Source organism: Urtica dioica, chromosome 1 (assembly GCF_054948205.1).
Source record: "Urtica dioica subsp. dioica isolate 48M chromosome 1, U.dioica_male_clone48M_v1_H2, whole genome shotgun sequence".
Classification (NCBI taxonomy): Eukaryota; Viridiplantae; Streptophyta; class Magnoliopsida; order Rosales; family Urticaceae; genus Urtica; species Urtica dioica.
The window spans coordinates 57,779,930-57,852,018 of NC_142756.1; the positions used below are offsets into that span (position 1 = coordinate 57,779,930).

The following is a 72,089-nucleotide window of genomic DNA, read 5'->3' on the forward strand; positions in this document are numbered from 1 at the left end:
ATACATTTATGCACAAAATAATCTCTCTTTTCCTTGGGTATTTGGGCGCCTATCCTCATATAGAAGGAGCTTCTAGAAGCTTCTTTCATTTGTTCATGACAACATGAGAAAAGCCTATTAAGAATTTTCAATAAAATTCTTATGAAATGAAATTAATTCACGAGGCCCAATAATCAAGTTATGGCCGAGTGACATTAAGTCATCAAATGAACTTGTCAAAAAATTTATTGACATTCATTTCATCATATGTCTCAAAAGACAAAAATACCCTTTTGATAATTTTCGTTCTTGTTTTGACTTAGCTTCCAGTTTAACTATTCCTATCGATGTGATTCGTGACAGTGACCTCATGGACCCAAATGAACAAAGCTTGAGCTAAACACTTGGACTCAAAAGTTCACAAACCTTTTCCAAGTTTTGCTTAATGCCAACTGACTCCACTAAAGAGCTGACACTGAAAATCTCTCGGTTCAAATGAATTTATTTTCTACTCAAGAATTCGACCTAATTAGGATGAGCGGATCCACTGAATATTATCTATGTTTACCCTTCATGAATGTCATCAGCTAGTCGGGATTTACTAAATTTACCATTTTACCCTTCTAGCTGTTATTTCCTCAACTCCTTTGTCGCTTGTGAATAAGTTAGAAACAATGTATTGACGAGGAGCTAACAAGTCACATTGTTTCATCCAAAAGAGTCAGGACTCAATTTGGACACTGGCCAGTTCATTTATTCACACCCCAACGAACAAAACATGAGGTGACATACATTGCATTTCAGCAATCTTGTACATGAATTCCATATCTATGAGAACTTCACAATGTTACTCATGACATACTCACAACTTAGTACTTCACCAATAGGCCCTGTTCGGAATCACATAGTGAGTCCGAACTCTGACTTTCTCAAATGAGAATACTAAGGTGTGAAATGGCATGTCTCATTTCATGATTAAGGTAAGCATGATGCAATTCATACATAGTGACTTCGAGACATAAGAGGTTAAATGGTTTGTTCTTATCTTGTCTCTAGAAGTGCACTGGTCAATTCAGTACCTTCGAAAGATACCTAGAAGAATTATAGAGTCTCCAACTCTCAATGCCTCATAACCAGACATCATAGATTCTTCTAACAATCGTACTGAGGTCAAAAGTCCTTTGACCCTAAGATTGCGAATATATCATTTTAAGCAAACTACGGAGAGTTTGTTCATGCAAATCTACATTTGTCTCTTCGTAAGTTGTTAAGTTTGTTTATGGACTAAAAGACTAAGGTTTTATCATAAAGCTTCAAACAAAGAAAGAATGAATGAACGTTTCAACTTTATTAATGAATGAATAGGCAATTACAAGCAAGAGTCTTCATGAGACTTTATTACATCAAATGTACAAAATAAAGATTACAACTCTTCTTGTGGGCACCATTGACAACACTATTTAGGAACCGAAAGCGGTCAGACCCAAGGCCGGACCAAGTGATCTCGCTTCGGTTCGAGCGTGTCGGACTTGGTATACCAAGTCGTCCCTTAGCTGTTGATGATGCTTGTCTTGTCTTGACACCTGAAAAGTGGGAAAAAGAGTGTGAACTACAAAGGGGAAATAGATGGGGTGCCTTTTTTTACCTCTCCGACGCTCAACATTAGTAGGACTGTCTCATGGCTATCACCTGGACAGAAAGACCCTGGGTAAAAGAGGTTAGGCGTTTAGAGAGCCGAGACTTGAGAGAAACGAGTGAGTTACGAGTGCAGCAACGTTTCGGTACTCAAATTCTGTTTACCTGTCTCGAGGGGTCGAGCCTCGTATTTATAGGTGACCAAGGGACGAAGGCTCCTTGGTCGAGTGAAGTTGAGCCGGCCATTGGTTGAATGAGATTCACTCGGCCAATGGTCGAATGAAGCGTCTGGGCCGGCCAATGGCCGAGTGAAGTTTGGCCGGCCATTGGCCTAGTGAGATTCGGTCGGCCGAAGGATTCGATGCTCCTAGCGGAGGCGGCGGACTTGAGGGGCCGATGCTCCCATGGGATCCTTGAAGCCCCCCTGCGTGACTTTAAGGGTCTCCTGACGACGAGCGACCTTGAATACTTCCAAAATGGGATCAACGACGCTTTGAAGGTATGATTCGTCGTTCCGTTTGTATGAAGTCGTTCTGCTCATCCTGACTGTGCATATGCCATATACTTTCGAATATGCTCGCACGACAAGAGCGGGGCGACCGCTTTCTTCGAGACCTGTTGCGGTGACGGACATGGAGAACGCAACAGCCGATCATACCGCCGCCCTGACAGGGGTCCGAACTGCTCAGGAGTTTCAGGCACTCGAGGAGGAGTTGAAGCTGACCCACGAGGAGGTGTCTCATCTAGGCATGGAGCTAGCCACCGAGAAGTCACTGCGAGTGGCTGAGCAGGCATCTCGGGAGAAGGCGGAACAGTCGGCCGACACTTTCATGGGGGAGACGAGGAAGCTCCAAGCGTCGCTTTCAGGCCGGGAAGAGGAGCTGAAGATTGTCCATGCTCGACTATCGGCGAGCGAAATCTCTCGCGTCAAGATGGAGAGGGAAAAGGACTCTCTGCTGGTGGAGATGCAAGCCCTCATCGAAGAGAAAGACAATGCCGTACGAGCTAAGGCGGACTTAGAGGACGACTGGGACATCGCCCTGGAGGAAGCCTGTGATGCGACCGCGAAGGAGAACGTGTCTCGCGGGACCACCTTTTTTTTCTTCGATGACATGTTCCATCCTTTGGACGACGTGCCGCAGGTGGATGACCCTCGTCCCCAGGCTCCTACAGAGGCTGCTCAATCGACGAACTGGCCGGCTGACGGAAAGGGCACTGACGGGTCGGGCGTCCTTCCGCCCGAGACTGATGAGGAGCAGGTCGACTTCGATTCCGAGTAGTTGGCTTTATTTTAATTTCCCGCGCATCTGTTTAGCGCTTGTCTTTTTTTTCCTTTCGGATACTTGGCGTTCTCGGCTTAGTGCCACACTTAGTGGCGAGGTCTCCCGTGGACGCTGGCTAGACCAGTTTCGTCCGGCGGGTGCGAGTCTTGGCCATCCATTCGTGATTCGCTGCCTATCGGCGCGCGCGAGCTGGACGGCTATCGCGCCCATCTTCCGGTGTGTACGCTACCTGTCAGCGTGCGTGTCGTGTACCAGGACGGGTTCGAGGCAAGCCCAGTTCCCACCCAGTGCGGTATTTGTTGGTACGCGTGTTACGTTTTGGGTTTTGACTGCCGCTTGAGGATCAGCGTTTCGGTGTGCGGACGAGACCCGTTGACGTCTCGCTACCTATCGGCGTGCGAGGAGTCAAGTCGTGCGAGAGCGTCGCGCAAAAAGAGATGTGATCAGCGTTCCGGTGTGTGGACGAGACCTGTTGATGTTTCGCTACCTTTCGGCGTGCGAAGCGTCAAGTCATGCGAGAGCGTCGCGCGAAAAGAGGTATCCTTTTAGCCCCCGAGTTTCTTGTGTACTCGTAGAGGAGACTAGAAATTATAACAATATAAGACAAAGGTTTTGAGGCGAAATGTAATCCCATTACTACGCCGAAATAGGCAAAAAATACATTCCCAGGCCGTTGGCCTTATTTAAACTTAAAATTATCTCAAAAGTAGAAAATGAAAACAATCGAGCATAAAAAATCGGGAATATGCTTCTATTGATAGTATTGCCTCAAGTGCTCGGCATTCCATGGATGAGTGAACACGAGCCATTCTAGGTTCTCTAGCTCGTACGTGCCGCCATGTATGGCTCGGCGCACACGGTACGGGCCTTCCCAAGTTGGACCCAGGATTCCGGCTCCCTGCACCTTGGTGTTTTGGAACACCCTTCTGAGGACGAGGCTCCTATCGGCGAACTTCCGCAGCTTGACCTTGGAGTTGTAGTACTTTTAAACCTTCCTCTTCTGTGCGGCGAGGTGAGTGAGTGCGTCTGCCGTCTTCTCGTCTATGAAGTCCAGCTCGAGCCTTATTGCGTCTGCTTCGCAGTTGGCGTAGTTAGTCGTTTTCAATCCAACCCTAGACCCGAGCACTGGATTGCTATTAAGCATGTTTTTAAGTATCTTCGAAGAACTAGGAACTTGATCCTTACATATTTAGGTATTAAGCAATCTTGCATTGCTGACTCCACAATGGAAGCAAAATATGTGGCTGCTTATGAAGCATCCAAGGAGGACGTATGGCTTAGAAAATTCCTTAAGTATTTGGAAGTCGTTCCAAATGACGACGAGCCCATGACCCTTTATTATGATAACAGCCCCAAAGCATAGCATACATGAGACTTCCTACGGTTGAGGCGTAAGGAATTTTTCTCATGTCCTCAATATTTTGTGCAGTATTGGGAGACTGGTCCTTAGAGAGTGAGACTCCATGCCTAAAGGGTGTTTTGCCCTTCTTGGAGTCTTGCATCGAGAAGCGATCCATCACCTTATCAATATAAGATGCTTGAGAGAGCGACAAAGTCTGGTTTTTCCGATCTCGAAAGATTTGGATCCCCAGAATGTACACGGCTTCTCTTAGATCCTTCATGTCGAATTGCTTTGCTAGCCAGACCTTAACCTCAGATAACTTACCCACATCATTACCTATGAGTGCCATCTACTAGCAAGTCCTAGACCGGCACTAACGGGTCATTAGTCCTCTTCTTTGATGACCTGTCGCGGTCGTTCTCCTTGTCTTCCTCGTCTTTGTTATTTTCGTTGTCTTCGTCAATCGGGGGCGAATAGGTGAACTCCGCCACAAAGTCGGCGAGGGCCTGGCCTTTGATGGCGGTTCTTGGTTGAAACTCAACCCAATACTCTCCCAACTCTTGGGACCATATGGCCATTCGCGACGAGGTCCCTTTCTGCAAAGCCTTCTCGATGGGATGTCCCGTGCGCACCACAGTTGGATGCGCTTGGAAATAAGGGCGCAGTTTTCTCGCGCTCATGACGAGGGCGAGGGATAATTTCTCGATTTCCGGGTATCGAGTCTCGGCGTCTAGGAGTGCCTTGCTAACGTAGTAAACCGGCCATTGGACCTTGTTTTCCTCGCGTACTAGAACCGCGCTCACGTCCCTGTCAGAAACCGCGAGGTAGACATACAAGGCCTCGCCGTCCTTTGGCTTCGCAAGGAACGGAGGGGAGCTGAAGTAGGCTTTCATTTCTTGGAATGCCTCCTCGCACTCCTCCGTCCACACGAACCCGTTGGTTTTTTTAGTGCTTTGAAGAACGGCTGGCACCTATCGGTGGCCTTGGAGACGAATCGCGTCAGGGCAGCGATTCTTCCTGTTAAACTTTGTACTTCTTTGACTTTTTGCGGTGACCTCATCTCTAAGATCGCCTTGATCTTTTTGGGATTGGCTTCGATCCCACGGCGGCTCACCATGTAGCCTAGGAACTTTCCAGACTCAACCCCAAAAGCGCACTTGTTGGGGTTGAGCTTCATCTTATAGCGCCGTAGGATTTCGAACATCGCCCTGAGGTCTTGAACATGGTCATGGGCTTTGAGACTTTTGACCAACATGTCGTCCACATAGACCTCCATTGTCTTGCCAATTTGGTTGGCAAACATTCAATTTACCAACCTTTGATACGTTGCACCCGCGTTTTTGAGGCCAAAAGGCATGACCTTGTAGCAGTAGAGTCCGCGGTTCATAACGAAAGTGGTCTTGATCTGATCCGGTTCATGCATACGGATCTGATTGTACCCCGAATAGGCGTCCATGAATCTTAGTAGTTCATGGCCCGTCGTAGCATCCACGAGCTGCTCGATCCTTGGGAGAGGGAAGCTATCTTTCGGGCAGGCCTTATTGAGGTCTTTGTAATCCGCCACTTCTCGTTTGGCTTCTTTACCATGACGACATTGGACACCCACTTGGGGTGTTCCGCCTCCTTGATGAAGTTGGCGGCAAGAAGCTTGTCGACTTCTTCACCAATGGCATGGTACCTATCTCCGCTAAATGCCCGTCTTGGTTGGATGCGTTTGGTCACACTTTTGTCGTCATTGAGGCGGTGGACCATTATCTCGGGGTCGATCCCCGGCATGTCGGTGTGTGTCCACGCGAAGACGTCTTTGAACTCGCGGAGGAAGGCCACGAGCTGGAGTCGGATTTCGGACGGGAGTTGGACGCCTACCTTAACTACTTGGTTAGGTTTGGCGTCGTCCAGCACGACGGGAACGAGGTCATCCGGTGTCTCCACCTCTTGACGCTCGACATCGTCCCTCTGGTCCAATTCCCCGAAGGTGCCTCCTTCCTCGATCTTGCACCGAGAATTTGTCTCCGAGCTGGAAGACGGTGCTCACCATCTTCCCCTTCCCCTTTCCATCCACACCTTGGATGTAGCACATTCTCGCCATTGATTGGTCTCCCAACATTATGGCGATTCCCTTCTTGGTTGAGAATTTCATCATTAGGTGGTAGGTGGAAGTTATAGCCTTCAACCGATTGAGATTCGGGCGGCCTATGATGATGTTGTATGCCGATGGCTGGTCCACAACCAGGAATGACACGATGTGGGTGACCTTGATCCCCCCAGGTGTCCCGAAGGTAACCGGGAGGTCGATGGTGCCCTCCGTCATGACCCTCTCCCCGGAGAAGCCGAAGAGTGGGGTCGAGATCGGGGTCGGTCTCAGTCCGGTCAGCTTCATCCTATCCAAGACCGATTTAAAGATGATGTCGGAAGAGCTGCCGTTGTCGATCAGGATTCTTCGGACAAGATTGTTGGCGATCGAGGGCGAGACGACTATCGCGTCATTATGCGGGTGGAGAACTCGCACCGCGTCCTGGTTGGTGAAGAACATGGACTCGAATGGGGTCGGACGGGGAGCCTCGTATGTATAGTTGATATAGTGCGCTATCTTCCCCCAGGGAGACTTCTCGCACGTACTTCTTTCTTTGCATGCTCGAGTCCCCAAACTCCGGGCCGTCCATGATCGAGCCCACGATGTGCATCTGCGAGCTCTCTGGGTCTTGATTCACCGTCTGATCGGTGACGGTTACCGTTGCCGGACCTTTCCTTTCCTACCACGGGCGTTCTCCTCCTGTCGGGGCCGTCCCGATCGTTCTGAGGACGTATTCCTTCAGTTTCCCATCTTGAATAAGGGCTTCGATCTGACGCTTGAGCTGGTAACATTTGGACGTCAGGTGCCCGTGATCTTGATGGTATTCACAGAACTTACTCCGATCCCGCTTCGCAGGATCCTTAGTGAGAGGAGCGGGGCTTCCTAGCTTATCGCGATGCAGGGCCAGGATCCGCTCTTGCGGAGTGTTCAGAGGGGTGAATACCGAAAACTTCCGGAAGCTATCGACATGTGAGGGCCTCGGCCCGGGGAGGGAGCGACCGTTAGGGGCCTGGCCTCCCTTGTTCCTCATTTTTCGAGGGTCGGGACGATCCCCGTCCTAGTCCTCACGACGGCGACCGCTCTGTCCTCCAGACTTCTGGCCGTCTCGGCCGTGTAGGTAGTCCTCGATCCCCATGTAAGTGCGGGCTCTCGACATCAGCTCCGCCATGTCCCGTGGGACCTTTCCAACAATATACTTGAGGAAGTCGCTTGTGCGAGCCCCCTCTATGATCGCCGTGATGGCGTCCTTGTCGTCGAACCCTTCGACCTTGTGGGATTCTTCGGTGAAGCGAGCTAGGTACTGCCTCAAGGTCTCGTCTTTTCCCTGCCGGATAGATAGGAGGTAGGTTTTCGACTTCTTCTGTGCCACGAGAGTGGCGAACCGAGCAAGGAAGGCCTCTCGCAAGGCCCTGAAGGAAGAGATGCTCCCCGGTCTTAGGCTTCAGAACTATTCGAATCCCGACCCCATGAGGGTCAGGCTGAAGGCTTGACACAGGGTGGCGTCCGATTGTCCCTGCATAGTCATCCACGTCTCGTAATGCTGGATGTGGAAGTTCGGGTCTGTCCGTCCGTCGTAGGGAGGGATGGATTGTAGTTTGATATCCCCGCGCAAGGTTGCGCGAGGATTTGAGCGGCGCGGGGAGAGTATGACTCCACGATCCCTCCATAAGGCCTTTGCCTCCCTGACTCCCTCATCTCGATAATCTGGTTTTGAAGGCTTTGGATCATCATCACCATGTCAAGCCCGTTGGCTGAGCTGGCCGCCGAGCCCGCGGCAGTCGCCTGTTGACGCTCATTGGATGCTTGATCCCTGGCATTAGCCTGAGGTCAGCCAAGAGTGGTGGCGGGGAGTGCGTCCCTTCAGGAGTTGAGCCTTTGGTGGAGATCCTCCCCTCGGGAGTTTCTCTGCGTCGTTAGACGCTCCCTCAGGTCTCCGCTCGGCGCTTGGCGAGGCAAAGTTGCCCTTGGCCGGATCATCCGGCGAGCGCTTCGGCTGTCGGCCCCATCGTCCCCGAGGGCGGCCCTCTCCCCGGCAAGGGGCCGTGTCTGGCCGCCTCTTGAAACCGAGGAGGCAAGCCCCCGAGAGTGGGACCGCGTATGTTGTCGTGCTGGATGAGGATTCGATGAGGCTAGGTGTTGCTTCATCGGTTCTCGACTACCCCTCATAGTTGGGGTCGGAGTCACCCTGGGCGGTCCTATCCTCGATGTCATAACCGAGAAGGTCGGCGATAAGCGAGCCATCAACTCCTGGACGGTCTAGGAGTTCCGTGAGCCTTCGAGCCGTGTCCTCTCGGAGCGCGGCCTCGGGGTCATTCGCCGAGTCTTGGGGCTGGCTCTCGTTGTCACGAGGCTGCCCTCCTAGGCGATGCGCGATGCTTCGGAGGCCGTATCTCGAGCTTGTCGCTCGAGTGCCTGCGGAGGTAGTAGGAATTTGACTTATCTCTCAAGAGTCGTAGAGGTTGCAAGAAAAGGGATTGGAAGGGAGAGCATCGCCATGGTCGAGAGCTCCCCTCCTTCCAGCGCCAAAATGTTTACGCTCGTTTTAGGACAACTATTTAGGAACCGAAAGTGGTCAGACCCAAGGCCGGACCAAGTGATCGCGCTTTGGTTCGAGCGCCTTAGCTGTTGATGATGCTTGTCTCATTTTGACACCTGAAAAGTGGGAAAGAGAGTGTGAACTACAAAGGCGAAACAGAGGGGGTGCCTCTGTTTACCTCTCCGACGCTCAACATTAGTAGGATTGAAGTGGCTAAATGGGGTTAGGCGTTTAGAGAGCCGAGACTTGAGAGAAACGAGTGAGTTACGAGTTCAAAAGCGTTTCGGTACTCAAATTCGGATTACCTATCTCGAGGGATCGAGCCTCGTATTTATAGGCAACCAAGGGACGTTTTGAAGGCCCCTTGGCCGAGTGAAGCTGAGCCGCCCACTGGCTGAATGAAGCGCCTGGGCTAGCCAATGGCCGAGTGAAGTTTGGCCGGCCATTGGCTCGGTGAGATTCGCTCGGCTGAAGGCCGAGTGAGGCGTCTGGGCTGGCCAATGGCCGAATGACGTTATGAAGTACTAAGTTATGAAGATGTCATGAACAACTTTGTGAAGATCTCATAGATATGGAATTCATGTACAAGATTACTGAAATGCAATGTATATCACCTCATGCTTTGTTCCTTGGATTGTGAATAAATGAATTGGCCAGTGTCCAAATTTAGTCTTGACTCTTTTGGATGAAACATGTGACTTGTTAGCTCCTCGTCAATACATTGTTTCTAACTTATTGACAAGCAACAAAGGAGTTGAGGAAATAACAGCTAGAAGGGTAAAATGGTAGTTTTTGTAAATCCCGACTAGCTGATGATATTCATGAAGGGTAAACATGGACAATATTCAGTGGATCCACTCATTACAATTAGGTTGAATTCTTGAGTAGAAAATAAATTCATTTGAACCGCGAGATTTTCAGTGTCAACTCTTTAGTGGAGTCAGTTGACATTAAGCTAAACTTGGAAAAGGTTTGTGAACTTTTGAGTCCAAGTATTTAGCTAAGGCATTGTTCATTTGGATCCATGAGGTCACTGTCACAAATCATATCGAGTAGGAATAGTTAAACTAGAAGCTAAGTCAAAACAAGAACGAGACAAGTTTTGCGAAAATTGTCTAAATGGTATTTTTGTCTTTTTAGACATAGGACGAAATGAATGTCAATAAATTTTTTGACATTGTCATATGATGAAAAATGAAACTTAAAACCACACGGCGTTAATAAGTTATTTGGGCCATGAGGATTAATTTCATTTCATGGAATTTTACTTGAAAATTCTAATTGGGCTTTTCTTATGTTGTCATGAACAAATGAAGAAAATCTAGAAGCTCCTTCTAGAAGCCTTGCACGTCCAACCTCAGGAAAATAAGACTGAATTTCGTTTATGCCATAGTGTGAAAGAGAGTTTATTTTGTGCATTAATGTATGAAGATACTTGCCAAAAGAAAAAGAGGAAACAAATTTCCTCTAGAAGGAAATTGTGATGGGCGGCCAAGGCAAGGTCAAGGCAAGCAAAATAGGAAACAATCTTGTTTCTAGAAGGCATGCCACACGTCGAAATAGAGAATGGGAAATAAGGGATTTTTGCTCATGAATATGTGATATTCTATAGAAGAGGAAACTACCTTATTGAAGGTAAAACCTCTCCTATAAATAGAGCCCTTATTCTTCTCATTTTTCATCATCCCACATAAGTAAGAGATTGAGAGCTACTCTCTCTAGACAATGTGGCCGATCCTCTCTCTCTCTAGTTATTTTTGGGTTTTTTTTTTGCACCTAGGTCCACATTTGACCTAGTGTTTTAGCTCTTCGACTTTGAGACTTGTTCACGAGTCGTCGTGTTTAAGTGCCCACTCACTAATTCCTTTTCTTTCGAGTGATTCTTGTGATAGAAACTGTCGTGGTTGCTCGTGTTGCTGAGGAAAAAAGAGAGACGTGCTGGGATGGAGATGTACATGTAATTAAAATTATGAGCTTGAAAATCGTTTTCGAAAGTTTACTAATTTTGTGACAAGTTAGAATTGTTTTCTTGGATTTTTTTTTTACTTTATTGCTCTTGCCTTTAAATTAAAAATCATGTTGATTTTCTATGAGTTTGGGATGTTATTAAAACACATTAGAATCAGTTCTAAAAGTTCTTAATATTTTATATTAAAAAACGTGTTTTTTAAGTTTAAGAAAATTTCGAGTATATTTTGTGACTAGTTTTCTTGTCTTACTAGTTTCTTTTATTTCCTTGAATCTTTTTATGGTTATTTTTATTTCTTTTATACCATATTAATAAAACACAAATAAAATCTTTATCAATTTCCTAAAACGTTCCGTTACACTCGATTCTTTTTACGCATTAAAAGACCGAACTTTAATTATTTCTGTTTTCTTCGAGCTGGAGTATAACCCGCAGTAAAAATGACATAACTCTCTTCTCAGAATTCTAAATTTAATGATTCTTAAATAAAATTAAAGGTATTTCTGTCTTCTTTCCAATGCCACCAGTTTTGGGTCAAAAGGACATCGGAGCGGCCAGTTATGGTTATTTTACTCCGTGGTGCGCGGCTGTTCCGAAAGTCCAGTTTTTTAGAAATCCGGATTTTCAGCCACACTACCATGAGTTATAAAACTCTAATGAGAAACTTTTCTTGAGAAAAAATGTTTTGTTTATAAGATTATAAACATAATGTGAAAGATTAAAATTTTTTGATTTTTGAAAGTTTAATTGAGATTGAATTTTTACAAAACTAGTTTGAATTTTGAAAAACCGTTTTCACTTTCAAACTTGAAAATATTTTGTCATCCAAATCAAATAAGTTTTCAAAATGTTTTCAAAACTATATCTATATCACATATGTTCAAAATCTATATGCTCTTGTAAATTTGAGCGTGAGGTCTCCTTGTAGACAAGCCGAAAAATAAAAAAGATGCGTAATCTCAAACTTTCAAGTGTTCAAGTGAGTTGAAGTTCACACTTCCCTCATGCACTTTCCCGAATAGAAAATAGGAAAAGATCCGAGTATGTACCTTGTGCCTTTATGCACTAACACTTCTCTGAACATGAAGATGTAGGATTCTTTTCTAGTTGTCCGCTCTGTCGCTCTATGACTAGGAAATCCGTTTCCGAAATTATAAGAGTCGATGTACCAACTCCAAAAACTAAGTGGGAGGGTTAAACTCGTTGTTTGTAACCAACGATCCCCAACACTAATGAAAAGAGTAATTGTCGTCAGACTAAGAGTCACCCTCGTGACCAATTTAAGAGTACTCAACGGCGCTTTGCTCTGATCATTGCTCAATGAGCTACGTCCGAGAGTTAGACAATGAGACAAGGCCTCCCCTCGGTGGATTGTTTTTTTTCAAAGTCGATCTCTTGGACTAAGTGGTTGGTTACACACTTTGACTCAATCCCTAGTAATCCTCCCTCGAGGCCCTGCGAAAGGATGTGAGTGATCAAACCAATTTAAAAGGTGGCTAGTCAAAATTGGTGTATTAACATCTTGGCTAAGAATTAATGATGTGTCATTTACTTATAAATGGAGATTTTTTGTGGCCTTCTCTTGAGGGAGTAAATTATCGTTTGGTTTATAACACCTTTGGGTTTTTATCAAGTCTTAAAGAAACTTAAACCCTAAAGCAAAGACTAATCATAAACTTGTTTCAACTTAATTCGGCAATATGTCTCTCAACCTTCTCTCGATCATCTTTTCCTCGAACAAACTCGAAAACAAAAACTACGTAGATTTGAAACATAACCTCGATATCATCCTTATCGTTAACAAGCACAAATGGGTACTCACCACCCCATGTCCTCCTCTGACGAATGATGATTCGACTCAAGAGGACAAAGACGCCCTGGCGGCCTGGCTCCAATCCGATGAGATTGTGAGGTGCTTAGCATCAATGAACAATGTGTTGCAACAACAACATCGTGATATCGAGACTGCCGCCATCATTTTCTACAATCTCCTTGAGATGTTTAGAGGGCAAAGGCGTCAAGCAAGGCAACAAGCAGTCCAACATGTTATGAACTCTCGCATGAAGGGTGGGACTCCTGTCAGGGACCATATGATGCTGATCATTAGTTACCTGAATGAGATGGAAATCCTAGGATCTGAGATTGACGAGGAGACCAAAATAGATATGATCTTGGAAACTCTCCCCGACTATTTCGATACCTTCAAGCTGAACTACTCCGTGAACAAGCTAAAGTACACTGTTACCGAGCTTATGAAGGAGCTTCACACTGCTGAAGGTATCACTAAGAGAAAGAGGAATCAAAGAGAGGCTCATGCTACAGAGCACAAAGCCTTCACCTTTCGATCTGAGAAGAGACCTCACAAGGCCGAAAAGAAAAACTGTCATGCCTCTCTCAAAGCAAAGGAACATAGTATTGTACTAGTTACCGAAGCATGCTTGGTAGCTGATAATGTATCAACGTTGATTCTTGACTCCGCTGCTACTAACCATATTTGTTGTTCCTTGACTAGTTTCAAGAAAACCAAAAGCTTAGAGGAATGCGAGTTCTGTTTCAAATGGGGTGATGGGAGCCTGGTGTCTGCAAAGGCTGTGGGATCCGTGACGCTGTCTTTTGAAGACCGCACTTTAAACTTGAATACTGTTTATTTCGTTCCTTCATTTGGGAAGAACTTAATATATGTTGCTCGTCTTCGTGAGCAAGATTATTGTACATGAATAATATGCTGCATCTACATGAATTCCATATCTATGAGAACCTCACAAAGTTACTCATGACATCTTCACAACTTAGTACTTCACCTATAGGTCATGTTCAGAATCACATAGTGAGTCCGAACTCTGACTTTCTCAAATGAGAATACGTAAGCTGTGAAATGGCATATCTCATTTCAGGATTAAGGTAAGCACGCCGCAATTCATACGTAGTGACTTCGAGACATAAGAGGTTAAATGGTTTGTTCTTATTTTGTCTCTAGAAGTGCACTGGTCAATTCAGTACCTTCGGAAGATACCTAGAAGAACTATAGAGTCTCCAACTCTTAATGCCCCATAACTAGACATCATAGATTCTCCTAACAATCGTACTGAGGTCAATAGTCCTTTGACCCTTAGATTGCGAATATATCGTTTTAAGCAACCTACGAAGAGTTTGTTCATGCAAATCTACATTTTTCTCTTCGTAAGTTGTTAAGTTTGTTTATGGACTAAAGACTGAGGTTTTATCATAAAGCTTCAAACATACAAGGAAGAATGAATGAACGTTTCAACTTTTTATTAATGAATAAACAATTACAAGCAAGAGTCTTCTAGAGACTTTATTACATCAAATGTACAGAATAAAGATTACAACTCTTCTTGTGGGCACCATTGACAACAAACTCCCACTTGACTTAAAGAAGATGTGTGTAGTCCTTCATGCCTAATCCTTATCGATGTTGGTCAAAGACCTTGTTCGCTAGGGCCTTGGTGAATGGATCTTCCAGGTTGTCCATCGTTGAGATCTTCTTCACTTCCACGTCTCCGCGTTGTACAATCTCTTGAATCAAATGGTATTTTTCAATATATTAAGAGCGCTTATGGCTTCGAGGTTCCTTTGAGTTAGCGACAGTAGGAATGGATCTAGGTTTTAAGAAAAAGTTTAACGCTTCGGTAAGCGGCGGAATTTTAAAATTTTTCTTTTACAAGTAAAACAGTTTTTACTAACCTAGACAAAGAGCAAGCACATGTAAATAAAAAACTATTATGAGCATAAAAGATTACTAACCTTTTGGAAGCTTGAACATTGAGAAGCTTTTGGAAAAGGTTGCAACGTTCGTCTCCCCTCGCAGCACGTCTCTCTTCCTTCCTCGGCACCTCGAGCAACCACGAAAGTTTATATCACTAAATCACTCGAGAGAAAAGGAATTAGTGTGTGGGCACTTTTAAACACTACGACTTAAGAACGAGTTTTGAAGTCGAAGAGCTAAACTCTAGGTCAAATGAGGACCTAGGTGCAAAAAAAAAACCAAATTGAATAGAGAGAGAGAGAGAGGAGTCGGCCAAGTCTAGAGAAGCTCTCAAATCTCTAAAACTTGGATGAATGAAATGTGTGGAATGAGGCCCCTATTTATAGGAGAGGTCTCACCTTCAATAAGATAGTTTCCTCTTCTATAGAATATCACATATTCATGAGCCAATTTCCCTTTTCCTTCATAGAGTCACACGGCCAAGACTTGCCAAGCAAGTCCTTGGATTTGTTTCCTATTTTATTTGCTTCTCCCTTGACCCTTATGGCCGAATTTCCCTTATGCCATGCATAGGAAATTTTTTTCCTCTTTTTCTTTTGGCAAGTATCTTGATACATTTATGCACAAAATATTCTCTCTTTCCCTTGGGTAGTTGGCGCCCATATTCACTCTAGAAGGGGCTTCTAGAAGCTCCTTCATTTGTTCATGACAACATGAAAAAGGCCCATTAAGAATTTTCAATAAAATTCTTATGAAATGAAATTAATCCACATGGCCCAATAAAACTAATATTGGCCGAGTGATGTATGTCATCAAATGACCATGTCAAAAAATTTATTGACATTCATTTCATCCTATGTCTCAAAAGACAAAAATACCCTTTTGACTATTTTCGTAAAACTTGTCTCGTTTTTGTTTTGACTTAGCTTCTAGTTTAACTATTCCTACTCGATGTGATTCGTGACAGTGACCTCATGGATTCAATTGAACAAAGCTTGAGCTAAACACTTGGACTCAAAAGTTCACAAACCTTTTCCAAGTTTAGCTTAATGTCAACTGACTCCACTAAAGAGTTGACACTGAAAATCTCTCGGTTCAAATGAATTTATTTTCTACTCAATAATTCAACCAAATTATGATGAGCGGATCCACTGAATATTATCTATGTTTACCCTTCATGAATATCATCAGCTAGTCGGGATTTACAAAAATTACCATTTTACCCTTAGCTATTATTTCCTCAACTCCTTTGTCGCTTGGGAATAAGTTAGAAATAATGTATTGACGAGGAGCGAAAAAGTCACATTGTTTCATCCAAAAGAGTCAGGACTCAATTTGGAAACTTGCCAGTTCATTTATTCACACTCCAAGGAACAAAGCATGAGGAGATATACATTGCATTTCAGCAATCTTGTACATGAATTCCATATCTATGAGAACTTCACAAAGTTACTCATGACATCTTCATAACTTAGTACTTCACCAATAGGTCTTGTTCGGAATCACATAGTGAGTCTGAACTCTAACTTTCTCAGATGAGAGTACGTAAGCTATGAAATTGCATGTCTCATTTCAGGATTAAGGTAAGCATGATACAATTCATACGTAGTTACTTCGAGACATAAGAGGTTAAATGGTTTGTTCTCACTACTACAAAACTGGGATCCTACAACTCTTAAAAACAGTTGTAGAATCCAGCGTTGTAGAAGCTTCTACAACGGTTAGATATCCGTTGTAGAAGCTTGGCTTCTACAACGCTTACACATCCGTTGTAGAAGCTTCTACAACGATAGAGTTCTATTGTCAAATCTTAAAAAATTACAAAATTTCTCGCCGCGGTGATGTATATTTCTCGCCGCGGCGAGGTATTCTACAACGGATAAGACATCCGTTGTAGAATATCTCGCCGCGGCGAAAAATATACATCGCCGCGGCGAGAAATATCTGGGTTCTTTCTACCCAAATTCTCATCGTGGCGATGTACATTTTGAGGTTGTCTTCTAGTTTTTCTTTTACCGCTAGCGCTAGAACTAGTAGTAGTTGACGACATGAAATCTAAGAAACACAATTCCAACTAAATATCAAATGAAAACTCAATTCCAACGAAATATCATACAAATATGGTGTTTCAACCTAAATTATACATAATTCTCAATTTCATAAACTAACCCGGAGTGTAGATGAGGAGCATGGAGGCGTGGAAGAAAGAAAGACTCGGAGTTGTCATCGGAGATGCCTAGGCTTGTGTGAGTTTGACGTGGTGGTGGAGTTTGTGGGTTTGTGGTTTGTGGCTTTTGGTTGGTTTGAGTTTGGGTTTGTGGGTTTGTGGGGACGGAGAAGAATAGTGAGGGCGAAGAGAGAGTGATGGAAGAGAAGAAGAGAGCGAGGGCGGAGAGAGAGAAGTGATTGTGGAGAGAGAAAGAGAAGTGAAGGCGGAGAGAGGGTGATGGCGGAGAAGAGGAGTGAGGGTGGAGAGAGAGAGAGAGAGAGTGGAGAATAAGAATGAAGAACAATGAAGAATGAAGAAGAAGAATAATAATGAAGAATGAAGAAGAAAATTGACTAAGTCTGAAATTCGGGCGGGCTTTTTGAAAAAATTTAAATTTTTAGGTTTTAAAATGCTTCTACAACGCTTAGAGTAAGCGTTGTAGAACTCTCGCCGCGGCGAGACTGCTAAAAAGTAAACCCAGAATTGTCTCTCCGCGGGGAGAGATAGCCTTCGCCGCAGCACAAATATCTTCTCCAAAAAAGGGTCTCTGGAACTCTTCTCGCCGCGGCGAGAACCTTCTACAACGGATATCTATCCGTTGTAGAAGGTTCTCGCCGCGGCGAAGAAGGATTCTCGCTGCGGCGAGGTTCATTAAATTTCACTAATCCTACAACGCTTAGATTATCCGTTGTAGAAAGTTCTCGCCGCGGCGAGAGAAACACGTCGCTGCGGCGAGGCTTATACAACGGATAGTCTAAGCGTTGTGGGAGATCTTAAATATGGTGAGATTTTACAACACTTATAATAAGTGTTGTAGAAACACCAAGCTTCTACAACGCTTATAGTAAGCGTTGTAGAAACACCAAGCTTCTACAACGCTTAGCCATAAGCGTTGTAGAAATACCAAGCTTCTACAACGCTTAGTCATAAGCATTGTAGAAACACCAAGCTTCTACAACGCTTAGCCACAAGCGTTGTAGAAGCACCCAATTTCTACAACACTTATTTTAAGCGTTGTAGAATCTCCAGTTTCTACAACACTTAGCCGTAAGCGTTGTAGAATATGGGTTGTAGAATCCAACATTTGTAGTAGTATCTTATCCTGTCTCTAGAAGTGCACTGGTCAATTCAGTACCTTCAGAAGATACCTAGAAGAACTACAGAGTCTCCAACTCTCAATGCCTCATAACCAGACATCATAGATTCTTCTGACAATCATACTGAGGTCAATAGTCCTTTCACCCTTATATTGCGAATGTATCGTTTTAAGCAAACTATGAAGAGTTTCTTCATGCAAATCTAAATTTGTCTCTTCGTAAGTTGTTTGGTTTGTTTATGGACTAAAGACTAATGTTTTATCATAAAGCTTCAAACAGACAAGGAGGAATGAATGAACATTTTAACTTTTATTAATGAATAAGCAATTACAAGTAAGAGTCTTCGTGAGACTTTATTACATCAAATGTACAAAATAAAGACTACAACTCTTCTTGTGGGCACCATTGACAACAAACTCCCACTTGACTTAAAGAAGATGTGTGTAGACCTTCATGCCTAATCCCTCTTGATGTTGGTCGAAGACCTTGTTCGCTTGGGCCTTTGTGAATGGATCTGCTAGGTTGTCCACCGTTGAGATCTTCTTCACTTCCACGTCTCCGTGCTGCACGATCTCTCGAATCAAATGGTATTTCCTCTCAATATGTTTAGAGCGCTTATGGCTTCGAGGTTCCTTTGAGTTAGCGACAACCCCACTATTATCACAATAAAGGGTAATGGGCTCGTCAATGTTTGGAACAACTTCCAAATACTTAAGGAATTTTATAAGCCATACAACCTCTTTGGATGCTTCACAAGCAGCCACATATTCTGCTTCCATTGCGGTGTCAGCAATGCAAGGTTGCTTAATACTCCTCCACAGAACAGCTCCACCATTAAGGATGAACACAGATCCCGAAGTGGATTTCTTGGAATCCTTATCCGCTTGAAAATCGGAGTCGGTATATCCCGTCATAGTCAGGTCAGTACCTGAGTATGTATGCATCAAGTTCCTAGTTCTTCGAAGATACTAAAGAACATGCTTAATAGCAATCCAGTGCTCGGGTCCAGGGTTTGATTGGAAACGGCTAATTACGGCACCGGCGAAACATATATCAGGTCTAGTGCAAAGCATCGCATACATGAGGCTTCCTACGTCAGAGGCGTAAGGAATTTTCCTCATGTCTTTAATCTCTTGTGCATTCTTGGGAGACGGGTCCTTAGAGAGTGAGACTCCATGCCCAAAGGGTGTTTGGCCCTTCTTGGAATCTTGCATCGTGAAGCGATCCATCACCTTATCAATATAAGATGCTTGAGAGAGCGACAGAGTCCGGTTCTTCCTATCTCGAAAGATTTGGATCACCAGAATGTACGCGACTTCTCCTAGACCCTTCGTATCGAATTGCTTTGCTAACCAGACCTTAACCTCAGATAATTTACCCACATTGTTACCTATGAGTAATATATCATCGACATATAGTACCAGAAACACAACTTTACCTTCGTGTATTAACTTGTAAACACAAGGCTCATCTATTGACTGTTCAAAGCCGAAGCTTTTCACAGTTTCATCGAATCTAATATTCCATGACCTAGATGCTTGCTTGAGTCCATAAATGGACTTAAGTAACTCACAAACCTTGGTATCTTGACTTTTTCCACGAAACCGTCTAGTTGAGCCATGTAAATGCGCTCGTCAAGATTGCCATTCAGGAAGGTTGTCTTGACATCCATTTGCCAGATCTTATAGTCGAGAGCTGCAGCTATGGATATGATTATGCGGATGGATTTAAGCATCGCGACTGGTGAGAAGGTTTCTTCATAGTCAATCCCTTCTTGTTGGGTATAACCCTTAGCCACAAGTCGTGCCTTGAAAGTTTCGACGTTCCCATCCGGATCCCTTTTCTTCTTGTATATCCACTTACACCCTACGGGTTTAATCCCTTCAGGAAGGTCTACAAGTTTCCAGACTTTGTTGACTATATCGAGTGCATCTCAACTTTCATGTCGTCAAGCCAAAGGTTTGATTCAGAAAAAGCCATCGCTTGGCTATAGGAAACAGGATCATCCATGTCAGAGACGGCTACAAGAGAGTCTACATAGGACATGTACCTGTCAGGCTTTTGAGTAGCTCTCCCACTATGTCGAAGTACTACTTCACGAGATTCTGATGTGTTAGGTTGTGTTTCAGTTGGGGTAAGAACAGTTCTTACAGATGAGGTAGAAGCTTCCTCATCCAACTTTTCTTTAAGCACAATTTTGCTTCTAGGTTTTGCATCCTTCATAAAGTCCTCCTCAAGGAAACGAGAATTCGTGCTTATGAAATTCTTATCTTCCTCGGGACTATAGAAAATGAAACCTTTGGTTTCCTTTGGATATCCAACGAACAGACACAATTCTGACCTACTAGCAAACTTGCTAGTCTTTTGCCTTAGCACCTGTGCAGGGCAACCCTATATTCGGATGTGGCCCAGATTTACTTTACGGCCAGTCTATCTTTCATAAGGAGTACCAGGAACCGTTTTGGACGGAACTTGGTTCAGAATGTACGCGGCTGTTTCGAGGGCATACCCCCAAAAGGAAAGAGGGAGTGATGAGTAACTCATCATTGATCTAACCATCTCCATTAGAGTTCGGTTCCTTCTCTCTGACACTCCATTTTGTTGAGGTGTGCCAGGTGCGGTAAGCTGAGAAGCGATACCTTCTTCTTTAAGAAAGTCATCAAACTCTCCAGACATATCACTACTACAAATTAACGTATTGGGTACGGAAGGGTATTAGGTGCGACATGTCGCACCTAAGCTAATATTAGGTGCGACATGTCGCACCAGATAGTCCTCCAAAAGACTAAAAATTTCGCTGATGTTTAGTGGTATGCGGTGCGACAAAGTCGTACCTGATATCACTCTGTCGCAGCTGATGATATTAGGTGCGACAAATGTCGCACCTAATACGTTTAGGTGCGACACATGTCGCACCTAATGGGTTTAAAATTTAAAACAGTCAGAAATTCCCCCCGAATATTTTTGGTTCTGTAATTTCACATTAAGTGCGACGTGTGTCGCTCCCAATATGAGTATTTGGTGCGACATTGTCGCACCCAATAGTTTTAGGGTATTTTAAATACCCGAGCATCTTCTTCCTAGCCCAAACAGCCTCTATATCTCTATCTCTCTATCTAACTCTCTCTCTCTCCGACGCTCATTCAACCTCCGCCGTGAGCTCCCCCGCCGCCCTTAACCCCTTCGTCGTCCTCCTCCAAGGTACGTCTCTCTCTATCTCTCTCTCCCCATCTCTCTTTAAATCTCACTCATCTCTCTCTCCATCTCCGAACAGTTTGTCTCACCTCATCGTCGTGACCAGCCCGCCGCCCCGTTGCCCCACCGCCCTCCCGCCCCCGATCAGCGAGGCTGTCCCCCACCGCCACTGCCCGTCCTCGGCCCATCCCCGACCCGCCACCGCTAAACCACCCTTCGGCCCAGCCCACCTCCGGCGACCAGCCCACCTCCGTCGACCAGCCCACCTTCGGTGACCAGCCCCTCTGGTACGTTCCCACTCTCTCTCTCTCACCCTCTCTCTCAATTAATCTTACTCTTTATATCCCGCCCCGAATCAACGAGGCCATCCCCCACCGCCGCTGCCCGTTCTCGGCCCGGCCGTAACCCGCCGCCGCTACACCACCCCCCGCCCAGCCCCGACGTGATCGGCCTTAACCCCGACACCGTGTTGCCTCGCCATTGAAGGTTAGTGACAATTTTTATATAATTGTTATTTAGATTAAAATCAAAATTGAATTTGAAATGGATATATGTTGAAATTAGAATTTTGAGTTAAATGGTTGAAATTAAAATGAATATACGTTGAAATTGGAATGTTGAGTTAAATTGTTATATCTGAAAATAGAAATTTGAATTGGAATATTGAAATGGATATTCATCTGTTAATTAGTTTTATGGATATATGTTGAGTTTAGTTGTTCGTTTAGTTTGATTTCAATTTGTGTAAAATTTGATTAATTAGTTAATTAGTATCATATTTAGTTAGATTAATTAGTACTATATTTTAAAATGATTAGTAACATGTTAAATTTAATTTAAACTTATTGAAAATTTATTGCAACCGAGCTACGGAGGCTCGGTATATTATTAGTATGTTAATTGATAGTCCTGGTTGGTTGTATATGTGTTTTTTTTTTTAAATTGCAGATTTTGGTTAGTCAATATTTTAGGGGAAACTCTGCCGAATTTTCGGTAGAATAATAAGTATTTGTAAAAAAAAATTAACTCTTTCAATAATATAACGAATTCTAACCAGTTTTCCAAATTAATACATATTTTTCACAATTTCTCTTTCACTCTTACAAATTCGCTCTCGAATCTTTCAAATGTTAACGAGTCACTCTCAATTTCCTAACAATTTATCACTCTCAATTTCATAACAATTTACTCTAAATTTCAAATATTCACTCTCAATTTTACCGCTCAATGTCAATAATTCACTCTTACAAAATGAATTCTAACGATTCATTTTTATCTCTCAATTTCCCGTCTCATTCAGAAGAATGTAAAATCCAAGTAGGGACTGGAGTACCGAGAACAATCGGTTGAGTTTGCAATATAAACAGGGATTAACGAGTTTATCCGCCTTGCAAGCAAACTCTCGAACGAAAACGGTCATTATCGTTGTCCTTTTAAGTCTTGCAATAACGTGAGATTGTTGGACATCGGGGTCATAAAAAATCACCTTTTGAACAAGGGTTTTACTTCGGGATACACCGAATGGTATCATCACGGCGAACGTCATGTGCTTACCCAAGTAGAAGATGCCAGCGAGACTAACAAGAGAGGAGTCGGTGGATTGCACGATGCTCTCCATGATATAATAGATCACGAGGACTTCGATGATTTTACGAATCCGACTCTGAGTGAAGTGCGTGCAGATGAGCAAGTGAAAAACTTGTTCGTCAAGTTGGAAGCAGAATTGTACCCTGGATGCAAAGAGTTTTTGTCTTTGTCGTTCTTTGTTTCGTTGATGCACATCAAAGTCACGAACCATTGGACGAACAAGTCGTTTACAGAATTGTTGCAGCTCTTGAGGAAGTCTCATCCAATTGGTAATCGAATTCCGGAAAAACACTACGAGGCAAAGGCAAAGCTGAAGCGTTTCGGCATGGGATACGATATGATCGACGTGTGCATCAACGATTGTGTGTTATTTCGAAAAGATCTCGAGAAAGCTGAAGTGTGCCCAATTTGCAATGAGAGCAGATGGAAGCCAACCGGGAAGAATGTATCACAAAAAAAATTACGATACTTTCCCTTGAAAGATCGATTGAAGCGATTGTACGCTTCTCGATACACGTCGCTTGAGATGCAGTGGCACGAACGAGATCGCGTCAAAGAAGAAGGCGTTTTGCGACATCCTGCGTATGGTTCGACGTGGAAGAATCTAGATGAGAGATACTCAAATTTCACTACAGAGTCTCGTAACGTACGTCTGGGACTAGCCTCTGATGGGTTCAACCCGTTTGGGGAAATGAGTCTAGCGTATAGTATGTGGCCCGTGGTACTAACTGCGTACAACTTGCCACCTTGGTTGGGCATGAAAAAAGAGTACTTGATGCTGACGCTTTTGATACCTGGACCGAGCTCACCTGCAAAATACATGGACGTGTTTTTAGAACCACTAGTTGAAGAGCTGAAAGAATTGTGGGATACTGGGTTCCAAGTGCGAGACGGGGCGAACGATGAAGTGTTTCGGTTACGTGCCGTTCTTCTATAGACGATTAACGACTTTCCGGCTCGATCGTATTTGTCGCGATGGAGTGGCCAAGGATATCTTGCGTGCCCCACGTGCAACATTGAGACGCCATCTATGAAAATTAGAAACAGGATTGTCTACTATGACCATCGTCGATTCTTGCATACGCCTCACCGATTGAGGAAAAGCACTGATCACTACGTAAATCATCACGAGAAGCGCCTGAAACCTGTCAAGTTGACTGCGCAAGACATACTCGATCAGTTGACTAGTGTTTCTTCAATGACAATCGGAAAAAATATTACTAAACGAAAACGTGCTGAGTGCGAATTGAATTGGACCAAAAAGAGCATCTTCTACAAGTTGTCTTACTGGTCAGAATTGGAGTTGAAGCACAACATGGACGTCATGCATATAGAGAAGAACGTGTGCGAGAATCTTCTCGGGACGATGCTCAGCTTGGAAAAGAAGAACTACGATACGGAGAAGTCAAGATTTGACTTGATGGACTTGAAAATCAAGTCTTCTCTGCACTTAAGACAACAAAGGAATGGGTGGTACAAACCGCCAGCAGCGTACACGTTAACGCTTGAGCAGAGACACCGGTTTACCGAGTTCCTCCAATCTGCTAAATTCCCAGACGGGCTCCCTGGAAATTTGAAGAAAAATTTAACTGTTGACGAGAAGCTCACATGTTTGAAGTCGCACGATTGTCACGTGATCATGCAGAGGCTGTTGGCTGATGGTATTCGCCCTTTTGTGCCAAAACCGATATAAGAGACGATCTCCGAGCTCTGCAATTTTTTCAAGTTGATCAGTTCTAGAACCCTGAGAGTGGACGATCTCAAAAAAGCGCAAGATTCAATCATTGAGATATTGTGTAAGCTTAAGATGATATTTCCGCTAGCTTTTTTCACGATCATGGTTCACGTGGCAATTCATCTACCATATGAAGCGTTGTGTGATAGTCCGGTGCATATGCAATAGATGTACCCAATTGAGAGATACCTGTTGTCAATGGTGCCCACAAGAAGAGTTGTAATCTTTATATTCTACATTTGATGTAATATAGTCTCATGAAGACTCTTGCTTGTAATTGCTTATTCATCAATAAAAAGTTGAAACGTTCATTCAATCTTCCTTGTTTGAAGCTTTATGATAAAACCTTAGACTTTAGTCCATAAACAAAATAAACAACTTACGAAGAGACAAATGTAGATTTGCATGAACAAACTCTTCGTAGTTTGCTTAAAACGATATATTCGCAATCTTAGGGTCAAAGGACTATTGACCTCAGTACAATTGTTAGAAGAATCTATGATATCTGGTTATGAGGCATTGAGAGTTGGAGACTCTATAGTTCTTCTAGGTATCTTCCGAAGGTACTGAATTGACCAGTGCACTTCTAGAGACAAGATAAGAACAAACCATTTAACCTCTTATGTCTCGAAGTCACTACGTATGAATTGCATCATGCTTACCTTAATCCTGAAATGAGACATGCCATTTCACAGCTTAATTAGTATTCTCATTTGTGAAATTCAGAGTTCGGACTCACTATGTGATTCCGAACAGGGCCTATTGGTGAAATACTAAGTTGTGAGAATGTCATGAGTAACTTTGTGAAGTTCTCATAGATATGGAATTCATGTACAAGATTGCTGAAATGCAATGTATGTCACCTCATGCTTTGTTCCTTGGAGTGTGAATAAATGAGCTGGCCAGTGTCCAAATTGAGTCCTGACTCTTTTGGATGAAACAATGTGACTTGTTAGCTCCTCGTCAATACATTGTTTCTAACTTATTCACAAGCGACAAAAATAGGATTCTACAACGCTTAAAACAGTTGTAGAATGATTCTACAACGCTTCTTAAGCGTTGTAGAATCCTGCGTTGTAGAAGCTTCTACAACGCTTAAAAATCCGTTGTAGAATCCAACAGCTTTCTACAACGCATAATTATCCGTTGTAGAAACTAAGCTTCTACAACGGATTCTTAAGCGTTGTAGAAGCTTCTACAACGGGTTGAATCCATTGTGTAATTTTTAAACATTTTCAAACATCTCGCCGCGGCGACGTATAATTCGCGCCGCGGCGAAATATTCTACAACGGATCTTCAATCCGTTGTAGAAGCACGTCGACGCGGCGAGTTATTTGCCGCGGCGAGGTACGTTCCACGCCGCGGCGAGAACATTCTACAACGGAAAATAATCCGTTGTAGAATCAACTCGCCGTGGCGAATAATACACTTCGCCGCGGCGAAGTCAAATCTTAGCCGCGGCGAGATTATTCTACAACGGATTATCATGCGTTGTAGGAATGGGATGAATTTTTTTTTAAAAACTCGCCGCGGCGAAGAAAAAATCTCGCCGCGGCGAGACTAAGATTTCTAATTTGCCTGCTCTCGGTACCTTGTCTCGCCGCGGCGAATAATATTTCCCGCCGCGGCGAGACAAGGTACCGAGAGCAGGCAAATTAGAAATCTTAGTCTCGCCGCGGCGAGAATCATTTATTTTCAATCCAGAATCTGTTTTTTACACGATACTAGCACCTGAAAATAATCTTCAATACAAAAAATATCTAATATATACATTCATCTTCAAAACATTCAAAATCTAATATATACATCTTCAAAAAAACTAGCTAATCATCACAGTTAATAAATGTTTGTACATAACTTACCCATTCTTCCCTAACTCTCTCTAAATCCTCCTTTGTATAGGATTTCTTATTTTCTAATTTTCCTACACCTCCTACGACTATATCACGCATATAAGAAATGACAAAATACCCGCATTCCGTGTTTCCCGTTTGTCTCGGAGCGTCCCAAGCCTTGATGTACGTTGATTGCCCGTTACTATGGGCGTTTTGATGCTCGAGCTTGAAATCAACAAGAACCCTATATAACACGGAGATTATAAGAGAAAAAACATCTAGAACGATTTATAATGATTATTTAAGAAATCAAAATATTACCTTTTTATCAATCAATTTAAATCGATTGGGATTTTATTTCTCAACGGGTCAAAGAACATAGCGCTATTTCTCCAAAGGTCGAGGACAACGAGCATCCAATGCGCACCTTTGTTATACGGCATCAAAACTAATTCACCAAATTTGCAATCTCGTACCACGTTTCCAACGTCCTTGACTCGTTTTGACAAATAAGCCTCCTCGTCGTCATTTTCGATATACAAACTTAAGCTCAGATTTATAAAACAATAATTTCGAGTCTTCTTCGCCTTTTCTAGCCTCGAGCGTAGATAGCTATGACAAACAAATATTTAGTTGATCAAAACACTAAATATTGAATATTGATATTAAAAAACGCATATAAAGAAAACTCTTACTCCATATAAAGCGTTATGCTCCCCGCGCCAATTTCCAAGTATTGCAAAAAATCGGAAATGTCTTCAAATGACACAGGAATCGGGATAGCCGCGAGACTTGGACTAACATCGACCATAATCACATCCCCTTCCGGTAACATTACTTTGTTGGCATGTTGAGCGAGCAATCGATACTTGGGATTAATCACCTTGTACGGAATCTTCTTAGCATCATCGATGCTAGCTTCACTCTCAAAACTGAGCTTTGAGAGTTGTTTGACAACCGGACCGCGACTCTCTATTCCCGAGTCCATTTCCATGAGTCTCTTTGGCCACGAGACAAACCCGCCTATAGCATCTTCAACGGTTTGAGCTTCTTCGGTGGGAATTGGCAATTTTGCTTTTTTAATCAAAACCCCCAAAACGGCCACGCGTAAATTTCCTTCCTCCAAAGGTGAGAAATGAACTACGCCTCCATTCATGTACGCTCGCCCATTTGCAACATGAATTGTGCCTCCAAACTCGGTGTCATCAATGAAAAGAAGACACTCGACGCTTTCATCCGAACTCGGTGTCACCGGCGTGGTTGGATTCAAAGAGCAACTAGCACGAACACTATTGGGTTTTTCCACAACAATAGGATCGATCTTCGGACGATCATCAACAATGATAGGATCGATCTTCGGACGATCATCAACATCGTCGTGTTCTAAGCGAATCAAGAATTTTATCAATAACTTAATACCAAAACATTTATCTTTAATAAATAGATAAAAAAAATTAAACATACCTAAAGAGACCGCTTCATTGACGTGTTCTTCAACATTTGCCATCTCTTTATCATCAACAACCTTCGCGTTGAGATTCCCTTCCACTTGCTCGACACTAGGCGACTCGACATTAATGCTACCATTTCCACCGAAGGCCTTCATCACCAAAGACTTTAACTCGCTCATTTCCCGACGCATCTTCATTACTTCTTCGTTGGGCGTTGGAGGAACAAAATACTTAAAACGCGACGTGTGTTTGGATTGACCGCAAACTCGCGACGTTCCCAAAGCTTCTTGCAAAACACTCTTTCCCGATTCCGGCAACCATGTCCCTTGCGATGCTTGTTGGGATAACGTTTTCTACACATAAAATTATTTGAAAATAAAATTACAAGGTTAATTGTTATAACAAAGGTAAAGAACTTACGATTTTTTCTCCCATCAATTTGTCTTTCTCATCCTTGTAGTTATCTACGTCTTTCATTCGCGAGTCAATCCAAAGTTCCTCTTTCGTAGGCCATTCCCCCGTTTCGTCATGCTAGTAAGAAGTAATTATATAATAAATTAAAAAATAATTGCAACATTTGAAATAACTAAAAGAAAAAAATGAATCTAACCTTTTCTTGATCAAGCTTTCGATATCCATTTCGGCCCGTTCGAGATTTGTACACACTTTTTCCGATATTTGATTTCCCATGTTCCGATGTTTGTTTGAACATTTCGGTTCGCCTATATTCAACAAATGCTATCCAATCTTCTTCGGTGATACTTGTATAGTATTTCAAAATACAAGCCGGTCTCTTTAAGGCGATTGGTTTGTTGATTATGTCTTTGAGTAGATCGTTGTATATCTCATGACGAAATAACCTTGCGGCTTCTCCGACTCTCATAAGGCAATCGTGTTTTTGTTCGATAGGAATCGTAAATCCTTCTTGCATTTCGTTCCAAATCCGTTCTTTAATTTGGGCGTTGTCTTTACATCTCCAATCACGCATCGAAAGTGGAACGTGTTCTCTTGCTAACACGCCAAAGTAACTCGACAACTCATCACCCTCTTTACCGATTGGTTGCCCTTTATCATCAAATTGTACCGGGATTTTTTTACCAAGTGTTTTAGCCTTATTAACCCGACCCATAAGAGTGTTTCTTCGTTTTCCTTGTTCATCGGAGTTAAGCGCTAGTTGTCTTCTAATTTTTCTTTTACCACTACCGCTAGAAGTAGTAGTAGTGGACGACATTGAATCTAATAAACAAAATTCAAATCATAATTTCAATTTTCAACTCAAATGTTATCAAAATTTCAACTCAAATGTAACAAAAATCAAATATAAACTCAACTCCAATCACAATATAAACTCAAATCCAATCCGATTCTAAACAAAAACACAATTTCAATCCCAATTCAATCTACTATCAAATATATTTCTCAAATCAAATCAATATCAAACTTCAATTCAATAAACTCAAATCCAATACAATATCTCCTAATTTCAAATCAATATCGAATTCACGCTAAATAAGTTAATGTAAAAATGTTCAAAAACATTACCCGGAGTTGGACGAGCACAAGGGCGGCGAAGAGAAGGTGGTGAGGCGAGGTGAGGGCGCGCGGCGAGGTGAGGGCGCACGGCGAGGGTGGGCACGAGCAAGGTGAGGGCGCGCGGCGAGGGAGGGCGGCGTGGGCGCACGGCGAGGTGAGATAGGGCGGCGTGGGCGCGGCGCACGGCGAGGAGAGGGAGTTGAGGGTCGGAGAGAACGCGCGGGAGGGCGCGGTAGTTCAGCGAAGTGAGGGACGGAGAGAGAGAGAAGGGCCGAGAGAGAGAGAGTGGCGGAGAGAGAGAGGGACGGGCGGCAAGAGAGTGGCGGAGAGAGAAAGGGACGGGCGGAGAGAGAGAAGGACGAGAGAGATAGAGATGAGAAGAAATGAGAATGAGAAATGAGAGGGAAAAAAAACCCTAAGTATAGATATGAATGGGCGCGGGTAGTTAAAAAAATTTGAAAATTTCAGATTTTTTAACGCTCCTACAACGCTTATTCTAAGCGTTGTAGGATCTCGCCGCGGCGAAGTGTATTTCTCGCCGCGGCGAGATGATTCTACAACGCTTAGAATAAGTGTTGTAGGATCCTCGCCGCGGTGAAACCAAATTCTCGCTGCGGCGAGAGTTACCCAGAAACGTCTCGTCGCGGCGAAAATGTTGCATCGCCGCGGCGAGGTAACCCTAGATGTCCTCGCCGCGGCAATATACAATTTCCGCCGCGGCGAGACCTTTCTACAACGCTTAAGTAAGCGTTGTAGAAGCCTCGCCGCGGCGAAGGCTAATTCCCGCCGCGGCGAGGAATACATTCGCCGCGGCGGGAATCGTATGATGCCGCGGCGAGAGTATATGTCTGGAACATGGTGCTCTCGGTAAGTTTTTCGCCGCGGCGACGACTTGTTCCCGCCGCGGCGCAGGACTCCTGCCGCGGCGGGATTTGTACCTCGCCGCGGCGTGATATGTCGCCGCGGCGAACGCATATTTTTGCCGCGGCGAGGACATTGTACAACGCTTATGGAAAGCGTTGTAGAATGTCTCGCCGCGGCGAAGTAGAAAGTTCGCCGCGGCGAGTGACACGAGACTGGTGTTTTTCACTTTGAACTCTCTCATAACCTCACTCGAAAAAATTAGGGTAACCTCATTCTAGAGCGTCCTCGTTTACTAGTCTCATCTACACATTCAAATCTTGTAAGTTCTTCTTTAACTTGTTCTAATTGTTTTTCTCTTGATAGTTTACTAATTAGAATTTGGAATTTTTTGTATAATTAGGGTTTTTCTATGAATATGAGAAAGTGGATGTGGGAGAATAGATTGAATGAGATATATCGAAAAGGTGTAGATGAGTTTTGTGATTTTGCTAGAGAGAACATGGTAGATTTGAAATCTATTCGTTGTCCTTGTATTAAATGTGGAAATCATAGACATTTTTCGATTGATGTCGTTCGGACCCATTTGTTTGCATATGGAATAATGACCTCGTATCAAAGATGGTTCTACCATGGTGAGGTTTTTCGTTCTACGGCAAATGAGGATGATGTTGAAGATGATATTGATGATATGTGCGGCATGATGAATGATTTGGAGGACGATTTTGTTGAGCGACCGGAATTGTTTGAGTCCATGATGAATGATGCGGAGACACCATTATATGAAGGGTGTACAAGCTATTCGAAGTTGTCATTTTTAGTTACATTATTTCATTTGACGGCGTCGGGGGGTTGGACTAACACTAGTTTTACTCTATTGTTGGAAACACTGAAAGAAGCATTTCCGAAAGACAATAAAGTACCTTTAAGTATGTATGAAGCAAAGAAGACTTTGGATACATTAGGCATGAAGTACGAGAAATTCCATGCGTGCCCAAATGATTGTGTTTTATATAGACACGAGTATGAAGATCTAGATGAATGTCCGACGTGCAAAGAGTCACGGTGGAAGAAGGGTAAAATTCCATGTAACGGGGTTAAAGGAGTTCCAGTTAAGGTACGTACATTTTCATCACTTGATTAGGAAATACATGTAGCTCATATTCATTATTTATTACTGATTTTCGTTAAATATATTTCAGTCGTTATGGTACATTCCTCCAATGCCGCGCTTTCGTCGAATGTTTAATAGTGTCAAACACGCGAAGAACATGGTTTGGCACTCCGAAAAGCGTATCGATGATGGTATGTTGAGACATCCTGCTGATGCTGCACAGTGGAAATCATTCGATTTAGAGTATAAGGATTTCAGTGTTGATACTCGAAATTTGCGCCTTGGTTTAGCTTCTGATGGAATGAACCCGTTCAGCATGATGAGCAGTAAATACAGTGTTTGGCCGGTTATACTTGTGAACTACAATCTCCCTCCAAAGCTATGTATGAAGAGAAAGTTCTTGATGTTAACGCTTTTGATTTCAGGACCGAATCAACCAGGAAATGATATTGATGTCTATTTGGCACCGTTGGTCGATGATTTGAAGATGTTATGGGAGAAAGGGATGGAAGTTAAAGACGCTTACCGTGGAGATTCGTTCAACTTAAGGGCAATGTTAATGTGGACTATTAACGATTTTCCGCCCTATGGAAACTTGTCAGGATACTCTGTGAAATGCTCGATTGGTTGTCCGATTTGCATGAAAGACACATCTTCCATCCGTTTGAAGCATGGTAAGAAAACTGTTTTTCTGGGTCATAGAAGATTCTTACCAAGAGATCACTCGTATAGAAGATTGAAACAAGCGTTTGATGGAAATTCAGAAGAACGACCCCCTCCTAGAATTTTGTCTGGTGAAGATGTCTATGAGATGGTTAAAAACGTCAATGAAGTGCTTGGGAAAAGAAAGCGGAGTGCTAGTACTAAAGAATCGTTCAAAGAGAATCCTTGGAAGAAGAAATCGATTTTCTACGACCTTCCTTATTGGAAGACACACTACGTCCGGCATTGTCTGGATGTTATGCACATCGAGAAAAATGTTTGCGAATCGCTTATTGGTACACTTCTTGATGATCCAAATAAATCGAAAGACGGAATACAATCTCGATTGGATCTCAAAGAGATGAATATAAGAAGCATTTTGCATCCCGAGGAGGGGGGTGGGAAAAAAACAAAATTACCACCGGCAAAGTACACTCTAGATCGAAAGGAGAAGAAGAAATTGTGTAACCTGTTTGCTTCTATTAAAGTCCCCGAAGGTCATTCGTCAAACTATAAGAGGTTCGTGTCTTTGAAAGATTTGAGGCTTACTGGAATGAAGACGCACGACTGTCATGTGCTGCTACAACAAATGTTGCCTCTTGCTTTGCGAGGAATTGTGCCAAAAGATGTGAGGTTTGCAATATCAAAGATATGTGTATTCTTTAACTCGATTTGCTCGAAGGTCATCGATCCAACTCGATTGGATTTAACGCAGTCAGAATTGGTGAAAACTCTGTGCTTGCTCGAAAAGATCTTTCCACCTTCGTTTTTCGACATAATGATCCACTTAACCGTCCACTTGGTACGTGAAGTGAAATTAGGAGGGCCCGTATTTTTACGGTGGATGTATCCAATCGAACGTTATATGAAAGTGTTGAAAAGCTACGTGAAGAACTACAATAGGCCGGAATGAAGCATAGTTGAAAATTACATAGCAGAAGAGTCGGTTGAGTTTTGTTCTGAGTATTTAGCTAAACCAGACGAAATTGGGTTACCCAAGAATACCAATTTTGATTCAAAACCTCTATCTAAAGGTATTTTTTTAACACTTTATTTGTTTATTTAAATTATATATGAACATTATTTTTAAGTATTTGTATCATTATAGGTACTTCTTCGATCGTCAACCGAAAAGAATGGGAGCAAGCAAGTCTCCATGTGCTACACAACGTTTCCGAGGTCAAGCCATTTGTTGATATTCATTTGAATGAGTTGAGAGTGAATAATCCAAAGAAGGGTAGAAATGAAAAATGGTTGCAAGAAGAGCACAACCGTTTGTTTCAAAACTGGCTTGGAAAACACATATTTAAAGAGGCAGGACATTCATCTACGTTGAGTAAACTATCTGGCGGGCCTTCCTCAATGGTTACAAGATACACTGCTTGGTCTGTTAATGGTTTTACATTTTACACAAAGGAACGAGACAATAAGCATCCCGTACAAAATAGTGGTGTTACATTGTTTGCGGAAGCTTTACATGTTTCGTCGGCAAAAGATAAGAATCCAAAACATGCTTTTATGAAGTATTACGGATACATTGAAGATATTTGGGAACTTGATTATTGCGGGTTGCGAGTCGCATTATTCCAGTGCAAATGGGCAGACAATAATCACGTTAAAGTTGATAATGACGGAGTTACAATTGTCGACTTTAGACGGATTGGCTACGAGAATGATTCATTTATTTTGGCTTTGCAAGCAAGTCAAGTGTTTTATGTTTCGGATCCAGCAAATCCTGAGTTATCGTTAGTGGTTCATATGAAAGCGAGAAACGGTAACGAAGAAGAAGACGAAGACATGTCTAGCATTCCTCCATTCACATCAGGATTACCGCCAATTGATCAAGAGGTGGATGATCTTGATAATGACGATGTTTCACATCTACTTCGTAAGGATATAGATCCTATTTTTGTTTAATATTGAACATTTAGATAATGTATTTTCATTTTGGATTTGATGTTATTCTCCTGTAGACAACGTTATTTTCCATTCAAAATTTCTCTATACAATGTCATTTACATTAACATTACATTTCTCTGACATCGCCGCGGCTGAGTACAACTCTCGCCGTGGCAGGATCATCTCGCCGCGGCGAAATACAAATCCTGCCGCGGCGAGGAGTCTTCTACAACGCTTAAACAAGCGTTGTAGAAACCTCGCCGCGGCAACGTATATTCCATGCCGCGGCAACGATATCACGCCGCGGCGGGAATATTACCTCGCTGCGGCGAGACTAGATCTTAAAAAACACAGACTCTCGGTATAAAAAAATGAAAATCTCGCCCCGGCGACATATAAATCCTGCCGCGGCGAGGACCCTTCTACAACGCTTAAACAGGTGTTGTAGAACCCTTGCCGCGGCAACGTATATTACATGCCGCGGCGGGAATATTACCTCGCCGCGGCGAGACAATGTCTTGACTCGCCTCGCCTGGCCGAGCTCGTCAGCTCGCCTCGCCCTGTCGAGCTCGTCAGTTCGCCTCGCCCGGCCGAGCTCACCAGCTCGCCTCGCCTGGCCGAGCTCGTCAGCTCGCCTCGCCCGGCCGAGCTCACCAGCTCGCCTCGCCTGGCCGAGCTCATCAGCTCGCCTCGCCCGGCCGAGCTCATCAGCTCGCCTCGCCCGGCCGAGCTCATCAGCTCGCCTCGCCTGGCCGAACTAAACTGTTGTAGAAACCTCGCCGCGGCAACGTATATTCCATGCCGCGGCGAGGTCATTACGCCGCGGCGGGAATATCAACTCGCCGCGGCGAGACAAGTTCTTAAAAAACAAAGACTCTCGGTATAAAAAAATCAATTTCTCGCCGCGGCGAAATACAAATCCTGCCGCGGCGAGGACACTTCTACAACGCTTAAATAAAGCGTTGTAGAAACCTCGCTGCGGCAATGTATATTCCATGCCGCGGCGAGGTCATTACGCCGCGGCGGGAATATCAACTCGCCGCGGCGAGACAAGTTCTTAAAAAATACAGACTCTCGGTATAAAAAAAATCAAACTCTCGCCGCGGCGAGGTGATATTTTAGCCGCGGCGTAGATCACTCGCCGCGGCGGAAAATATACTACGCCGCGGCGAGAATAGTCACGCCGCGGCGAGAAAGGTACCTAGCCGCGGCGAAGAAGCACTCTACCAGGTACTCATTCACTTTTTTGCAATGTTTAACCAATTCTCCAACTAAAAATGATCATTCAATTAAAATTTCTACAATAAATAAAACAAACCAAACGAGTCTCAAACACACAAATAAAACAAACCAAACGAGTCTCAAACACACAAATAAAACACACCAAGCGAGTCTTAAACTGAAACTTAAATTTAAAAAGAGTTTGAAATTTATATGGAAGAGTTGGTGTTGTTGGTTCTTGAAATTTACTCGTCATTCGGTGGTGGTGGTGGTGGGTTCGCCGGATATTGAGGAGGTGCCATATGCGGTGGCCACTGTGGTGGTGCGTACGGATAGTCGAAGTACTGAGGATATGGAGGAAATAACACCTGATTCTCTTGGTTGATGTCCCACCGAGAGTAGAGATCGTTCAACTGATTGATGTGAGAGGCGCCATACTCCGCTTGTTGGTGCATGTACTGTTGCGTGTGTTGGAACCCGCCGACGAGATAGTTGGAGCAATGAGCAATGTAGTCGATGGTGGCGGGGTCGATTACCGGAGGCGCTGGTAAGCGCAATAGGGGCTCCGCTTCCCCCTCTTCACCCTCTTCCTCCGCTTCTTCCTCTTCTTCCGCTTGTGGATCCTCCCTAATCTTGTACCGCTCGATAATGGAATCCGTAATAGGCCCCATTGAACTGTGTATCGTATCCCTTTTCGAGCGTGGTACCCCCGCATTTGTACAAAGGCCGGTAATGATCGCCGGATATGGCAAACCGTGTCGTTCATTAGTATAGTCGAGTTTCTTCATCCAATTATAGATGAATCGACCGACGTTAATGGAAAGGCCTTTAACAATGCAGAACAACACCTGGATACGATCCTCGTCGAGAGTGGTGAAGTGCTTGATTGGATAGAGACGAGCGCAAACAAAGTAAATCCACGCTTTAGCGATCCTGGTGAGTTGGTCACGCTTGAGTACCCTTTTTCCTTTTTCAGTGACCCAATCCTCTCCTGGAATGCACAACACCCGTGACATCTCCTCATGGCTGCAACTTCTTAGCCATTCTCGATAGCCCTCGTTCTCGAAAGGCACATCTGGGGTCCCAAGAAGATCGTTGATAGCTTCGATACTCATATCGACCCGTTTCCCACGGACCGTCACAACATCACCTTGGGAGTCCGGCAAGTTTGCATAGAATTCGTACACAAAGTTGACGTTCGAATCGAACTCGGGTACAGCACAATACCTCCCCCAATCATGACCAACTATGCTGTTGCAGATTTGCTTTCCTATATCCGACGTATTGCTTACATTGAATCCTCTCTCATGGATAATGTTACGCGGCAAGATTTTGTCGTAGCGTTCCTCTGCCACCTTGCTAGTAAAGATACTCGAATTGTATTCCTCTTCGGGAGACTGTTGACGAGGTCGCTTGCTTTTTACTTTACTCTGACCTCTGGAAGAGCTCGGAGCCTTGGAGGCCGTGTTTTTAGTTCGAGGCATTTTCAAGCTCCTACAAAACATAATCATAAACAATTCCAACAATCACAAATAATTCATAAACAATTCGACCAATCACAAATTCATTAACAATTCGATCAATCACCAATTCATAAACAATTCAATCTCAACATTAATATACATAACCATTTTAACCACTAACCTATGTAACAATATGTCAAACACAATCCGGACATTTCAATTTAACTCAAATTCTCATTCAAATTCACTCATTCAAATTCCACTAACCTAAATTCACTCATTCAAATTCCACTAATCCAAACCCTAATTTCTTGTTCTAATAAGAGAAAATCAAACAAAACCCTAAATTTGTGAATTCAAAAAATCAAACTATATGCAATTCGGGTAAACAACAAGAAATCCATATCAACAACACCAAATTAAATCAATATACACCTTAAAAAACTTTTAAAATCATACCTTACAATGACGCGGCAAGAGAGAGAGAGAGAGAGAGAGGCGCGAGAGGAAGCACGGCGAGGACTCGGCGAGAGAAAAGTGACGGCGAGGGCAAGGCGAGAGAGAGTTGGTGGCAAGGACAAGGCGACGGCGAGATTTTGGGGCGGCGAGGACGTGGCGAGGGATTTTGAAAGAAAAAAACTGGAGAGAAGCGGCCGAAAATGGTTGTCTCGTGTGTGGGTATTGGAAAAAATGAGAAAAAAACTGAAAACGGCCTTTTATAGTGAAAACCTAAAAATTCTCGCCGCGGCGAAAATATGTCTTCGCCACGGCGAGACGTTCCTACAACGGTTATAAAATCCGTTGTAGGAACGGGTCGCCGCGGCGAGATTCCTCCCTCGCCGCGGCGAGACAGTTTCTTAAAAAACTGCTTGGCCACGGTATCCACCTCGCCGCGGCGGAGGATATTTCTAGCCGCGGCGAAATTATCTCGCCGCGGCGAGAAATAGTTATCGCCGCGGCGACATGAATCTACAACGCTTGTAACAAGCGTTGTAGAATGAGTCGCCGCGGCGATGTTTAAATTGTGCCGCGGCGAGACCCGTCCTTCTACAACGCTTTTACAAAGCGTTGTAGAAAGTTCTCGCCGAGGCATAAATCACGTGGTGCCGCGGCGAGGATTCTACAACGGATAGTTTAAACGTTGTGGAAAATCTGAAATTTATGTACTTCTACAACGCTTAGCTTTAAGCGTTGTAGAAACTATCATATCCTACAACGCTTATCCATAAGCGTTGTAGAAACACTGAGATTCTACAACGCTTAGCCATAAGCGTTGTAGAAACACTATGTTTCTACAACGCTTATGTTAAGCGTTGTAGAATCCCTAGTTTCTACAACGCTTATGTTAAGCGTTGTAGAAAGTGGGTTGTATAATCCAACATTTGTAGTAGTGATTGTTTCTAACTTATTCACAAGCGACAAAGGAGTTGAGGAAATAACAACTAGAAGGGTAAAATGGTAATTTAGTAAATCCCGACTAGCTGATGACATTCATGAAGGGTAAACATAGATAATATTCAGTGGATCCGCTCATCATAATTAGGTTGAATTCTTGAGTAGAAAATAAATTCATTTGAACCGAGAGATTTTCAGTGTCAACTCTTTTGTGGAGTCAGTTGGCATTAAGCTAAACTTGGAAAAGGTTTGTGAACTTTTGAGTCCAAGTGTTTAGATCAAGCTTTGTTCATTTGGGTCCATGAGGTCACTGTCACGAATCACATCGATTAGGAATAGTTAAACTGGAAGCTAAGTCAAAACAAGAACGAAAATTGTCAAAAGGGTAATTTTGTCTTTTGAGACATAGGATGAAATGGATGTCAATAAATTTTGACAAGTTCATTTGATGACTTAATGTCACTCGGCCATATTGAAATAATTGGGCCTTGTGAGTTAATTTCATTTCATAAGAATTTTATTAAAAATTCTTAATGGGCCTTTCTCATGTTGTCATGAACAAATGAAGAAGCTTCTAGAAGCTCCTTCTAGAATGAGTTTGGGCGCCTACCCTATAGAGAAATAGGAGAGATTATTTTATGCATAAATGTATCAAGATACTTGCCAAAAGAAAAAGAGGAAACAAATTTGCATGATGATGTTTTAGGGTAATCGGCCAAGAGAGAGACAAGTCAAGGCAAGGAACAAAAATGGAAACAAATCCAAGCCTTCTAGAAGGCATCCTTGGCCTAGCATCTCAAGTGGGAAAAGAGGTAATTGGCTCGTGAATATGTGATATTCTATAGAAGAGGAAACTACCTTATAGAATGTGAGACCTCTCCTATAAATAGGAGCCCTTTTTCTTCACAATTCATTAAATCCAAGTTTAAGAGATTTGAGAGACTCTCTCTCTAGAACTTTGGCCGAACTCCTCTCTCTCTCTCTCTCTAGTTTATTTTCGATTTTGTTTTGGCACCTAGGTCCTCATTTGACCTAGAGTTTAGCTCTGCGACTTCAAGACTTGTTCTTAAGTCGTAGTGTTTAAAAGTGCCCACTCACTAATTCCTTTTCTCTCGAGTGATTTAGTGATAGAAACTTTCGTGGTTGCTCGAGGTGCCGAGGAAAGAAAGAGGGACGTGCTGCGAGGGGAGACGAGCGTTGCAACTTTCTAAGAGCTTCTCAAAGATCAAGCTTCAAGAAAGGTTAGTAAACTTCTTAGCTCATAATAGTTTTTAATTACGTGTACTTGCTCTTTTGTCTAGGTTAGTAAAAACTGGTTTTTACTTGTAAAAGAAAAATTTTCAAATTCCGCCACTTACCGAAGCGTTAATTATTTTTTTAAACCCTAGATCGATTCCAACAATACCTTGGAACGTTAAAAAAATTTGTCAGAAATAGAGCTAGACCCGAAGGCTCCATTGCGGAAGCGTATGTTGTAGAAGAGGCATTGACATTTGTTGCAAGGTATCTCGAAGATAAGAAAACTGTCGATGAAGTTCAAGTACGGGAACTTAGTGTTTTCCTGTCTGAAAACTGTGTGCCTTACGGGATGATGAAGTCGATAGTTTTAGACGATGACCAAAAAGAAAAGGCGGAGTGGTATATTTTTACCAATTGTCCAGAAATCGATCCGTATTTGATGTAAGGGAATCTTTCATTTAAATATGTACATTATCTAGCTCATTGATTTACATCTAATTACGTAATGTTAACAGTGAGCATTTGGAACTTATACAAAATAACTCTGAAGCGGAAACTGCAGATTCTGATCTCGAAGCAATGCACAGAAAAGAATTCAAAATTTGGTTTGCGAAAAAGGTAAACTGAAAGGATTCATCTGCTGAAAGCATACTAAAACTGCTAATGACATCATCTTAATTTGCATATTCCAGATTTATGACATGAAAGTTAGTGGTTCCGACGTGTCTGAAGAGCTTTACGCATTGTCTACGGGATCTATGCAAATTGCTCATCAGTATCCGAGTTGCTTTGTGAATGGCGTAAAGTTCATCACTCATCGTCGTGATAACCAACGAATCACCCAAAATAGCGGTGTTTGTATGCCCGTGAACGACTTCAACTTTTACGGTCGAATGGAAGACGTAATCGTGCTGAACTATACACATAACTGTCGTGTCGTACTGTTCAAATGCATATGGTATGGTAACAAGTATAATGCAGAACGTATAGTGCACGTTGATAAGACCATCGGAGCAACGAGTTCGTATACCGCCAAAGAGTGGTTTACAGAAGAGCTGTTTATACTCACGACTCAAGCGAAGCAAGTGTTTTACATCCAAGATCTCGTTAAGGGTCGCGAATGGAAAATCGTTCAGGAATGCAATCAACGTGGGATATGGGAAATTCCTGAAGTTGATCCGACCACTTCAGCATCGATTCCATTGATAATAGAATTGTCAAATATCGACCGTCTTAATCATCGACACGAAACCGCTACGGCCGAGCTTGTTACTGTCGTTGAAGATGATGAAGAAGTGGATGAAGAAGATGAGGCGTATGCCGTTTTTGAGGGAGACGATGTTGATGTCGCTACGAACATTACATCGAGTGACAACGATGAATGACTAACACCATGTAATAACCATAGTCGTCGAATACTAATTAAATAGTAAAAATACTAACTACAATTCATTTTGCAGAATGTCTACTTCAGGTTAGGACCCATCAGGAGGAGAGCGTGACCCCCCACAGATGCCGAGGAAGAAGCGGGGACCAACGACTGGCCTCGTTTCTGCGAGAGCTGGTGTTGGAACCCCTGGAGCGAACACAGTTCGCTACGATCAGACTGCGCAGGCGTTCTACCAAGACGTCAGGGAGCAAAATCCGTTGATCGGGACGTTCCAAAACCGATTAGGAAACCTGATCAAGAGTACCATTCAGTCGACCTCCCTGACTGGAATCATGTGCCTGCGCAAAGTGTGGCGGCTCTTATGACTTCGATTCATTACGAGTATCGCTTCATTTATGAACATCCCGACAGTGGCGAGCTTGTGCCTGCAGATCATATTCGCAACGAGATTGATATGGCTATCATTCGCGATGCGAAGAGGATGCGACGTGGCCATAAGTCGAGGTTGTCGCAGCTCTTCTTCAAGACATTTTGCGGGAGTAAGGATCTCGCTAAAAACGAAACTCCCAAAGGCTATAACTAGGAAGCCTGGTTGAAAGCAATAGACACATTCGACTCGCCGGAGCATAAGGTATGAGTTGAACTTCCGATGGTTATTTGAAATTCTTAAAATAGAACTTAACGAATTTATGTCTCGCACGCGAAGTCTGTCCGCAACCGGGAAAATTCGAAGATGAAGAAGACGAAGGCGAGACAAGGGTCGCTTAGTTTTTTTGGTCATCGCTCGAGGAACGTAAGTCTCTTAATATTAATATGCAATATATATGTGATTCATATTTTAATGTTGAAAAATTACAGCGAAGGGAAGATGGGAGTATAGGCTCGGCTTTAGCGATATGGTCAGAAAAACACCATGAGGCTAATGGATCGTGGACGACGGACTTCGCGAAGTCACAATACGTAAGTTAATTTTTTTATTTACTATATTTAATTATTTTATTTCTTTTTATCTGATAAGTTTTTTGTGGTTTTTTTTAAGGATCAAATCACCGCCCAAACGATAGATATTTTGCGGCAAGCGGCGGAGCAAAACACTGTGATCTCCCAAGAAGATGCGGAGATGTAGGCGATGCGCGATGTTTTGGGAGTACGCAGAGACTGGGAAGTCGGTTTAGGGCCTTCGATCCCAAGGTCATCGTTGGGTGTTGCCCAAACGCTAGATAGAGGCTCGTCAAGTTCGTCATCTCAGACCGATCCATTGGTTGTCGAGATGCGAGCTCAGATGGATGCCCAACAAGCCGAGCTGCAGGAGATGCGGCAACAAATCGCCTTCCTCAGCCAGATGCACAACCAGCCTCCCACGACTCCCCAACCTCCGCATGCACCGCAACCAGGTGGGACTGATCACCAGACGCCAGGTTCCACGCCGGGTTCTACACCTGCTTCTATGGATTTCTTGCGAGACCGTCCTTACGGAAGCGGCGGAGCGAGCGGCAGCGCGTCAGGCAGCGGTGGACGAGGACGCGGAAGCGGTTCCCGAAGTTCTGGCAACTTATTCTGTAGAGAGTATTCTACTATCGATAAGTTTTATAGGAAAAAAAATTAGTAATTTATTTTTTCGCTTTTTTAGAATGAATTTGTATTTTTAATTAAGAATTTTATTTTCAGAATATTATTTCTAATTAATTTAGAATTTTATTAGTTAATTTTTATTTAATTCTAAATGAATTTTGTTTTAATTTTCTAATTCTGTAATTTTTTTTAATTAAAAAAACATTTTCGGTGCGACATTGTCGCACTGAATATAATGGCGGGAACGGCATTAGCTGCGACAATGTCGCATCCGATATGAATTTACCCGCCAATTTTATTAAATTTGGCAGGAAAATAGCTTGGGCATTTGGTACAACATGTCGCACCTGAAAAGTGTCGAACCTAAAGGTATACTTATTAGGTGCGACATGTCGCACCTATTGCCTTTAGCGACGGGCTTTTAGGTGCGACTCTGTCGCACCTAATAAACTTTTAGGTGCGACATATGAGGTATTAGGTGCGACATTCGTCGCACCGGATGACGTTTTTTATCCTAGTGTATACTCACCAACTCGATCGGATCGAAGGGTTTTGATTTGTTTGCCAGTTTTCTTTTCCACTGAAGACCTAAATACCTTAAATACGTTAAAGGTCTCGGATTTGTGTTTGAGCAAATAGACAAAACCTTATCTTGAGTCATCAACAGTGAAGGTAACGAAGTATTCGTGTCCTCGACGTGCCTGTTGACTGAGCGGACCACATACATCATAATGTACTAGTTCTAGCAACTTAGTGGCTCTTCGACCCTTGGGTGAGAAAGGTCGCTTAGTCATTTTTCCTTCAATACAAGAATCACAAATAGGTAGTGAACCTATTGCAGAGGCTTGGAGTGGACCGTCCTTCACAAGTCTCTTAATCCTGTCTAGACTGATATGACCAAGGCTTAAGTGCCAGAGATATGTTGATTTTATTAGATCGGAGGATTCAGAAAGTTTGATCCACTTTGGCTCCCTAACTAGATCATTATCTATTTCGGTGTCTAACAGAGAAGGTTGAGTGGGATAGATGTAGAAAAGAGCATTCTTCATACATGCATCAGTGACAAAATAATTATCAGGAAACGAAATATGAATTCCATTCTTAATGAAGTTTAAACAATAATCTTGCTCACGAAGACGAGCAACAGATATTAAGTTCTTCCCAAAAGAAGGAACGAAATAAACATTATTCAAGTTTAAAGTGTGGTCTTTAAAATATAGCGTCACGGATCCCACAACCTTTGCAGACACCAGGCTCCCATCACCCCATTTAAAACAGAACTCGCTTTCCTCTAAGCTTTTGGTTTTCTTGAAACCAGTCAAGGAACAACAAATATGGTTAGTAGCAGTGGAGTCAAGATTATCAGCTACTAAATATGGTTTTCTTGATACATTATCAGCTACTAAGCATGCTTCGGTAATTAGTCCAATACTATGTTCCTTTGCTTTGAGATAGGTAGGACAATTCTTGGCCTTGTGAGGTCTCTTCTTAGATCTAGAGGCGGAGGCTTTGTGCTCAGTAGCATATGCCTCTCCTTGGTTCCTCTTTCTCTTAGTGAGACCTTCAGCAATGTGAAGCTCCTTCATTAGCTCGGTAACAGTTTACTCTAGCTTTTTCATGGAGAAGTTCAGCTTGAAGGTATCAAAAGATTCGAGGAGAGTTTCCAAGATCATATCTATTTTGGTCTCATCGTCAATCTTACATCCTAGGATTTCCATCTCATTCAGGTGACTAATGATCAGCATCGTATGGTCCCTGATAGGAGTTCCAGCCTTCATGCGACAGTTCATAAACTGTCGGACTGCTTGTTGCCTTACTTGATGCCTTTTGCCCTCCAAACATCTCAAGGAGATTGTAGAGCATGTCGGCGGAAGTCTCGATGTCACGATATTGTTGTTGCAACACATTGTCCATCGACGCTAAGATATAGCAACTCACAATCTCATCGGATCGGAGCCAGGCCGCCAAGGCGTCTTTGTCCTCTTAAGTCGAATCATCATTCGTTTGAGGATGACACGGGGTGGTGAGTACCCATTTGTGCTTGTTAATGGTAAGGATGATATTGAGGTTAGGTTTCGAATCTACGTAGTTTTTGTTTTCCAGTTTGTTCGAGGAAAGGATGATCGAGAGAGGGTTGAGAGACATGTTGCTTAATTAAGTTGAAACAAGTTTATGATTTAGTCTTTGGTTTAGGGTTTAAGTTTGTTTAAGACTTGATAAAATCCAAAGGTATTATAAACCAAACGATAATTTACTCCCTCAAGAGAAGGCCGCAAAAAATCTCCATTTATAAATAAATGACACGTCATTAATGCGTAGGGAAGATGTCAATACACCAATTTTGACTAGCCACCTTTTAAATTGGTTTGATCACTCATATCCTTTTGCAGAGCCTCAAGAGAGGATTACTAGGGATTGAGTCTAAATGTGCAACCAACCACTTAGTCCAAAAGATCAACTTTTAAAAAACAATCCCCCAAGAGAAGGCCTTGTCTCACTCTCGGACGTAGCTCATTGAGCAATGATCAAAGCAAAAATGCCACAGAGTATTCCCATTGAAGAGAGGGCCACAAGAGTGACTCTTAGTCTCACGTTAATTGCTTCTTTTATTAGTGTTGAGGATCGTGGCTTATAAACAACAAGTATAACCCTCCCACTTAGTGTTTGGAGTTGGTACATCGACTCGTATAAGTTTGGAAACAGATTTTCTAGTTATAGAGCGATAGAGAGGACATCTAGAAAAGAATCCTAGAGGTTCATGTTCAGCGCAGTGTTAGTGCGTAAAGACACAAGGTACATACTCGGATCTTTTCCTATTTTCTATTGGGTAAACTAGCAACGTAGCCATTTTGAAACATGGTTTTTGGAATCTAGCCAACGTTTGGTAAATTTTACAATCTAGCCATTTACTAAAATTTACGGATATAAAATACCTAATGTACCATTTTTCTTATACTTACTTGATCAAAGCACTAGGCCACGTTTGACCGGTTTGAATTGTATACAGCTAATTAATTTCAGATTTTTTTCGCAATTTAATTGGATATTTAGCTAAGTTAATAGGAGATTCGGTGATGTAATTAAAAGAGAAAGATAATATTTATTTATTGAATAAGTCAAAGTCAAACACGTCAATGAATACACGGGATTAGTCATGAACCGTTCAATATTTGAAAATAAATTCGGAAAAAAAAAAAGAAATTGGTTTATTTGATATTATGCGTGTGAATCTAGTAATGCAATAAATGCACAAAAAATTTATCATAATTAACATAAATTAACAAAAAAATTACAAACATTTACAATGTATTTGCTTACACGGCTATAATGTTCATTAAAGAAATAAACGATCAATAACCAACTTTGCCAAAAATAGAATTTTTTTTAAATTCGAAATATATACACGTATTTATATTGTATACAACAATTTAATTTCAGATTTTTTAATTCATAATAGGAGATTCGGTGATGTTATTAAAAGGTTAAGGAAATATTTTATTGATTGAATAAGTCAAACATGATAATGAATACACGTAATTACTCATGACCCGTTCAAAATTAGAAAATAAATTTGGAAAACAAGAAAAAGTGTATTATATGCGTATTAAAGGAAAGGAAAGAAATCGACTCTACCTGCACATATGTAAATTTACCATAATTAACAGAAATTAACAAAACATCGGAGATTAACAAAAATTTACAAACATTTACACTTTATTTGCTTACACATCTATAATGTTCATTAAAGAAATAAACGCCCAATAACCAACTTTGCCAAATATAGATTTTTTTTTAAATCGAAATATATACACGTATTTATATTGTATACATCAACTTAATTTCAGATTTTTGAATTTATAATAGGAGATTCGGTGATGTAATTAAAAAGGAAAGAAAATATTTATGGATTGAACAAGTCAAACATGATAATGAATACACGTAATTACTCATGACCCGTTCAAATTAGAATATAAATTTGAAAAACAAAAAAAGTGTATTAAATGCGTATTAAAGGAAATGAAAGAAATCGGCTCTACCTGCACATATGTAAATTTACCATAATTAACAGAAATTAACAAAGCATCGGAGATTAACAAAAATTTACAAACATTTACACTTTATTTGCTTATACGGCTATAATGTTCATTAAAGAAATAAACGCTCAATAACCAACTTTGCCAAAAATAGAATTTTTTTAAAATTCGAAATATATACACGTATATTAACTTCGAAAATTTTGAATTATCAAACGTGGGCTACAAGTTTTTTAAGCCAAATTCTAGTAGAGGATATTACAGTAATTAACATCTTACATAATTAAGACAAGTCATCATTTTTTGCTAGAGTAAAAATTTGGACGAAACGTTGGCTAAATTACAATTTCAAAATTTCAAGTGGCTTAGTTCGACTAATTTTTCTTTTCTATTCGGGGAAAGTGCATCAGGGAAGTGTGAACTTTGACTCACTCGAACACTTGAAAGTTTGAGATTATACATCTTTTTATTTTTCGGCTTGTCTACGAAGAGACCACCCACTCAAATTTTCAAGAGCATATAGATTTTGAACATATGTGATATAGATATAGTTTTGAAAACATTTTGAAAACTTATTTGATTTGGATGACAAAATATTTTCAAGTTTGAAAACGAAAACGGTTTTTCAAAATTCAAACTAGTTTTGTAAAAATTCAATTTCAATTAAACTATCAAAAATCAAAACATTTTAATCTTTCACATTATGTTTATAATCTTATAAAAAAAATTTGCCCAATAAAATTTTCTCATTAGAGTTCTGTAACTCATGGTAGTGGGGCTGAAAATCCGGATTTCTAAAAAACTGGACTTTCGGAAAAGTCGCGCACCTCGGAGTAAAATCGCCATAACTGGTGGCTCCGATTTACTTTGATTTAAGAATCATTAAATATTGAATTCTAAGCAGAGAGTTATGATAATTATAATTCGGTCTTTTAGTGCGCAAAAAGAATCGAGTGTAACAGAACGTTTTAGGAAGTTGTTAAGGCTTTTATTTGTGTTTTATTAACATGGTAATAACATGATATAAAATAAATAACAACAAGCATAAAACGATTCAAGCAAATAAAAGAAATTAGTAAGACAAGAAAACTACTCACAAAATTAACTCAAAATTTTCTCAAATTTATAACTGATTCTAATATGTTTTAATAACATCCCAAACTAATAGAAAATGAACATGATTTTTAATTAAAAGGCAAGAGCAATAAATTAAAAAAAAATCTAAGAACACAATTTTAACTTGTCACAAAATTAGTAAACTTTCGAAAACGATTTTCAAGCTCATAATTTTAATTACATGTACATGCACATCTTTGACCATAGCTCTGATACCATTTGTTGGAATTGGTCTAGGGTTTAAGAAAAAGTTTAACGCTTCGGTTAAGCGACGGAAATTTAAAAAATTTCTTTTGACAAGTAAAACGTTTTTACTAACCTAGACAAAGAGCAAGTACACGTAAATAAAAACTATTATGAGAATTAAAAATTTACTAACCTCTTTAGAAGCTTGAACGTTGAGAAGCTTTTGGAAAGTTTCAACGTTCATCTCCCCTCGCAGCACGTCTCTCTTCTTTCCTCGCCAACACGAGCAACCAGGACAGTTTCTATCACAAGAATCACTCGAGAGAAAAGGAATTAGTGAGTGGGCACTTTTAAACACGACGGCTCGAGAACAAGTCTCAAAGTCGAAGAGCTTTATACACTAGGTCAAATGAGGACCTAGGTGCCAAAACAAAAACGAAAAGAACTTAGAGAGAGAGAGAGAGAGAGAGAGAGAGAGAGAGAGAGAGGATGGGCGGCCAAGTTAGAGAGAGAAGCTCTCAATCTCTAAAACTTGGGATGAATGAAATGAGAAGAATAAGGCCCCTATTTATAGTAGAGGCTTTACCTTCAATAAGGTAGTTTCCTCTTCTATATAATATCACATATTCATGAGCAAAATTGCCTTATTTCCCTTTCTCATTTGGGCGGCCAAGGGGGCTTCTAGAAGGCTATGATTTGTTTACTCTTTTGTTCTCTTGCCTTGCTTGGCCGATTACCCTCCTTCCTCATAGAGGAAATTTTGTTTTCTCTTTTTCTTTTGGTAAGTATCTTCATACATTAATACAAAAAATAAAGTCTCTTTCACACTAGTGCTGCACGAAATTTTATCTCCCATTCCCTTGGGTTGGACGGCCAAAAGGCTTCTATTAAGCATTTCTAGATTTTTCTTTACTTGTTCATGCAACATAAGAAAAGCCCATTAAGAATTTTCAAGTAAAATTCTATGAAATAAAATTAATTCACAAGGCCCATTGAACACATCATAGCCGAGTGATTTGAGTCATCATATGACCATGTCAAAAAATTTATTGACATTCATTTCATGCCATGTCCAAAAAAGACAAAATTACTCTTTCGACAATTTTCGTAAAACTTGTCTCGTTCTTGTTATGACTTAGCTTCTAGTTTAACTATTCCTACTCGATATGATTTGTGACAGTGACCTCATGGATCCAAATGAACAAAGCTTGAGGTGAATACTTGGACTCAAAAGTTCACAAACCTTTTTCCAAGTTTAGCTTAATGTCAACTGACTCCACTAAAGAGTTGACACTGAAAATCTCTCGGTTCAAATGACTTCACGACTTAGTACTTCACCAATAGGTCCTATTCAGAATCACATAGTGAGTCCGAACACTGACTTTCTCAAATGAGAATACGTAAGCTGTGAAATGGCATGTCTCATTTCAGGATTAAGGTAAGCACGATGCAATTCATACGTAGTGACTTCGAGACATAAGAGGTTAAATGGTTGATTCTTATTTTGTCTCTAGATGTGCACTGGTCAATTCAGTACCTTCGGAAGATACCTAGAAGAAATATAGAGTCTCCAACTCTCAATTCCCCATAACCAGACATCATGGATTCTTCTAACAATCGTACTGAGGTCAATAGTTCTTTGACCCTTAGATTGCGAATATATCGTTTTAAGCATACTACGAAGAGTTTGTTCATGCAAATCTACATTTTGTCTCTTCCTAAGTTGTTAAGTTCTTTTATGGACTAAAGACTAAGGTTTTATCATAAAGCTTCAAACAGACAAGGAAGAATGAATGAACGTTTCAACTTTTTATTAATGAATAAGCAATTACAAGCAAGAGTCTTCGTGAGAGTTTATTACATCAAATGTACAACATAAAAACTACAACTCTTCTTGTGGGAACCGTGGACAACAGAAGAAATATGACCATAATAATAAGAGAAAGAATGTTGCTTCTAAGGAACCTGCTCCAGAGAATAAGAAATTGGCGAGAAGAAGATGAAAAAAGGCTGTTGCAGTAGAGCATGATGTTCCTAATGATGTTGCTGACTAGCATCCTTGAAGAGGAAGAAGAATCTGAGAGGAACTCTGAGGAAAAAGAAGAAGAAAACCAGGAATGATGTAACTCGATGCGGTCGATTCACCCATCTTGTATGGGGATATCGGTACGTCGAGTTAGGCCAACGGTCTTGCGTGCCAAGTTTTGGCCATTGCATTGGGAGTGGCCTAACGACTTTGCTTCGTGCCATTTGGCGAACAAAGGTATGGATCAGATTTGGCCGTTGCGCTTGGAGTGGCCCAGCGACTTTTGTTTCGTGCCATTTGGCGACCGAAGATGTGGCTCAGATTTGGCCGTTGTGCCGGGAGTGGCCAAGCATCTTTTGTTTCGTGCAATTTGGCGATCGAAGGTGTGGCTCAGATTTGGTTGTGGCGGTGGGAGTAGCCCAATCACCTTTACCTACACGTTTACGCGACTTACGGTACGCCAGGTTAGGCCGACAATTTTTCTCAAACCCGTGTGTTTCGTGCCATTTGGTGACCAAAGATGTGGCTCAAATTTGGCCGTCGGGGTTTGAGGCAGCGCCTTTACGCAACTTACATACTCCCAACGACTTTCACATGCGCCTTTACATGACTTACCGCACGCCGGGTTAGGCCGACGGTTTTACTCAAACCCGTATGCTCGAAGGGCCGTTGAGGTTTGAGCTTTTTAAGTCCTTATTCCTGTATGCGTGCAGGGGACTTAAGTGTATATTTGACGATCTTGCTTCGTGCCATTTGGCGACCGAAGGCGTGGCTCGAATTTGGCCATTGCGACGAGAGTGGCCCGACTAGTTAAACTACGCCGTTGGCGTCTTACGATATGTCGGGTTAGGCCATACTTTTAATTAAATAATTCGAACCGAGAATTTCCTCGTTCGTTCTCGATTAATTCAAGTATATTTGAAGTTTCACGTAAATAGGTCCCGTCCTTGAGAATTTATTTCTTAAATTAATTTCCGGAACATTTCCTCCGAATTAATTTATTATTTGAGAGGAACTCGATAAATCATTTATTTTATTCCGAGATTTCTCCTTACCTTAATATATCTTAAATTAATTCGATAAACTTATTATTTCAACCCAAAATGATGGAAATAATTCTTAGAAAATTAATTACATTATTTTCTCGTAACTCCGAGAAAAATATATTTCCATTTTCTTTTCTCGTTCTTTTGAGAAACTTAATTTACAACATTAAGCTTAAAATTTCGAGTTTCGACATTAATTAGTTTCAGTTAATTGTAATCTTGCATGTTAAAGTTTATTAAGTAACATGTTTAGGCAGTTTGATTAATTTTATTGTGACTTAAATTTAATTGTAATGAATTTAGTAACATATTTAAGATGTTATTTTAAGTTATTATAATTAAGTAACACGAGAATATGCTTTTGTAAATTCTCGCTGAAATATTAATAAAATAAAGTTTTGACATTTATAGGTTATTTGAATTGAGATCGTTATTTCTTATATATTAAGATTAATCAAACATTCACCAACTCATAGTCTCTGTATCGAACAGAGTCACATGCACAGCATTTGAGCTTGGGCGGTGAACTAAAACTGGTCGATGATTGGTTCATGCCTGGGTTGCTGAATCTGAAATCATATATGTGGAACAGAAGTGAATGTTGATCACTTAGTGGGAGCATTCTACACTTGTGGTAAGTATACGACACGGATAGATCTTGCTTATAGATGTGTCGTTTAAGGACTGTTACAACACACTAACTGAGATCACAAATGATGGTCACAGTGAGACTTGATCTAAATCCTGAAGTGATCATGGACACTGGATTATGTTACCGCACTCTTTGACTCATTCGTTAAAAGGCCATTATCATGCTAATCACGGCCTATGTCTTGGGAGCATTGCTGAATATGGTTCGAGTGGGAAGTGATTTACATATATGGAATCCAGCCTTCCTAAAAGTAGGTAAATGTTTTCTTACCTAAGGATTGATTCCAAAACCAATAGATTGCGCGCACTTCCGAAGTTTGTACGTTCGGAAGAATCTTTCGTTGGGGAAGCAACAATGCTTAGGGCTTATATGTGTCAAGAAAAGTATAACAAAATAATTGACTTTTCTCGACACAGGTTAAACCTAAGGGATCTTGATCACGAATTGACTATATCAATGGATACTCGTCACAATGAGTAAATATAATTCTAGTATCGATGACGATTCAGTCATGGCTTGCAAGGTGGAGTATGACCAAGATTAGACAAATCGATGTCGAAAGAGAAATGACTTTTTCGACTTTTTATTGGATTTGTTAAGCTTCTAATACTAGGTCCATAGTACCCGATTCGGCTATAATAAAGGCGGATAAGAATTTTCGAATAATAATGTTTTCATTATTATCATCTCACTAGCTATAATTGTGGTTGACAGCACCGATTCTGATATTTGGGTATTTGCATAATTAAATAATTATTTATGGTATTATTAATTATTTATTATTTGATCAAGTAAATAATTAATCAATTACTTATTTGTTTATTGTTGTACCAAGTAAATAAATAATTAATTGGGTTTTACGCAATTGGGCCTTGCACATAATGAGGTGGACGATTTTTTGAGGATCCCGGCACAAGATTTGCGCAAATTCCTCCTTGGCCGTGTGCCAAAATTCGTCCATGCTATTATTTGTACTTACCAATATTTTCTCTTTAGTTGTTTAAAAGGAGAGAGAAAAATATTTAAAAGAAAATAAGATTATGTCCTTTATTCTCTGTCATGAATATTCAGATAGAATAATATTTAAAAGGAAATAAGATATTGTCCTTTATTATCTCTCATGAATATTAGGAGAGAATAATATTTAAAAGGAAATAAGATATTGTCATTTATTCTCTATCATGATTATTAGGAGAGAATAATATTTAGAAGGAAATAAGATATTTCCTTTATTCTCTCATTAATAAATATTCTCAATTTAAACAGTAAAAAAATCTCATTGATATTGATCGGATGGCTAAGAGAGAAAGTAGGATTCATGAGATGAGATCCAAGGGCCAAGCTTTTATTCACTAGTGTGAATACAATAAAAATATATATATTTTTGAAACTACCAAGAATATATCATTTTCACTACTATAAAAGGGGGTTCATGAGAAGGCAGCAAACACACTTCTGTGCTTTAGAAATTTCGACCAAGAGAAGGCTCTCTATCTCTCTCTCTCTATCTCTCTCTCTCTCTCTCTCTTTCTGTCTCTCTCTCTCAACTGACTCTCCCTCTCCCCCTCTTAGAAGTTCGTGATTCCACTCATCTTAGTGAGATAAAGATTGTGCCCACTCATCTTTCTTATTCGTCTCGGAGATTATGTTTCGGAAGATTACGGTGTCATCACTGACGAGTTCAAGAGCATCGAGGAGCTAAAGCTTGAAGATAGTCTTTTAAGACTAAAGACGGACGAGTCAAAGCTTGAAGATTCACTAGCTGATCAAAAAAATGTAAGTATTAATGAATCTCTGAACCTCGCTCTTATTGGTTGCTTGACATTGCTTTCATGAATAATTAATAAGTAAATCTAGATCTTGATAACCATAATATTAATTAGCTCTTGTTAGTGTAATTAATTTTTCTACACTTAATATGGTTATCAAGGTGCAATAATCACCAACAAGTGGTATCAAAGCGATTGTTCGTGTACGATACCAACCTGTTTTCTCAACAATGGTTAGAATATTCGTTCATAAGATTAATTTAAATGGTTTGAATAAAAAAAATATTTAGAATATGTTTTTCATGCAATTCAATATATGATTATGTGAATTGTTATTCGGGGTTGATCGTATAATATTTGATTCTTGCTTTTCTAGATTTTATGTTAAACACAAAATTCAAAGGGTGTAGGTTTTTTGTAAACTTTATTATTATTGTTGTTGTAATTCGACGAGTGATGTTCCTGATCAAAACGATCGGCGGCGAGAGACGGTCCCACAACGAGGAGAAGTAAAGGACCAAAGTAGGACCTCTACGGCCGATGACCAAAAGGGGCGGACAACCCATCCGCCGCCCCTGTGCTGCCACGCCTCTGTGGCAGTGTCGCCCACCTGGCACATGGCCCGTCCACTCGGGTCGAGTCCCACTGTGGTGGGTGGACTCGAGGATAGTTCGAGCGCGAATGCCATATGGACCCACAGGCCCACTGAATAAAAAAATGGAAAACTAAATAATTTGATATTGATTTATTTTTCATTGGGAAATTGATATGGGCGCATAACTTATCCATGAACCAATTTGATATTGTGTTCATCTCGTTTTATTTTTTAAGAGTCAAATAGGATACGATCAAACCGAATCAAACCATGCTTGCTTTTCTTGTTTATTTAATTGCTGTGCCATGCTTGATATAACTTGGAACTTGTGTCGTGGGTTATCATGGCCTTTCATTTATTAATTTGAAACTATCTAATTGTATTATGATAGTTAATTAATGAATGAGTTGAACGGATCAGAAAGCTTTGTCAACAAGCCGATAAGAGGTTAAGCTGGGGAAGTTAATAAAAGATGATGTCTTCCCTCCCAACTGGAAGCTTTTCTGTGAATGAATACTATTAGGATAATCAAGATTAGATGTCACAAAATTTCTAATAACTAAGCTATATTGAAACTTATGTTTTTAAGGGTAGCTTAGAAACACACGAGTTTTTAATACGATTTAGTCAACTCAAGTGGATCACCTAGATTAACGTTAATGCTAGAAAAATTAAAAATACTAAAAGTATATTGAGTCAGTAAGGCCTCCAACATTAGCACAACACCGTTAGGGTAGTCTTGCTCACCTCGTGACCGGCGGTCTGTTAGACACGGTGGTTCATTCCCTTCGTAAGGTGTAAGCGCGTTATAATACCAAGGTTGTGTTTCTAAGGATAGCTGGAGAAGTGGACTCGTGTCTTACCTAGGCTTCCCTAGCACACCCGGGCTAAGCTTTGTCTGCTGGCATGTTGGGTCGAGTCAAGTATGATATGAACAGTGGTTGTCTCATACGGCCAAAGATTCCTATAAAACTGATAGTTAATAAGCATAGTTATGAATGTACATCAACCACGATTGCTTTACTAATCTGAGATGGTCCTCTTTTTTGCTAGGTGCACTCCGTTACGTCACCTTAGTGAAACAAGCTGTGGCTATTGGTGAATTACCATGGAATATAAAAACTGGATCTTTTTAGAGATTAGTATTTTTCCCCGTGATTATTGCATAATGTTTTTATTTCCTAAACTATTGTGTTGAATGTTTTTCTTTTCGAATAATTATTTATGTACTTGTATTTTATTAAATTTCAGCATGACTTCAAACTATTCCTTGTTGAAAGAAATTATGGATACTAAGATGAAGAATGGAGAGTGTGCCATCGACCACATGCAGTCGATGACCGATAGATTGAATCTGATCGGCTTCTTAGGCACTGAGATAAATGAAGCTACTCGAGTGGAGATTGTTCTTGAATCCCTCGCCGAAGAGTACGCCAGTTTCATAAAGTACTTTTGTGGTTCGGCCCAAAGTATGTCATGAAGAAGTTCCAAGTTGAACTTCTACCCCGGCGTGATGGTTTAGTAAAGGACGAGTGCCTTTATGGATTGCACTCTGCTTATGTGGCAATCCCATCTCATTATTACTCTCCTATAAGACAACCCGTGGAGCATGTTCTCGCAGTGGCAGAGCCTTCGGTTATCTACATCTTTGATGATGATGATGTTGGAATAGATCTAGAGTTTAAGAAAAGATTATCGCTTCTAGCAAGTAGCGGAATATAAAAATTTCTTTAAAAACTCGTAAAACGTTTTTACTACCTAGACAAAGTGCATGATCGTATAATTTAAAATTTTTAAAACTACTTTGAGTTTTCACTCGGTACCAACCTTGAATGGAGCTTGAACGTTGAGAAGCCTTAGGAAGGTTGAAACGTTCGTCTCCCTACTCAGCCGGCTCCCACTTGTCTTCTTGAACCTGTGAGTAACCACGACAGTTTCTACCACTAGAGTCTTTGGAGTACGGTTAAGATTTAGTGTATGGGCACTTTTAAATACTATGACTCAAGAACTTGTCTTGGAGCCAAAGAGCTAAAGTAAAAAACTAGGTCTAATGAGGACCTCGGTACCAAAACAAAAGAACAAGAAGAGATCTAGATAGAGAGAGAGAAGGGGGGTGGCCAACAAAGCTAGAGAGAGAAGCTCTGAATCTCTAAAATTGTGTGTTGTGAATTGTGAATGAGGTGGGGCATCTATAGCAGGAGGCTTTGCCTTGAAAAGGTAGCTTCCTCTTTACCATTGAATATCACATATTCATGAGCATATCCTTGCTTCCTCTTTTCCTACCCTCGCACGTCCAACATGCCACCAAGACACTTGGATTTGTTTCCTCATTTGCTTTGCCTCTCTTGGCCGCCCACTTCATTTCCTCTTAGAGGAAATTTGTTTCCTCTTTTTCTTTAGGCAAGTATCTTCATACATCAATGCACAAAATAATTTCTTTTGCTCTCTTGGGTTGGACGATTTGGACCTTCTAGAACATGCTTCTAGATGTTTCTTCATTTGTTCATCACAACATAAGAAATGCCCATTTAGAATTTTCACATAAAATTCCATGAAATGAAATTTAATCCTCATGGTCCAATTTCTCAAGTTGGCCGTGTGATCCAAATTCATTGTCATCATATGACAATGTAAAAAAAAACTTATTTATTGACATTCATACCATCCTATGTCCAAAAGGATAAAATTACCCTTTAGACAATTTTCGTAAAACTTGTCTAGTTCAACATTTGAACTTGTTTTGACTTAGCCTTCATGTTTAACTAATCATACTCTAATGACTTGTGGTAGTGACCTCATGGATCCAAATGAACAAAGCTTGAGCTAGCAAACTTGGACTCAAAAGTTCACAAACCTTTCCTAAGTTCTAGCTTAATGTCAACTGACTGCACTAAAGAGTTGACACTGAAATCTCTCGGTTCAAATGAATATATTTCTTACTCAAGAATTCTACTTAATTGTAATGAGTGGATCCATTGAATATTATATATGTTTACCCTTCATGAATATTATAAACTAGATGGGATTTACAAAATTACCATTTTACCCTTCTAGTTGTTATTTCCTCAACTCCTTTTTCGCTTGTGAATAACTTAGAAAAAATGTATTGATGACGAGCTAACACGTCACATTGATTCATCCAAAAGAGTCATGACTCAATTTGGACACTGGCCAGTTCATTTATTCACATTCCAAGGAACAAAGCATGAGGTGATATACATTGCATTTCTGCAATCTTGTACATGAATTCCACATCTATGAGATCTTCACAAAGTTGTTCATGAAATCTTCATAACTTAGTACACCAATAGGCCTTGTCTATATCACATAGTGAATCTAGAACTCTGACTTTTTCAAATGAGAATACGTAAGCTATGAAATGACATGTCTCATTTCAGGATTGATGCAATTCATACATAGTGACTCCGAGACATAAGAGGTTAAATGCTTTGTCTCTTATTCTTTCTCTAGAAGTGCACTGGTCAATTCAGTACCTTCAGAAGATACCTAGGATGAACTATAGAGTCTCCAACTCTCTATGTCCCATAGCTAGACATCATAGATTCTCCTAACAATCATACTGAGATCAATAGCCTTTGATCCTTAGATTGTGAATATATTGTTTTAGGCAAACCATGAAGAGTTTGTTCATGCAAATCTATATTTGACTCTTCATTTGTTGTTAGGTTTGTTTAACGACTAAAGACTATAGTTTATCATAAAGCTTCAAACAGACAAGGAAGAATGAATGAACGTTTCAACTTTTATTAATTACTTACCAGTTACAAGCAAGAGTCTTTGTGAGACTTTATTACATCAAATGTTTATAAGTAATTACTACTACTGTTTTTGTGGGCACCATTGACAACATATGACGAAGTAGTATACTTGTACCCAGATTCTTCTAGAGGTATTGTCCCGTTCACATACATACATGTATTAGAAGCATTTTATGTTGGAGATTCATTCTCGTCCTGGATAATTGATTCGGGGACTACAAATCATGTTTATACATCTTTACGGGTGTTTGATTCCTGGGAGGACCTGAATGGAAATGAACTACAGATTAGAGTGAGGAGCAGAGAGTCTGTCACGACAAAAGCTTTAGGAGTAGTTCGACTCCAATTTGGGAATAAATATTTGATACTTGATTCAATTTATTTTATTCTTGGTTTTTGTAGAAACCTTATTTCAGTTTCTGAGTTACTAAAATATAAATATTATTTGTCAATGAATGAAAATGCTATTAGTATTTCTTATGATGGAAGAATTATATGTGATGCTTAATTATACAATGGTTTATACGTGATATCCCCTAAAAATAAATTTTCTTTTAATGTTGAGATATTTAAAGTAGCAAAACCCAGATGTAATAAAAGAATAAAGGTATCCAATGATGATGAAACATATTTATGGCACTTTAGACTTGGTCACATTAATATAAACAGGCTAAAGAGGCTTTGAACGTTTGGGCCGTTGAAACACCTTAACGTGAGAACTCTACCTGTTTGTGAATCCTGCATTGAAGGGAAGATGACTAGATCTTTCTCTGGCAAATGAATAAGGGCCAACGAACCTCTGCAACTAGTTTACTCTGACGACTACGGACCAGTGAGTGAAGCTGGGAGAGGCGGTTATGAATATTTCGTCACTTCCAGTGACGATTATTCTAGATATGGTTTAATTTACCTAATGCACCGAAAATCTGAAACTTTTGGCAAGTTCAAAGAATTTTGTGCTTGTGTCGAAAACCAATTAGGTAAAACTATTAAGACCTTTAGATCTGATCGGGGAGGCGAGTTCTTGGATATTGAGTTCACCGATTATTGGCTTGAACATGGGATTGTGTCGCAATTATCGCCTCCTGGTAACCCACAACGAAATGGAGTTGTTGAAAGGAGAAACCGAACTCTATTAGACATGCTAAGATCCATGATTAGCTATTCTTCATTCTCAACAACTTTCTGGGGTTATACTTTGCAAACTGTTGTATTCGTCTTGAACCATGTTCCTTCTACATCGATATCCACAACCCCATTCGAATTATGGAACGAAGCTAATCTAGCTAGCGTCACTTCCGTATATAGGGTTATCCTGCTCACGTCTTGAAAAAGATGGCGAGTAAACTGGAACCAAAAACAAACTTATGTTTCTTTGTTGGTTATCCGGAAGGGACTAGAGAAGGTATATTATATGATCCTATGGATAAGAAAACCTTCATCTCTACTCATGCTACTTTTCTTGAAGATGATTATGTTAAATCACATCAGCCTCATAGTACAATAGTACTCGAAGAAAGAATTAGACCAACCCCAAAGACTAACGTCCGAGGGGAACCATCTCCACCTAAAACTAATGTGAGAGTGGCAGATGAAGAAGAAAACACAAATGTTGGTCCAGGTGCTTCATTGCCTCGTCGTAGTGGAAGGGTCTCTAGAGATCCTGACCAATATCTTGACATTGAAGAAAACGTCGTTGCATTGGATGTGATCGACGACGACCCCGCATCATTTGAAGATGCAACGGTCGACTTGGAAAAAGATAAATGGCTAGAATCCATGAATCAAGAGATAGAGTCTATGCACTCAAACTTAGTCTGGACTCTTGTAGATGCACCCGAACAAATTAGACCGATTGGGTGCAAGTGGATCTATAAGAGAAAGATAGGAGCTGATGGACAAGTCGAAACCTATAAGGCTAGACTTGTGGCTAAAGGTTTCACCCAAAGAGAAGGAATTTAATATGACGAAACCTTCTCTCATGTCACTACTACAAATACAGTTTTCCGGTGCGGATGACTTTTGGGTGCGACTTTTCGCACCTAAAAGTCGCGCCAAAAAGACTTTCAGGTGCGAATAGTCGGACCCAAAAATCAATTAAGCGTTGGAAAATTTTCGCGAATTTTTTTGAATTTGGGTGCGACTTGTCGCACCCAATACTTTCTCCAAAGTAATAGGTGCGACTAAGTCGCACCTAAATGACCTAAATTTTTCCGCGGCCAAACTTCCCCCTTTTTTTTACAAATGTCATTGGGTGCGACTTTCTCGCACCTGAAATCACTGACACAGGTCATTCGTTGCGACTTTGTCGCGCCCAACGGTGTCATTAGGACCCAAATTCAAAAGTCTGTATAAATTAAGCAGCAGCTCTCGTTTTCATTCAATCCGAGCCAAACACCCAAAAAAAAGAACTCTCTCTCTGATTTCTCTCCTGCATTTTCTCCCACCCCCGTCGCCGCCACCACTCCGACGGCCACCACTACCACTCTCTCTCTGCCTCCGACCGCCACCACTACGCTGTCTCTCTCAGCCTCCGACTGCCACCTACGCTCTCTCTCTCAGCCTCCGACCGCCACCACTACCCTCTCTCTCTCTCTCAGCCTTGGACCAATCCTCCGACGACCAGCCAGGCTCCTTCCTCGCGCCAGACTCGATCTGAACCGGCCTCGCTCTTCCTCGCGCGACCCCTCGAAGCCTCTGCACCAAGAAGTCCGTGAGTCTTGGTGTGTGTGTCCGTGAGTCTCTCCAGCCGCAGCCAAGAAGTCTCAGTCTCTCAGGCGGCTCCGTGTATGTGTGTGTTGTGTGTTTATGTGTGTTCCCGTGTATGTGTGTTTATGTGTATGCCTGACCATGTGCGTGTATTAGTTTGTAATTTTTTGTCGTTTTTCAGTCCCAAGCCAGTCCTGAGCCACTGTCCCGAGCGACCTTTGCTTTAAATCCAAATTTTGTAAGTTTGTTATGTGACTGAGTGTGTTTGTGTTTGTTACTGTATTTGGGTGGTTATCAGTTAGAGGAGAGAGTTCTTCATTTCGATGTGGAAAATTCCATGCTTGGATTTAGTCCTTCTTTGTTGAAGTGGGAAAAGACTTGTACTGATTTTACTAACTCAGGTTCTTCAACTTTATGAGTATGTAACACTTTTTTTTTATATCTTTTTTTGTGATATAAAAGACTGTTTATGAGACTAGTTAATATGAATGAGCAACTATGTTGTTTTTTTAAGACTGTTTATGCTCTTCGCTTGTTTGGATTTGGCAGAATTGTTGAGTATTTTTTTTTTTTTTGAAGGCAACTTTATTGTATTTTTTTTCAGTGTCGCTGTCCTGCACTACTACAAATATAGTCCGTCAAAACTTTTGGGTGCGACTAAGTCGCACCCAATACTGTATCCTAACTATTAGGTGCGACTTTGTCGCACCCACATGTCTTAAATTTTTCGGCGGCCAAATTTCCCCCTTCTGTTTTCAAATATCATCGGGTGCGACTTCCAAAAGTTTTGACGGACTTTTGGGTGCGACTTGTCGCACCCAACATAATAAAAAATCACGAAAATTTTCCAGTGTTTGTTTGACTTATGGGTCCGACTTTTCGTCACAGGTCATTGGGTGCGACTTTGTCGCACCCAATGAAACTTTTGGGTGCGAGAAAGTCGCACCGAAAGTCTAGGTCAGGATATAAAAGAAATTTTCTATGCGATTTTCATTCATAATCACTCCATCTCTCTCAATCCGACCCTCTCTCAATCCGACCCTATCTCATCAATCCGATCCTCTCTCCTACCACCACAGTCCACCGTCGCTCTCTCCGACCACCACCGACGGCTCTCCGCCCGGCCTCTGCTCCCGCGGCGAGCGACCACCACCGCATGACGGCTGTCTGTGCTCGGGCCCGCCGACTACTTGGCTTCGTAGTCCCACAAACTCGACGATCCCCCAACCTACCCAGCGCCCTCGCCCTCTGCCTTTCCTCGCCGCACAAACACTAGATTCTCCTCTCTATCTGTTTGACTCGGCTCGGGTAACACTTCCTCGTCCTTGCTCAACAACTTTTTTTTTTAATCTGAATTCCATTTCCGACTTTTTTTTAATTCTGGCCTTATGTAATCGCAGCAGGTGTATAGCCAAGCCCAAAGAGATCAAATTTCATTGGTCCGTCTCTCAACCAGAGTATTATTGGGTATTTTATCTAAAATTTTCGTGTATATATAAATGATAGATGTGCTTATTGTCATGATCATGTGCTCTCACTGTTTGCATTGCATTTCTCAATTGCTTTTGGTTTCTAGACACTTAGGAAAAAGACAAGGCTGCTGATATTGCATATAAAACGGAATAAATTACTCAGTGTTTATGTGTGTTTTTTTCTTTTTGTTTCAGTTGGTTTGGCGAAACCCAGGCAGCGACGCCCACGAACTCCCCGTCGCAGCACCGTCGTGCCTCTCGCAGCCTCGCCGTGCTCAAGTCCCGCATACAGGATAGCCTCTCGAAGCCTTTTTAATTGTGTTTTTAATTAATTTAGATTAATTGTAAAAAGTATAATTAGTATAATTAGTCTAATTGTTAATTAGTTAGGTAATTAAATAGTTTTTTTATATGTATATATGTATTAATAATGTAGTTAGTTTGATAAAATTGTTAATTATGTAATTGAAATTAATTTGATATAATTATAAAAATTGTTAATTATGTAATTGAAATTAATTTGATATAATTAGTAAAATTGGTAAAATTTGTTAATGTAATTGAAATTAATTTGATATAATCCCTTATTAAAATTGTTAATCATGTAATTGAAATTAATTTGATATAATTAGTAAAATTGGTAAAATGTTTTAAGTTAATATAATATTTTTTAAGTTGAAATTATAATTTGATATAATTATGTAGTTGAAATTAATTTAGTTAGTAATTTTTTAAGTTAATATAATATAATTTAAGTTATTTGTTCAATTGTTAATCATGAAATTGAATTTAGTTGAGTTATTGTATAATTTAGTTTTAGTTTACATATTTTTTATAAATGAGTTGATATTATTGAATTTTTGTTGTAATCGAGCCACGGAGGTTCGATTTAGGGTTTAGTTGATTATGAAGATAGTTTTGGATGATTTATATATGTTTTTGAAATGAGTTTGTAGGTTTTTGGTTTCTTAGAATTATAGGGAAAATTCTGCCGAAATTTCGGTAGAGTTTCCAACCAATTATTCTCAAAACCCTAATTTTTTCAATTCGACTTCAAATAACATACAATTCATAATTTCATCTTTATAGTTCTTCGTCGCTTAATTAGCAATAACTCTTAAGTCGCACTATTGGGCATCAGCGCCAACATAAGTAATCGATTTCAGTCGTCTTCGTCATTTAGCAACAACTCTTAATAATTGTTCTTTTTCCCTTTCGTTTAGCGAAATCAATGTCCAATCCAAGTAGAGATTGGATCACCGAGAACAATCGGTTGTCCTTGCAGTATAAAATCGGAGTTAATGAATTTATCCGCGCTGCAAGAAGATTTCCGAACAATAATTACGAATATCGATGTCCATGCAAGCCTTGCAACAACGTGAGATGGCACGACATTGGAGTTGTAAGGCATCATCTGCTAAACAAAGGGTTTACCCCGGGCTACACAGAATGGTATCATCATGGCGAGGTCGTGCGTTCCGTCGGTCATCTTGAAGAAGTCCCCATCGGAGAAACAGCCCAGAGAGGAGTAGGAGGAATACATGCTGCTGTGGAGGATATAAGAGATCACGAGGATTTCGATGGTGTTACAGAGCCGGCTCCGAGCGATGTGCGTGCGGAGGAGCAAGTGGAAGACTTGTTCGCTGAGTTGGAAGCGGAATTGTACCCTGGATGCAAGGAGTTTTCGTCGTTGTCATTCTTGGTTCAGTTGATGCACCTTAAAGTCACGAACCATTGAACGAACAAGTCGTTCACAGAACTGCTGCAGCTTTTGAGGAAGTCTCATCCAGCCGGTAATCGAATACCGGAGAAGCACTACGAGGCAAGAGCAAAGCTGAAGCGATTTGGCATGGGATACAAGATGATCGACGCGTGCATTAATGACTGTGTCCTATTCCGAAAACATCTCGCGAACGTCGACGTGTGCCCGATATGTAATGAGAGTAGATGGAAGCCAACTGGAAAAAAGATATCGCAAAAGATATTGCGGTATTTTCCCTTGAAAGATCGATTGAAGGGACTGTACGCATCTCGACACACGGCGCTTCATATGCAGTGGCACGAAAGAGATCGCGTCAGGGAAGCTGGCGTTCTACGACATCCTGCTGATGGTACAGCGTGGAAGAATTTGGACGAGAGATACCCAGGTTTTGCTGCAGAGCCTCGAAACGTGCGGCTTGGGCTAGCTGCGGATGGATTCAACCCGTTTGGGGATATGAACCTATCATACAGCATGTGGCCTGTAGTATTTACGGCGTACAACTTGCCGCCTTGGTTGTGCATGAAGAAAGAGTACCTGATGCTCACGCTTCTGATCCCGGGGCCCCATTCACCAGGAAAAGATATGGACGTTTTTTTGAAGCCTGTGGTTGAAGAGCTGAAAGAACTGTGGGAGAATGGAGTCCGCGTTCGTGATGGAGGCAGAGATGAAGTGTTTCGGTTGCGTGCCACGTTACTTTGGACGATAAACGATTTTCCGGCTAGATCGTATTTAATGGGATGGAGCGGCCAGGGGTATCTCGCTTGCCCTACGTGCAACTTTGACACGCCGTCCCTAAAAGTTAGAAACAAGATCGTCTACTACGACCATCGTCGGTTCTTAAAAAGGCGTCACCGATTGAGGAAAAGCAACGATCACTACAAAGATAAGCACGAGAAACGAAATAAACCCGAGAAGTTGACTTCGCAAGACATACTCGCTCAGTTGGCTGGTGTTTCTTGCACGACTACTGGCAAACACACTGCCTCTGTAGGCAAAAAATGAAAGCGAGCTGAGTGCGAACTGAATTGGACCAAGAAAAGCATCTTTTACGAGTTGCCGTACTGGTCTGAGTCGCAGTTGAAACACAACATGGACGTGATGCACGTAGAGAAGAACGTGTGTGAGAATCTTCTCGGGACGATGCTCAGCATGGAAAAGAAGAACTATGACACCGAGAAGGCGAGGCTTGAGTTGATGGACTTGGGCATCAAGACCGCTTTGTACTTGGAACCGAATAGGGGTGGGTATTACAAACCGCGAGCGTCGTACGTTTTGACCCTTGAGCAGAGACAGCGATTTACAGAGTACTTAAAATATGTCAAATTTCCCGATGGTCTCGCTGGGAATTTAAAAAAAATGTGACAACTGATGGGAAGCTCACAGGTTTGAAGTCGCATGATTGCCACGTGATCTTGCAAAGATTGTTGGCTGTTGGTATTCGTCCTTTTGTGCCACAACCAATACATGATACGATCACGGAGCTTTGCAACGTTTTCAAGTTGATAAGTTCGAGAACATTAAGAGCCGAAGATCTTGAAAGAGCGCAAGATTCTATCGTCGAGATCTTATGTAAGCTTGAGATGATATTTCCAACTGCTTTTTTCACGATCATGGTTCACGTGGCGATGCATCTACCAAAGGAAGCGTTGCACGGCGGCCCGGTGCATATGCGGTGGATGTACCCTTTTGAGAGATACCTTGGGACGTTAAAACATTTTGTCAAAAATAGAGCTAGACCAGAAGGCTCTATTGCAGAAGCTTATGTTGTAGAAGAAGCTCTAACGTTCATTGCAAGGTATATTGAAGATAAGAAAGTAGTTGAAGAAGTTCAAGTGCGAGAGCTCTCCGTTTTTCGATCCGAGATGTGTGTGCCTTATGGGATGATGAACGCGATAGTATTAGACGATGAGCAAAGAGAAAAAGCGGAGTGGTACATCTATACCAACTGTCCTGAAGTGGATCCGTATTTGGTGTAAGTAATCGATCCATTTGCTTCTCTAACTTATTTCATTGTTGTATTTTGTTTAAGCAATGTTTTAAACATGCAACAGCGAGCATTTGGATTTCCTGAACGAATCTGGAGTTCGCGATATTGAAGCGGAGCATAGAAAGGGATTCAAAGATTGGTTTGCGAACAAGGTAATAACACAATAACCCGTTTTTTTATAAACATACAAGTGCTAACCAATACTTTGTTTCGTAATAACCAGATTTTTGAAATGAAAGCTAGTGGCTCTGACGTGTCTGACGAGATCTACTCGCTTTCTATCGGTTCCCTTCAAGTCGCTTATCAATATCCATGCTGCTTTGTTAACGGCGTGAAGTTCATTACTCATCGTCGCGATAATCAACGAGTCACTCAAAATAGCGGTGTATGTGTGCCTGTGGATGATTTCACTTACTACGGTCGGATGGAAGACGTCTTGGTGCTGAATTATAGGTACGACTGTCGTGTTGTATTATTCAAATGTATATGGTACGGTGACAAGCACGATTCTCGGCGACTAGTTCACAACGATAAGACTACTGGAAAAACGAGTGCTTTTACCGCGAAACAGTGGTTTACAGAGGAGCCGTACATACTCGCAATTCAGGCGAAACAAGTCTTTTACATCAAAGATCTTGTTTTAGGTGGTAACTGGGAAATCGTTCAGGAATGCAATCATCGAGGGATTTGGGACGTTCCTGAAGTCGACCCCACCACCTCAGCCTCGATTCCGTTGACAATAGAATCGTCAAACATCGATCGTCTGAATCATCGACATGAAATCGAAGATGCTGAGCTAGTAAATATCGTTGACGATGGTGAGGAAGATGATGATGATCATGAGGAATGCATCATTTTTTAGGGAGAAGATGTTGATGTTGATGTTGATATAGGTAGTGATGATGATGAATGCGAACTATCTATGTAACCACGGTTTTCCTCCGCCATATGTGAGGTTTTATAATAAAATATATCCGTGGTGTCACCCACGTTTTTGTATGATGTTGTTTCCTTTTGTTTTGTGATGTATGTTCACAAATGTTGTTTTATTTTATACGATGTCAATTTACAAATGTTGTTTTCATTTTATAGGATGTCGACCGCTTCAGGTTATGGTGGAGATTCGCCACAGAGACCGGATTCTCAAGGTCCGCCACAGGAACCTGATTCCCAAGGTCCTAAGAAATCAAGGGGACCAACAACCGGCTCGACGTCGGCGCGAGCAACACAGGGTGTACCGGGTGCGAAGGTGGTCAAGTGGGACCCAATAAACCAAACATTCTATCAAGAGATAAGGAAAGAAAATAAAAAGGTTGGACTATTTAACAACCGCCTCGGTGCTTTGGTGAAATCACATATCCCGCCTACGACTCGTGATTGGAGTGAAGTGACGCCCCAGATGTTGGCTGCTATTTTGAGCGCACTTCATTCGGAGTTCAGATTTGTGTACACGGATCCTAACACCGGCGAGGATCTGCCTGCGGATTGCTATCAGAATACGATTGATCAGACTATCATTCGGAATGCCAAGATCAGGCGACGCAACCAGAAGTCCAATCTATCAGAGAAGTTCAGGTTGGAGTTTTGTGGGAGCACAAAAAACGCTAAGACGGAAACACCACCGGGATATAAGAAAGAGGATTGGGAGGCGGTGGTAGACAAGTTTGCAACTTACGATTGGAAGGTACGTAATGTATGATTGTAATAAATCACAATATCTTTATCAGATTGAATAATGACAAAATTAATTATTTGGAGAAAAAGTCTAATCGCAACAAGGAGAATTCGAAGAAGAAGAAGACGAGGTCGACTCAAGGATCTCTTTCTTTCTTGGCTCATCGTCATTTGAACATAAGTTATTCTAATTTTGAAATACTTATTTTGAAATAAATTCAATACTTATATTTTTCATAACAATTGCAGAGTAAGGATGATGGAACTTTGGGCTCCGCGTTAACGACGTGGGACCAAAAACACCATAGTAGAAAAGGTGAATGGACGACAGATTGGGCGAGACGAGCACATGTAAGTCATATGTGATAATTAAGATTACGTTACTTACATAATAATTAATTTTGAATAATTTCTTTTATGTGTAAAGGCGTGGATAGTTACTCTACTGGCGGATCTTCAGCGACAAGCAGAAGAGCAAGGCGTAGTCTTTAACCAGGACGATGCAGAGGAGCATGCAATGCTAGAAATTCTCGGGAACCATCAAGATTGGTATGTTGGAATAGGTCCAACGGTCCCGAGATCAACTTGGGCTATTGCTCAGGCTCAGGACGAAAGCTCGTCGTCAGGCTCAGGCTCGTCGCGGCGCCACGTTCCAGATCCAGTGGTTGGTGAGCTCCAAGCTCAGGTGGCGGCACAACAACTCGCTATGGATGAGATGAGGCGAGCCAACCAACAGCAGATGGAGGAGATGCAGCGACAAATGTTCGCGTTCGCGCAGCAGTTTTCGCCCTTACCTCAGATGTCGTCCGGCACGATGCCACAGATGCCTCAGATGTCGCCTGGCACGATGCCACAGATGCATCAGACGACGCCGTCGCCTCAGATGCACCCTATGCATCAGACAACGCCGCCATCAATTTCAATGGCAGATGCTCAAACGACGCCGCCAGCTTCAGTAGATTTCCAGCGAGAGCGTACGAGCGGCAGTGGACGAGGAGGTAGCAGCAGTTCTGGAGCAAGATTTGGCGGAAGAGGGAGTAAAATGTTCAAGGAGTGGTTTACAAACCGAGGAAAAGGAAAGGGAAAAGAATGAACATTTTTTTTTAATTATTTGTCGTACATTATAATAATTATTGTAATCGAACAACTAATGGTTAGTTTTTATTATTATTATGAATATTAATTAATGAATTTTCTAATAAATAAACTATTTAGTACATATTAATTGATTACAATTATAGAATTCATAAGCATAATAAATAAAAAAAATTAAAAAAAAACTATTGTAGGCCAACGGGTGCGACTGGTCGCACCCAAAAATTTGGCGGGTAGGCCAACGGGTGCGACTGGTCACACCCATAAATTTGGCGGGTAGGCCAACGGGTGCGACTGGTCGCACCCAAAGGCCTACCCGCCAAATTTATGGGTGCGACCAGTCGCACCCGTTGGCCTACCCGCCAAATTTTTGGGTGCGACCAGTCGCAGCCATTGGCCTACTCGCGGACTTTTTCGCACATTTTTTCTGACTTATGGGTGCGAATATAGGTGCGAAAAACCGCACCTAAAAGTCACACCTAAAAGTTATGACCTTCGGGTGCGACTTTTCGCACTCATGACCTTTAGGTGCGAACTTTCGGGTGCGAAAAAGTCGCACCTAAAGTCCCACCTAAAGGTATCATTGGGGGTGCGAAAATTGACTTTCAGGTGCGAAAAAAGTCGCACCAAATGCTGTTTTTTGTACTAGTGTGTGGTCATTTTAAATCCATTAGAGTTTTGGCCATTGCCGCTCGCTCTATGATTATGAGATCTGGCAAATGGACATAAAGACAACATTCTTGAATGGCTATCTGGAAGAAGAAATCTATATGGCTCAACCAAATGGATTCATACAAAAGGGTCAAGAGCACAAGGTTTGCAAATTATTGAAGTCCATTTATGGACATAAGCACGCGTCTAGATCCTGGAACCAAAGGTTTGATGAAGTTATCAAGACTTATGGTTTCGAATAAAACCTTTATGAGCCTTGTGTTTACAAGTACTCAAAGGGAAAGGTAATGGTTTTCTTAGTGCTTTATGTAGACAATATCCTCCTTATAGGAAGTAATATTGAGATCATTTCTGACATAAAAGCATGGCTGACAAAGCAATTCCAAATTAAAGATTTGGGAAATACGGCTTTTGTTCTTGGAATCCAAATCATTCGTGATAGGAAGAACAAACTACTAGCTATATCTCAAGGTACTTATATTGATAAGGTACTTGCCCGCTTCTCGATGAAAAATGCTCATGGCGCATTGTTACCGATGTGCTCAAGGTTAGCCCTGTCTAAAGAGCAGTTTCCTAAGACACCTCGAGAAGTGGAGATATGAGTCGAGTTCCATATGCCTCGGTAGTTGGAAGTCTAATGTATGCCATGTTGTGAACTAGACCCAACATATGCTATGCAGTGGGAGTTGTTAGTAGATACCAGTCAAATCCTGTTCTTGATCATTGGATAGCGCTTAAGGATATCCTCAAATATCTTAAGAGAACTAGGGACATGATGCTTGTGTACACAAGTAATGACATGGTAGTATAAGGATACACTGACTCTGATTTTCAAGCAAACCGAGACATGTTGAAGTCAACGTCTGCTTCAGTTTTCACTCTCAATAGAGGGGCGATTGTATGGAGAAGCGTTAAGCAATCTAGTATCGCGGACTCTACGACGGAAGCTAAATATATTACAGCATCCGAGGCAGCCAAAGAGGCTGTTTGGCTTAAGAACTTCATAGCTGAACTAGAGGTAGTTCCTTATAATATGAACGAGCCTGTGCAACTCCACTGTGATAACACTGGAGCGATTGCAAACTTGAAGGAACCTCACAGCCATAACAGAGGAAAGCATATAGAGAGAAAATACCACCTCATAAGGGAGATAGTTCGAAGGGGAGAAGTGGTTGTCATGAAGATCTCGATGCTGGATAACATCGTGGATCCGATGACTAAGAGGCTGCCTGAACGTGTGTTCTTGAAACATATAGAAGGGATGGGTCTTAGATATATGCCACATCTTCTCTAGGTCAAACTAGGAGATTGTTAGGAATTCCTTCCCACGAGAAGATGCTTTTGTAAATTCTGGCTGAAATATTAATAAAATAAAGTTTTGACACTTATAAGTTATTCGAATCGAAAGCGTTATTTCTTATATATTAAGATTTATCAAAAATTCATCAACCCATAGTCTCTGTATCAAACTGAGTCACATGCATGACATCTAAGCTTGGACGGTGAATTAAAACAGGGATGATTGGTTCATGCCTAGGTAGCTGAATCTGAAATCATATATGTGGAACACAAGTGAAGGTTTATCACTTAGAGGGAGCATTCTACACTTGTGGTAAGGGTACGACCCGGATAGATCTTGCTTGTAGATGTGTCGTTTAAGGACCGTTATGACACACTAATCGAGATCACAAATGATGGTCACAGTGAGACTGTTATCAATGGTGCCCGCAAGAAGAGAAGTAGTCGTTACTTATGTACATTTGATGTAATAAAGTCTCACGAAGACTCTTGCTTGAAACTGCTGAATAATTAATAAAAGATGAAACGTTCATTCATTCTTCCTTGTCTGTTTGAAACTTTGTGATAAACTATAGTCTTTAGTCCTTAAACAAACCTAACAACAAATGAAGAGTCAAATATAGATTTGCATGAACAAATTCTTCATGGTTTACCTAAAACAATATATTCACAATCTAAGGATCAAAGGGCTATTGATCTCAGTATGATTGTTAGGAGAATCTATGATGTCTAATTATAGGACATAGAGAGTTGGAGACTCTATAGTTCATCCTAGGTATCTTCTGAAGGTACTGAATTGACCAGTGCACTTCTAGAGACAGAATAAGAGACAAAGCATTTAACCTCTTATGTCTCAGAGTCACTATGTATGAATTGCATCATGCTTACCTCAATCCTGAAATGAGACATGTCATTTCATAGCTTACGTATTCTCATTTGAAAAAGTCAGAGTTCTAGATTCACTATGTGATACAGACAAGACCTATTGGTGAGGTACTAAGTTATGAAGATGTCATGAACAACTTTGTGAAAATCTCATAGATATGGAATGCGTGTACAAGATTGCTGAAATGCAATGTATATCACCTCATGCTTCGTTCCTTGGAATGTTAATAAATGAAGTGGCCAATGTCTAAATTGAGTCATGACTCTTTTGGATAAATCAATGTGAGTTGTTAGCTCCTCGTCAATACATTGTTTCTAACTTATTCACAAGTGACAAAGGAGTTGAGGAAATAAGAACTATAAGGGTAAAATGGTAATTTTGTAAATCCCATCTAGTTGATAATATTCATGAAGCATAAACATATAGAATATTCAATTGATCCACTCATTACAATTAAGTAGAATTCTTGAGTAGAAAATATATTCATTTGAACCGAGAGATTTCGGTGTCAACTCTTTAGTGGAGTTAGTTTACATTAAGCTAGAACTTGGAAAAGGTTTGTGACCTTTTGAGTCCAAGTATGCTAGCTCAAGCTTTGTTCATATGGATCCATGAAGTCACTACCATAAGTCATTAGAGTAGGATTAGTTAAACATGAAGGCTAAGTCAAAACAAGTTCAAATGTTGAACTAGACAAGTTTTACGAAAATTGTCTAAAGGGTAATTTTATCCTTTTGGACATAGGATGGTATGAATGTCAATAAATAAGTTTTTTTAACATTGTCATATGTTGACAATGAATTTAAACCACACGGTCATACTAGCATATTGGGCCTTGAGGATTGAATTTCATTTCATGGAATTTTATGTGAAAATTCTAAATGGGTTTTTCTTATGTACTTGTCATGAACAAGTAAAGAAACATCTAGAAGCCTCATTTTCATTCACCATCAAGAGAGAAAGAGATTTATTTTGTGTATTAATGTATGAAGATACTTGCCAAAAGAAAAAGATGAAACAAATTTTCTTCTAGAAGCAATAGAAGTGGGCGGCAAGGAGAAAAGCAAGCAAATGAGGAAACAAATCCATGTGTCATGAAGACATGTTGGATGTCCATGAGGTAGAAAGAGGAAACAAGGATTTGCTCGTGAATATGTGATATTCAATGGAAAAGAGTGTTGTTGCATGAGAATGAACAACGATTAAATACCTCGGGCGGTTCGATCCAAGGCCGGACGTGGTGATCGCACCTGTGCCAAAAATGTGAACTCGAAGGCCGAGTTGGG

At 41.3% G+C, this 72,089-nt stretch overlaps 2 protein-coding genes across 2 annotated transcripts; one reads left to right on the forward strand and one right to left on the reverse strand.

Moving 5' to 3' along the window:
* Positions 1 to 4,601: 4,601 nt before the first annotated feature.
* Positions 4,602 to 28,367, reverse strand: LOC149408202 (uncharacterized). The gene is made up of 6 exons (XM_089624375.1): positions 28,266 to 28,367; positions 28,076 to 28,186; positions 27,669 to 28,008; positions 27,088 to 27,587; positions 5,010 to 5,093; positions 4,602 to 4,844 (listed from the first exon to the last, which is right to left on the reverse strand). Exons 1-6 carry the CDS (start codon positions 28,365 to 28,367, stop codon positions 4,602 to 4,604), a joined length of 1,380 nt encoding a protein of 459 aa, XP_089480501.1.
* A 36,490-nt stretch (positions 28,368 to 64,857) lies between these two features.
* Positions 64,858 to 69,912, forward strand: LOC149408203 (uncharacterized). Its single transcript, XM_089624384.1, has 5 exons — positions 64,858 to 65,162; positions 65,242 to 65,329; positions 65,401 to 65,924; positions 69,279 to 69,409; positions 69,455 to 69,912. The coding sequence occupies exons 1-5, from the start codon at positions 64,858 to 64,860 to the stop codon at positions 69,910 to 69,912; spliced, it is 1,506 nt and encodes a 501-aa protein (XP_089480510.1).
* The last annotated feature ends 2,177 nt before the right edge of the window (positions 69,913 to 72,089 follow it).

Excerpts from the sequence above, each read along its gene's own strand:
- LOC149408202 (XM_089624375.1), bottom strand. The coding sequence starts at position 28,367 with ATGTTCAAACAAACATCGGAACATGGGAAATCAAATATCGGAAAAAGT. Across the intron at positions 28,187-28,265 it reads GAAAGCTTGATCAAGAAAAG|CATGACGAAACGGGGGAATG; the intron begins GTTAGATTCATT and ends ACTTCTTACTAG. Across the intron at positions 28,009-28,075 it reads AATTGATGGGAGAAAAAATC|AAAACGTTATCCCAACAAGC; the intron begins GTAAGTTCTTTA and ends TTTTATGTGTAG.
- LOC149408203 (XM_089624384.1), top strand. The coding sequence starts at position 64,858 with ATGCGGTGGATGTACCCTTTTGAGAGATACCTTGGGACGTTAAAACAT. Across the intron at positions 65,163-65,241 it reads GAAGTGGATCCGTATTTGGT|CGAGCATTTGGATTTCCTGA; the intron begins GTAAGTAATCGA and ends AACATGCAACAG. Across the intron at positions 65,330-65,400 it reads AAGATTGGTTTGCGAACAAG|ATTTTTGAAATGAAAGCTAG; the intron begins GTAATAACACAA and ends CGTAATAACCAG.